Source organism: Lytechinus pictus, chromosome 7 (genome assembly GCF_037042905.1).
Source record: "Lytechinus pictus isolate F3 Inbred chromosome 7, Lp3.0, whole genome shotgun sequence".
In the NCBI taxonomy this organism is placed as follows: domain Eukaryota; kingdom Metazoa; phylum Echinodermata; class Echinoidea; order Temnopleuroida; family Toxopneustidae; genus Lytechinus; species Lytechinus pictus.
The window spans coordinates 14015743-14087831 of NC_087251.1; the positions used below are offsets into that span (position 1 = coordinate 14015743).

Here is a 72089-nt window from a genome sequence, read left to right on the forward strand (position 1 = left end):
AAACATATGTTAATATGTTTCGAGTATCAATTCAGCGCCCCTATGTCGAATTATCAATTCGGCCCCCCTTAGGTCGGACATTGATTCGGCACCCCTATGCAAAACATCAATACGGCGCCCTCAAGGTTGTACATCAATTTTGCGCCCCATAGGCAAACCATTTAAAGTACACCTTAAGACCTATTTGTTTATCCTTTAATACCTTCACAACTAAATCTATATACACTGTATGATTATGTACATTTTTAAAGAAATCATAGCTCCTGTGAGTACTGAGCAGACCGGGCTTGCCCCTTTAATTGTCGATGAACGGGGCAGCAAGCACAAGGGCACCATTCCCCACCAAGATGTAGCTGGGAATTTCAGTGGTGGTGATGCAGGATGGTACTTGTAGTAATTTAAGATGTCTATTTATATCTAAGTTGCTGTTTGTAATGTACGTGTATAAAATATTTGTATCCAAAAGAACAGTTGCTGCGCTAGCGCCATGAGCGTCTTTAGACGGTGTGTGCGCTCATTAAGATCTCACTATTATTATTATTATTATTAGGATTAACATCAAATGGCGCCCTTTGTTAGAACATCAATTCGGCGCCTCCCATGTCGAACTCAATTCGGCGCCCCTGGGTAAACATCAATACGCTTCCATGTCGAACATTACTTCGGCGCCCCTTGGTTGAACATAATTTCGGCACCCCTAGTTCGAACATCATTTCGGTGACCCCCTAGGTTCGAACATTAATTTAGCGCCCCTAAGTCGAACATCATTTCGGTGACCCCTTAGGTCGAACATCAATTTTGCGCCCCTAAGTCGAACATCATTTCGACGCCTCCCCCCCCCTAGGTCGAAAATTAAATGTCGAATATATTTTCGGCGCCGCCTAGGTCATAGAGAAACATATTTTAATTTGTTTCGAATATCAATTTTGCGCCCGTATGTCGATTAGTCAATTCGGCCTCCCCCTAATGTCGGACATTGGTTCGGTGCCCCTAGGTTGAACATCAATTCAGTGCCCCTATGTCGAACATCAATTCGGCACCCCTATGCAAAACATCAATATGGCGCCACCGAGGTTGTACATCAATTTGGCGCCCTTTGGTAGAACATCAGTTCGGCACCCCCCGATGTTGAACTCAATTCGGCGCCCCTGGGTAAACATCAATACACTTCAATGTCGAACATCACTTCTTCGCCCCGTGGTCGAACAAAATTTCGGCGCCCCTAGTTCGAACATCAATTCGGCGCCCCTATGTCGAATATCAATTTGGCTCGCCTCCCTATGTTGAACATCAATTCTGTGCCCCTAGATCGAACATCATTTCGACGCCCCCAGGTAGAAAATTAATTCATACCCTTATGTCGAATATCTATTCGGCGCCCCCCCTTATGTCGGACATTGATTCCGCTCCCCTAGGTTGAACATCAATTCAGCATCCTATGTCGAACATCAATTCGGACCCCTATGCAAAACATCAATACGGCGCCACCGAGGTTGTACATCAATTTTGCGCCCGGTAGGCAAAACATCACTTCGCCTTCTAGGTTTAACATCAATTTGGCGCCCTTTGTTAGAACATCAATTCGGCGCCTCCCATGTCGAACTCAATTCATCGCCCCTGGGTAAAACATCAATACACTTCCATGTCGAACATAACTTCGGCGCACCTAGTTCGAACATCATTTCGGTGACCCCCAGCGGCGTAACAGGGGTCGGTGGCCAGGGGGGGCAAGAGCCAAAAATTTCCCGGTCTTATCATGGTATGAACTCACAGGCGTAATGGTGTAATGAGGCGACAATTTTGAGAAGACCAGATATTGCGTATCTTATCTTTAAAAACAGTTGCGAGCGAGCGAAGCGAGCGAGCAAAAATTTGGACCTTTTTAATACAAAAATCCAATTTTGTGATAGATTTTGACACGATATCCAGAAAACAATATATTTCACTTCTCTCTCTTCAGATTCCTTTTTTTGTGGTCTGTACGATACGCCACTGTGAACAGGATTCTTTGTGGCATTAGCGTGAAGAGTAAAAAAAGAAGAAAAAAAACAGGGGAGCAGTATAGCACATGTGCTAAAAAGCTGCTTTATATAAGCCCCGAGCGAGCGAAGCGAGCGAGAAAAAAAATCACCTTTTCATGAGAATCTAACTTTGAGCTATTTTTTGACATTATATTCAGTAAATAAAATCATATCCTACACTTTTCCTTTGCTTTTATTTCCTCCTTTTTTTTTAATTCTTGTTTGTAGAACTTTTTGGGGCCATGGCCCAACCCTTCCATACGCAGTGCTGTGCGGTTGGGGTCCGGGCGGAGCCCCCGAAACTTTTTGATATCAAAGCCATTTAAACCTCGCAGATTGCCGCTATTTTAATCAAATCGCGGTCATATACAGAAAATAGCTTTTACACAACACATTTATTCAACCCGGTTGCATAATGAACCAAATATTTTTAAGGGGCAAAACATAGCAATGTGGGAAAATTTGTAAAAAAAAGTCGCCAGCATGCAAAGCGAGCTGGAAAAAAATTGCCATTTGAAATTAAATTCTAATTAGGGCCTATGTGATAGCTTTTTCCATTATATTCAGCAAATAACGCATTTTATTGTTTCCATTCATTTACAATTTCCTACAATTTCTTTTATTTTCTCTTGGGTGTGGAACCAGACCCCCCCCGCGCCTGTATGCCAGTGATTGATTGTGATTGAACGGGGGGCGTTATAGAGCCATTTGAAGGTTATGAATGAAGAGCCCCTACTGCGTGGGGTCTGGGGCAAAGCCCCGGTAGCTTATTTGCATAAAATTTAGCAAGCTTATAGCACAATGTTGTATGCAGTCCATCTTTTTTCCCGCTCTTTAATTTCAATCATCGGCAGCCCGGTCGTGTTATTTTTTTTCCTTGTCCCTTTTCTTTTCCAATTTAGCTTTTGACTAATTACTCTCTACCTTCGTTTCCCGCTATTGGTTGCCATTTTGTCATCTTTTAATTCATTTCCCACCGTGTTATTGCATTACATAGACCTATTTCGGAATGATTTGTTCTTTCTCAAATGTCAGTTCTTCTTTCGTACATTTTCCCGCTTTCCTTCCTTTTCCATTAAAAAAAAAGTTTTTCTTCGGTTTTTTCCCCTTTCCCTTTCCTTTTCCTCCTTTCCTTTCCCCTTTCCTTCCCCTTTCCCTTTCTTTCTCCCTCCTTTTTTTCTTTTTCCCGTTTTTCTTTTATTTTCCCGGTGAAATCCGCCAGGGGGGGCAACTTGCCCCCCTGCCCCCCCGCCTGTTACGCCACTGGTGACCCCCTATTTCGAACATCAATTTAGCGCCCCTATGTCGAACATCAATTCGGCACCCCTATGCAAAACATCAATATGGCGCCCAAAAGTTGTACATCAATTTTGCGCCCCGTAGTCAAAACATCAATTCGCCCCCCCCCTCGGTTTAACATCAATTTGGCGCCCTTTGTTACAACATCAATTCGGCACCCCTATGCAAAACATCAATATGGCGCCCAAAAGTTGTACATCAATTTTGCGCCCCGTAGTCAAAACATCAATTCGCCCCCCTCGGCTTAACATCAATTTGGCGCCCCTGAGCAAACATCAATACGCTTCCTTGTCGAACATTACTTTGGCGCCCCTTGGTTAAGCATCAATTTAGTGCCCCTATGTCGAACATCAATTCGGCACCCCTATGCAAAACATCAATATGGCGCCTCGAAGGTTTTTCATCAATTTTGCGCCCCGTAGGCAAAACATAAATTCGCCCCCTCGGTTTAACATTAATTTGGCGCCCCTAGGTCGACCATCATTTCGGCGCCTCCTATATCGAACATCAATATGGCGCCCCTTGGTAAAACATCAATACGCTTCCATGTCGAACATTACTTCGGCGCCCCTTGGTTGAACATAATTTCGGCACCCCTAGTTCGAACATCATTTCGGTGACCCCCTAGGTCGAACATCAATTTAGCGCCCCTAAGTCGAACATCATTTCGGTGACCCCCTAGGTCGAATATCAATTTAGCGCCCCTAAGTCGAACATCATTTTGACGCCTCCCCCCCTAGGTCGAAAATTAAATGTCGAATATATTTTCGGCGCCACCTAGGTCATAGAGAAACATATTTTAATTTGTTTCGAATATCAATTTTGCGCCCGAATGTCGATTAGTCAATTCGGCCTCCCCCTAATGTCGGACATTGATTCGGTGCCCCTAGGTTGAACATCAATTCAGTGCCCCTATGTCGAACATCAATTCGGCACCCCTATGCAAAACATCAATATGGCGCCACCGAGGTTGTACATCAATTTGGCGCCCTTTGGTAGAACATCAGTTCGGCACCCCCCATGTTGAACTCAATTCGGCGCCCCTGGGTAAACATCAATACACTTCCATGTCGAACATCACTTCTTCGCCCCGTGGTCGAACAAAATTTCGGCGCCCCTAGTTCGAACATCAATTCGGCGCCCCTATGTCGAATATCAATTTGGCTCGCCTCCCTATGTTGAACATCAATTCTGTGCCCCTAGATCGAACATCAATTCATTGTCCCTATATGGAACATCATTTCGACGCCCCCAGGTAGAAAATTAATTCATACCCTTATGTCGAATATCTATTCGGCGCCCCTTAGGTTAATATGTTAATGTTAATATGTTTCGAATATAAATTCAGCGCCCCTATGTCGAATAATCAATTCGCCCCCCCCCCTTATGTCGGACATTGATTCCGCTCCCCTAGGTTGAACATCAATTCAGCATCCTATGTCGAACATCAATTCGGCACCCCTATGCAAAACATCAATACGGCGCCACCGAGGTTGTACATCAATTTTGCGCCCGGTAGGCAAAACATCACTTCGCCCCCTAGGTTTAACATCAATTTGGCACCCTTTGGTAGAACATCAATTCGGCGCCCCCCATGTCGAACTCAATTCGGCGCCCCTGGGTAAACATCAATACACTTCCATGTCGAACATTACTTATTTGCCCCGTTTTCGAACAAAATTTCGGCGCCCCTAGTTCGAAAATCGTTTCGGTGACCCCCTAGGTCGAACATCGATTCCACGCCCCTTTGTTGAACATCGATTCGGCGCCCGTTGGCCGAACATCAATCCGGTACCCCTGTATAGAATGTCCATTTGGCACCCCTAGGTCGACCATCATTTCGGCGCCTCCTATATCGAACATCAATATGGCGCCCCTTGGTAAAACATTCTTTTGGCGCCCCTTCCCCCTAGGTCGAACATCACTTCGGCACCCACTCTCTCTCTCTCCTTTTCCCCTTCTCTCTTTCTTTCCCACTGCTTTCTCTTCTTTCTTTCTCCCCTTTTTCTTTTCTCTCTTTTCTTCCTCCTTTTGGCTCCCCCTTTTCGCCTACCCTAGCAACCCCAGAATACGCGCGTGACACTCGTAAGTTTCCAAACATTGGATATTAAATTTCAAAGAATTTTGCCTTCCGTTTCGATTTTTTGCCATATTGCAAAAACTATATTTAGTTAATTAGCGTTGATTTTGTAGTTTTAGACACCTGCCTTCTTTAAAGTTCTGTAGTTTTATAGATATTTGATCTTATAATGGTTTGAGAAAAAGAAATATATATACTGTATACCTTGTATACCTTAATATGATTCCCATGATTATATGATTAACGGGATATTTACCGCCGCATATAATCCTTTTGGACAGGACATGTTTCTGACTATAACCAGGCGATTCGAGCTATTTGGTGCCCCCGGTCGAATATAAGATTGGCGCCCCAAAAATCAAATATAAATTCGGCACCCCCGCACCTAGGTCGAACATCGATTCGGTGCCCCTATGTAAAACATCGATTCGGCCCCTTGGTCGAACATCATTTGGGCGCCTCCCCCTAGGTCGAAAATAAATTCGGCACCCCTACGTCGAATATCAATTTTGCGACCCCCCGGTTGAACATCAATTTGGCGCTCCTATGTCGAACATTAATCCGGCGCCCCTATGTCGAATATCGAGTCAGCACCCCTATGTCGAATATCAATTTTGCGCCCCTATGTCGGACATCATTTTGGGGCCCCTCCCGAGGTTGAAAATCAATTCGGCGCCCAAAGATCGAACATCAATTCATCGTCCCTATATCGAACATCATTTTGACGCCACCTTAGGTCGAATATCAATTCAACGCCCCTATGTCGAATATCAATTCGGCGCCCCTATGTTGAACATCATTTCGGTGCCCCTAGGTCGAAAATCAAATTGGCACCTCTACGTCGAATATCGATTCGGCGCCCCGCCCCCCATGTCGAACATCGATTAGGCGCCCTTATTTCGAACATCATTTTGGCACCCCTATTCAAAACATTAATTTGGCGCTGACAATCGATTTTACGCCCCTAGGTCGAGCATCAATCCGGCGCCCCCTATATCAAACATCAATTCTTTGCCCCTTGGTAAAACATCATTTTGGCGCCCCCTATAGGTTGAACATAGATTCAGCGCCCATATGTCGAACATCAATTTGGTGCTCTTAGGTCAATTTGGCAGCCACTTGGTAGAACATCAATTCACCGCCCCCAAGGTTGAACATTGATTCGGCTCCCCGTAGGTTGAGCATTGATTCGGCGCCCCTATGTCGAACATCATGTCATCGCCCCTATATCGAACATTAATCAGGCGCCTCATATATCGAACATCAATCCGGCGCCACTATGTCGAACATCAATTCGGCGCCCCTAGGTAGAACATAAATTAGCACCCCCTAGGTCGAACATTGATTCGGTGCCACTAAGTAAAACTGTAATTCGGCGCCCCCTTAATTTGAACATCGATTCTTCACCCCATATATCGAATATCAATTCGATTTCCCTAGGTAAAACATTAGTTTGGCCGACCCTAGGTTGAACATCGATTCGGCACCCCTATGTCGAACATCAGTTCGTCGGCCTTAGGTCGAACATCTCTTCGGCGCACAGTGGGCCAGAATGAGATGAAAGTGCGCCAAAATTATATTCCGTGTTATAATGTTACTTTAACATTTAGATCAGAGGTAATTTTAGGCGTACAATTGACTGAACTTAATTTGAAGCCGATAGGACGTCACCTTTATACCAAATTTTTTATTGGCTACTTAAAACATGTGAAAAGATAAATTACGCTAAACAATGTGTAGTATAATTATAAACTTTGTGTTAGGTGTTACTTTAGGATTAACCCGAGTGAATAATGGATTATGCTTCTCACATGCCTAAAAAGTGTGTATGAAATCAGGAAAATAATTTCATGACATCAAAATTGGGAAAAATTAACAAAATTTTATCAAGCTGTGTAGACTTGGGTCTACAGGTAACTTTTATCTCTGGAAGAAGGCTGGGTAGCCGTTATTTGCGTTATCAACCTTCATTTTGTTTACATTATGTCAGGAACTTAATGACATTTTCATGGAATTGAAGGGGAATCGACCTCGCTGTGCCTTAATGAATGGCAATGTACGCCCTCATACCATGAATACGTTGCCCTGTGATTATTATTGATTGTTTAAAAACAGGGAAGCCCATTCAACAATATGTTGGTCTCCCATGGGGCCCTGTGACAATGTACATAGCATAACATAACCATTATAACAATTCATTTACATAGCAACATCATAAGAGAGGCATAAATAAATTAGTAAGTACATGTGAAGGAAATAAGGAAACATACAATTAACAATAAAAGTACAATGATTTAAAAAGCAGATGAAGTGACAGTATTAAGACGTGTATTGTTACAATTAGCCAAAATCTGTAAAATCAAGAAAGTAAGCTGAAGTTGTGAGTCGAACAAAAATATCAAAATAGAGGACCGAATGTCAATTATGTAAGGGACTGAGGTACAGCTTGTAAAGAAGAATGCTTTTGGGTGATGACAGCGCGGCATGAAAATGACAATTTTTTTTTTTGGGGGGGGGGGGGTGATGTGTCAAGTAAAACCGGCTCTAACATAAATATTTACAGGAGGATGCAGCTAAATCTAGTATTAACTTAAAGCTTAGACATTAGATAAAATGTTGGCTACAGAATTTAGACGGAAATCTTACATTTTTAATATAATTGTGAAAACATGGATAATCAGCTTATATCATGGAATAATCATCCTATAAACCACGTGAAAGGTGTATTTTATCCACTTTTAACCCATTCACACCACAACGGAATACATTAGGATTGTGTGGTAGCAATTTCAGATTCATACATTAAAAACCTTAAGTGAAATGACTGTTTTTCAACTTGGTCATCATAATCCGCGAAAACTCGCAAAATGTCACATTTTGCAAATTGAAGTAGGAAATTGTGAACCTTAATGCACATTCTGGAATAAAATATTTTACAGAAGTATTCTTCAAAGTATTGTCTTTCAACTGGGCATGAAAAAAATAAAAATTCTCAAATTGACCAAAATTTTTGCGCACTTTGGTTTCGCCACGACCCACTGTGCGGCGCTCCCGCCCTCTTGTTTTTTTCCTTCTCTCTTTCTCTCTTTCTCCCTTTTTACTCTTTTTCTTCTTCTTTCACTCCTTTTTTCTCCCCCACTTCTTTTCCTCTCTTTCCTTTCTTTCTTTTTTTTGGCGCCCCCCTTTTCGCCTACCCGGGGGCCCGTGTTCCAAGCCCCCCCCCTAGAATACGCGCGTGACACTCATAAGTTTTCGAACATCGGATATTTGAATTTCAAAGGATTTTTGCCTTCCATATCGATTTTTGCCATATTACTCAATTAATTAAGCAATTAAGTTGATTTTTAAATTTTTGACACTTGCATTTTTTATAGATCTGTAGATCATACAGATGTGCCCATGGTACATTGTAATGGGACAGTATGTAATTTTATAGATATTTGATGTTACAATGGTTTCAGAAAAAGGGACAATGGTGACAACGTTTTACCAGAATGGTAATTAACGTCTAAATTGACTTAATCAGATTGAGACAATTATTATTTTTTTGTAAAAAATAACATGAATTGATTTATTGTCACTGTATGTTTGTGATCAAGTTTTAGGCATTCGTCTGTAGGGAAGGTTAACAAATAAATCTATATCAGACAGTAATGATAATTAAGTATTATAAATATGCTATTTAAGATAATTGGATTGATTGAACATGTAAGATACTTGTGTTAATCCCGGTGGGGTGGGTGTGGGACTGGGATATACCCCTCCCCTTTTCAGAGATGGATGTCCCAGTACAATCTCCCATTTCAAGACTGAAAAGATAATCTTTTAAATCATCAACTGTTTACTACCGTTAATGCCAACATTCACCTTTAAATGTCGTTAATGTGCTTAATTGACCCAGCTTCTACCTCAGTCACATTCCAGTCCCATTAGGTTTACGATGTACTTCCAATGTGTTTTTTTGGTGGCCATTTTGGATGGTGCTGGCCGGACATCATTCATGGCCGGGGGTCTAAGCTAGCATCGGAGGGGTGATGAGACAAAGATAACTGGGAGTTAAATTTTCCGATGTCTCCGCCGATCTTTCGAATCGTCCGCCCATCCTTTACACATCATTTATGTATCGTAAGATCATGGAGCTTCCAGCTTTATGGTCCGATGTCTGGCCATGAATCGAACTTTGTCCTTTGCATCGGAGGTCATCTCCTGGAGCAGACATCGGACAGATATTGGCCGATTATCGACCGATGTCTGACCGGTATGTATCGATGTATCATAAATTTATGGCCAATGTGATTGACATCGGTCGGTAATCACAGATGCATCGGGGGCCCTTGAAAGACCGCGTCATTTCGCATGTACAACTTTTTAGCGCGTTTGTACACCTTACAACACAAATAAGATGCCAAGAAGGAGAGTACACCGGCCGAAAATCGCCCAGGCATCGTACGATGTCAGTAGGATACTCTAACATGAGTCGTATGATGTCCAGTTCATCGTCCGGCTATCGCATGAGCTCCGTAGGATTATACGGAGATCAGAATGACGTCCAGCCGTTTATCGCTTTATAAAATTATTATTTTATGTTAGATATTTGTAAGAATGTTAATTTCTGTCTAGGGGATGGTATCCTGTGAATGAGCTACTGGGTTTGCCCCTTAAACTGTCGGAGAACAGAACGCCCAGTCCGATTTATTTTTGATTTCTAAGTATTTGTGAGATTGTAGTTTATTTTCTGTCTGTGAGATGGTGTCCTGTGAATGATGAGCCGACTGTGATAACCCCTTAAATCGTATAGGCGAACCCGGATAGGAGAACGGATTGCCCAGCCAGATTAGTGTATAAAAAATCATTAATATATATGTGTAAGAAAGGTGTTAAATTCTGTCTGGGATGGTGTCCTGTGAATGATGTGCTTACTGGGCTTGCCCCTTAAACTGTAGGAGAACGGAACGCCCAGTCAGAAAATCAATTCATGTTAGGTATTAATGATGTGAAGAAATATTTCATTTATTTCATACTTGGGAGACTAATTACATAACATTAGTGCCTGAGGTAGGACCAGTGATTTTATGTCAGACAATATAAAAAATATATACTCATCCCACTTGCAATATCAAAGTCAATATTTAATTATGATTGTTTTTTCATGCAGTTGCTGTTAAAACTAATATTCTAATGAAATGAAATAGTAGAATAATAAAGGGGACATTATTGAAACTCGTCACAATTCGCGATCATCTTACAGCTGAGTGTTTTTCACATAGAGGTATATTTATATAAATTTATGTATGCTCTACATCACGCACGATATTTTGAATTCAGTCAAGTTTGATGATATCGCTGTATATACATATTCCATTTAATAGAATGATAAATTAGTTTATTTGAACGAAGATATGCATTTCAAAATATTAATATTTTTCCAAACGATTCATTACAACATCGAAACAGTAATTACTATTCAATAAAAAATATTAAAAGCAAACGATAAATCATCTTTAAGAATACAATACGATGGCAATAAAGACAAATAATTACATCGATCTATGGCACCATTATTTCATCAGCAATTGTCAGTAGAAATTATCAGAAGTAGTATATTATAGTTAACCTGATAAAAGTCCCGAGAAGAATTATTGAAATAATTATTGAAAGAACTATTATCGTTTATCAAAAATAAGATATATATATGCAATGCATAGTAAAGTATCAATGAACGTATTATTGCATTGCAGCAAAGTCATGTAGTTCGCTCCAAACAATATACTGGTAATATTTCCTTACAACATTTTTGATATTTCTATACACTATATACATTTGTGTTGTTATGCAAATCAAATTGGATTCAGTCGAAATCCGTAGAAATGTGTGTAAACATACATGTAGGCTACATACTAAGACAATAGAAGACCAGCAGCAATGTATTATCGCAGCTGAATATGGACTACCAGCCGTATAGTTTACTTTACTCCTTACCTTTTATTATTGTATCTTAACTTTTACCTCATCAGCTCATGTTATATGTATTTGTATGTACTTTGTATTTGTTATTTTATATACGGAAATAAAACAAACAAAACAAACAAACAAACAATAAAATGTAGGTGGCACTAGCGTACAGGGTGGGGGCAGAGTGCCCCTCCCTAACAGACTTTGGATGACTTTTGCGCGGAAAGTGCTTCTGTAAGTGTCGGTGACCTTGGACCTCATGACGAGATTTTTTTTTTCAGGTACGCCACTGGTAGGTGGTTGAACTGACAGGGGTGGAAATGAAAGTTAGCTTCCCAGACCTTCCTGCCCTTGAAACATCATACACACGACACGCATGAACAATCTCATGCGAAGCATTTGATCGTTGTGATGATATTTTGTTCGTGGCGCCGGAGCGTTCCGGGGCCTGTTGCATGACGAGATGAGCGATACGTAGGAACGTCCTAGGACCATTCTACCGAGATAGGAAGATTGGGGACAAATCAGCGCTTTCTGTTTCACGAAGGCAATTTTGTCTTCCAAGTCCGCGACATCGTTTGATATCGATAGTATCGGAAAAATATCTAGTCTTCATCGTCACCTGAACCTTTTATTTCGGAATGACGACTTTTCATAAAATCATATATTTCAATAAATGGAGATCAAATAATGTTTTATTTATTACTGATTGTAGAATTGATGTATGGAGCTTACTTTATGAGGTAAAAAGAGAAAAAAAACTTTGAAGATTCACCAAAAAACTGGATAAAATCGAAATTTTCATTATTTCCCTTATTTAGAACATGGTGTCCTTTTAGAGACACCTTTCATTGATATTTCAACGAAAGAGACCCATGTCCGACATAAAAATTGAATTAACTAAGCAATTTCGACATTGTATTAGTTCAATATTCTGATTTTTTTATAGAATACTTATTTATAATGATAATTTTGCAAATTATGCGTTAAATGTTAAATGTTATTTGTTGAGGAAAAAATAGGGTTTGAATGGAGTAAACAAAATCAATGTGTCTGATTGTTTGAGACTAAAAAGGAAAATATGAGAGGCTGCGTGAGAAAAATATAATTCATTTTATTTGTCAGATATCACGCAAGAAATACAAATGTGAGTGTTTAGAGTATAGGCCTAAACATACCTTTGCACATGTTGCATGATGAGTAATTGAAGACAAGCAAAATATGAAAATTGCTGCAAACATGTCCAAGTGGGTAAAGTAGTGCTTTGCAATAATAAAAAAAATAGACAAATGTGTGAAATCAATCCGCAATGGAAAAAATACTATTTTCAGAAACAATGCTAAAAATGACAACGATCATAAACGTTGGTCATATTTAAAGTTGATAACTTTATGGAAGTTTATATAAGAATATAAGCTTTAAGAATATTATGTTCAACATTTCAAAGATAAGGAGTCGAGACTGCATTATTGCTTTAACATGACATAGGGGACCGATAGGGCCTACCCTACGATTTAAAATGCGCCTCTTCGTATGGACTTTCCATAATCTTTTCTTTTATTGGTACAACGAAAATATCTTCATTATTTTTTTAACGATTGTAATGGATTCGTAAGCTATTAGGCCTAATCTATGTATTAAATTCAATTAGCTATTTTGTTACTGCAGATTTTTTTTTGTTTCATTCATCATCTCAAGTTAGCACAAATCCAACAATTAATTTTCATTGATTAAAATTAATCTCAGCAAAAAGTAATAATAATTGTCATTATGAAAATGAAATAAAAATAAATGATTTAGCATGTTTAGTAACATCTTAGTTTTGTATCGTGTTTTTTTTTTCTAAGAACGTTATAAACACGTTTTTTACCATTCATAATTTCTTTTTTTTTAATTGTTTTCATGTTGTTTATCTAATGAGAGGCTGAGAGATTGCCGCCCATTTCGATATTTCAAGTTTAATTAAAAAAAAAAAAACTGGAAAAGGGGTGGGGAAAAGACAGGAGGGAGAATAAAAGAAAACATACAAAAAAAAAATATTTGGGCCTAGATTGACCCCGGCCGGAGAAGTTACATCCGCTTTGGGTCGTCTTGCCGTGCAAGACGATCTGAAATTATACCCCCATACAAAAAATAACTTGGTGCCATCCCCGGGCGCCATCCCTGATAAAATGCATCAGAGCGCATTCGAATGACCCCAAAAGTGTTTAAAGGTGATATGTCAGTGTGGCTTGCCGTAAACGCATATTCTCTCAATGCTGACGGTGGCGGGCGGTGTGCAAAGAAGATCATGTCTGGAGGTGTCTTTCCAAGGACCATTCTTCGTATCGCCCGAATCGGCTTTGTGAAACAGTTGAGCGATAACTCGTTCTTACGTAGAGCGGTTCTACCAAAGACTATTTCATGCAACAGGCCCCTGATCACGATGTCAAGGGCAAGGTAGGGTGGGGCAAGACATTGAAGCTATTGTCCGCTCAGCCCACGGATCTGAATTGTGTACAGATCAGTTGCTCAGCCGGCTCCAGCGCTAATACCTCGGTCACATTTGCTCTACGGCGCACAGTGGGCCGGGGCGAAACAAAAGTGCGCCAAAAGTCATTTTGGGCAATTTCAGATTTTTAATTTTTGTCATGCCCAGCTGAAAGATAACACTTTGAAGAATACTTCAGCAAAATATTTCACTCTGGAATTTGCATAAAGGCTGTTAATTTCCTACCTCAAATCGTAAAATGTGACATTTTGCGAAATGTCGCGTATATGACAACCTAGTTGAAAAACAGGCCATTTCACAGAAGGTTTTTCTTGTAGGAATCTGAAATGGCTCCCACATAATCCTCATATATTCTTTTTTCGTGTGAAACGGTTCAAAGTAGATAAAAAAAAACACCTTTCAGGAGGTTTATAGGATGATTATTCCTCGAAATAGGCTGAAAATCCATGTTTTTTGCATTTACATAAGAAACGTTTGGATTTCCGTGGATTTCCGTCTAAATTCTATAAGCATCATTTTTTCCGATGTCTAAGCTTTAAGTCGATACCAAATTTAGCTGCCCGTTTTTGCCCATTTTCATTTTAGAGCCGATTTTACTTGACACAACACCCCCAAAACCTGCTAAAAAAACGGTCATTTTTATACCGCGCAGTCATCGTAGCGCACCGTATGGGTGTACATTGCCGTTCGCTTTTGCACGGCGAGGACGACTCCCCTTCCATTCCATGAAAATGACATAAATTCCGGGCATAATATAAATAAAATAAAGGTTGCTAACGCAAATGAGGGCTTTACCCACAACTCTTCCAGAGATAAAACTTACTTGTAGAATAATTTCAGCCAAAAACCCTCCTCATAGTAATACATTCGTGGTGTTATATACTCTGCGTTTTACACAAGTCAACACAGATTGATAAAAGCACGGTTAATATTTTTCAGATTTTAAAGTTTTTTTTAATATAAATCTAATAAATGATCATTTTGATGCCATAAAATTATTTTCGGCATCTCATACACACTTTTTAGGCATGCGTGAAGCATAAACCAACATTCACTCTGGTCAATCTTAAACTAGTACATAACACAAAGTTTATATACTACACATTGCGCACTTTCAACTCATTCTGGCCCACTGTGCGGCGGCCGTACGGCGAGTCGAAAACAGCCGTTTATATATATTTCATTTTTATTCAAACCACATATTTTAGCTGGTACAAAAAACGGCCATTTTCGACTCGCCGTACGGCCGCCGTAGAACAAATGTGACCGAGGTATAACTTCCCCTATTATATTGTTTGTATGTTTATAACATTCCAAAGCTCCATAAAGTACCGAATGACAGTCCTTTGCACTATAATTATAAGTGACAATTATTATGATTATTTCCGTTATTATTATGCTTTTTTTAAGTTACGTAATGTTTATGTTTATTGAATTGGTCACATAATCATTTCCATCTGAGGTCTATGATTTTGAGAACGACTAATGCTGGAATTCAGTCATAAAAATCAGGCGGCATAGATAAGTCCCTCTGAATATATCATCCTTAAAGTAAGTGTGAAGATTCATCTGGCAATGGCTGTGGTTTATCTTCTATTGTCGTTGGTAGGCATGGTGGTAATAGGACTTCTGGTTTCGGTAATAACGGTTGTTTGGTTTCTCTTTCTTCTTGGATTCGACTGAGCAGTAAACAAAATGGCGAAGAGACCACGATGGCTATTGCCAAGCTCCACATAGTCCTATTAAAAATAATATATATTTAAAGAGAAAAAAATTAGTTTTTGATATGGTGCACCGTTCTTGAAAGTTGCTAACGACCAAAGCAAAGCGAGCTTTCCCTAAATAGGATATTCCACGTTTGGTCTAGTTTAGAAGGTAAAGAGTAAAATCCATCGGAAATTAAACGGAGTTCGACGAAATTCTATTAAAATTAAGAAGTTTAAAAATTAATTACAAAATATATATGTTTAATTATATGGGTGGATGTTCAGCCCCCTTATACGCTACATTGATCGCTGATGTATGTTTCCAATCAATAACAATATGAAAATATTTGATTATTCTCCTAACCATTCTCTCTCTTATTTTTCATTCATTTTCTGTCTCTCTAATGATAAAGTATACTTACCATTTAAATCCAATAAATCCCACGATAGCACCAGAAGTAAGTAGGCCTATGATAAGGTAATAGAGAAAGCACTGTTACTTGTCCTTACAAATATTTTCCATGGTCGCTTATACATGTAGAAACAGTTACACTCTAACAATATCTGCTCTGTAAGAATCATTTCACAGTTACGCTAATGGCCAAATAAGATCGATGAAAGTTTGACGATTTAACAAGCAATAAGAAAGTAATTAGCACCTCAATGTTGAAACCACTATAATGCTATACAAGGAGATCCTCCCATTGATAATGTGATAAAGATTTCCAAAGTACACTTTGGACACTGAAAATATACCCCAAACATCTATTTTTTTTCACATTTATTGAAAGAACAAACTCTTCGCTCATGAACCTGTATTACATGTCATCCCATATAAAAAAGCACAGGGTCTATGTAGCATTGATAAAAGTGACAACTATAATAATAAAGAGTTGTACAAGTGTGATATCACATGTTGGTCACATGATACCATGGACCTTTGTAATAGGTCCATGATTCTACCAATGGGAGGATGACCACAATTCATACTTAATTAGGGATACTTAGGGAGTATACTGAACGAAGTCATTTTGACTCTGTATTCAGTTCCAAATTCTTTCTCCTCTTTAGGTTGGCCGGATCATGTCCTAGTTAATTAGTTAATTAGTTATCTAAACAACTTAATTTTTCATAATTTTCATTAATTTTATTAATGTGGACAGTGGCGTACAGTGGGTCACGGCATTGGGGGGGCACCAGCAAAAATATCGAGTCACTTAGCGAGCGCGCAAAGCGCGCTCAGTTGCCAGGTATACTGACCTAATAGATACATTTTAAGGACATGCAGTGCCATTAAACGGATATACATCTCACTGATTAAATAATGCGAGCGCGAAGCTTGAGCTGAAAATTGTTTATATTCAGACCTAAAAAGGGACATTATAAGCAATATGATATGTACCTGTCTCGCTAAACAAAGAATGCGAGCGCGAAGCGCGAGCTGAAATTTTTGTATATAATGACCCCCAAACAGGGACACTTTAAGGACTATATTTTAGGAATCCATTAAGAGTATACATATCTCAGCATAGTCATCTAGTACTAGTGCCATCCTTTGCTGATTTTGTTAGAATTACATCTAAACACATGAAGCACTTTTTGTTGTCATAGTCATACGTATCTCACTAATCAAATACTGCGAGCGCGAAGCGCGAGCTGAAAATTTAGGAAATTCAGACCTGAAAAGGGGCATTCTACGGCTTGTTTGTAGGAATTCACTAAGACCGTACGTATTTCACTAACCAAATGATGCGAGCGCAAAGCGCGAGCTGAAAATTTTTGATATTGAGATCAGAAAAATTGACTTTTTAAGGACTGATTTTAGGAATTCATGAAGAGCAGACGTCTCACCAATCAACTAATGCGAACATTAGCACGGACAGGAACTGTTTTATATTAAGACCTTAAAATAGGGCAATCACTTTAAGTATTCATGAAAAAGAAGCAAATGTCACTACATTAAACAATAATAACTCGAATTGCGAGGAAATATATTTGGTGTACAGTATATTGATTTGAAAACGGGAGGTTTTAGGACAACAGGATTATATATTTCGTTAAACAGTCTATGCGAGCACCAGGAACAATGAAGACATAGGCCCTGAGCAAATAAAGTTTCATAAAGTGATGAAAAACTGCTTCTTATGTAATATAACATAATATAATATAATAAAATAATATAATGAACAATAATTTCTTTTTTCCCCATTACGTTTCTCTACCTTTCTCCCTCCTTTTCTCCTTTTCCCTTTTTTTTTTTGGCCAGCCGATTGGGGGGGGGGGGGGGGGGGGGGCACGTGCCCCCCCCCATGCCCCCCCCCCCCGTAGTTACGCCACTGAATGTGGAACTTTAATTGATTTTTTCCTTCCATTTGTTTTCACACAAGCTAAATTTATACCAGTGTTTCATTCTTCTTCATTAAAGAACAACATGGCATACTTACCTATTGTATATGCCAGGCAAAACTCAAAGACAAACACTGCAGCAGCCGAGCTCTGAGCTCCTTCATGCCATACATCTACAATGCGATACATTATCCCTATTAGAGTGCTGTCAACAGTACCTACAAATAAAAACAAAAAACAAATATACTTTATCACCCTTGTGTCCACATTTCATGAACTAGATCCATAAACTATCAAAGTCATGATATGGTAATTCAACAAATACCCACAATACGGCCAAAGTTCATTGACGTTGGTCTTGTGACCTGAAACTCACGCAGGACGAAGACCAGTCAAAAAGGAAATAGTCCAGGATAGAAGAGGCATAACCTAGTTTTTTCATATATACAATATTTTTTTGATGGTTTCTTGTCAATTCGAGGGTGCTGATTACGAATCTGAACGCAAATTGGCAAAATCCAATATGGCCGCCAAAATATGCAAATTACCCATGAAAATCATGAAATTGCCCGCACATTGGCTATAAAATGCATGAAATTGTGTGGCAGGAGTGGAATACTCTCTGAAAAAATAGTTTTTGAAAAAATATTTATTTTCTGGATATTCAAAATTGCCGCCATATGCCCTTGTATACTCTATTATGTACAATATGAATAAGGAAAACTATTTTTCAAAAAAGTTAGCACTGAACTGCAAGAAATTGTGATCTATGAACGAGGTATTTTATGCAAATCATCATTACTAACGAGATATATCATTTATTATGTCATGTGTGAGAACATTGCTGTATTTTGATATTCAAAATAGACGCCACTGGCCCAAACAGTATAATGCAATGGCAATGGGGGCCAAACAATTCACAAGAGTGAGCACTAAAATGAAGAGATCAGTGGGTTATACGAATGGTATCATTCAGATTCGCAATCAGCACCCTCGAATTGACAAAAAACCATCAAAAAATATTGTATATATGAAAAAAAAAGGTTTAGTCAATTTTCTATGGGGCCTATCCTGGACTAAAGGCGTGGAAAGAGTTTAACTAATTGACCAGTTCGTATTTACTTCATGGACAATTTTTGGTCATACGTCCTTTCATTATGATAGGCAGATTTCAAAGCAAGTTATTACGTAAGCATGCATTACAAAGCAGGATGAAGAAATTGAATAGACAAGGTTACTAGAATAGCACATCAATAAACACTATTATGAAGGTACTAGTTGCATTTCTACTTTGAATGCATATTATACATGCTGTACAACGTATAATTGGCAAACTATGAAATACCAGTCGTTCGTGGACAGTGGCGTAACTACGGGGGGGGGGGGCATGGGGGGGGGGCACGTGCCCCCCCCCCCAATCGGCTGACCAAAAAAAAAAAAAAAAACGGGGAAAAGGAGAAAAAGAGGGAGAAAGGAAGAGAAGCGTAGTGGGAAAGAAGACATTATTGTTCATTATAATGTTATATTATATCATAATTATGATATGTTATATTACATAAGAAACATTTGTTTTCATAACTTAATGAAACATAATTCGTTCAGGGCCTATGTCTTCATTGTTCCTAGTGCTCGCATTGTCTGTTCACTGAGATATATAATCCTGTTATACTAAAGCCTCCCGTTTTCAAGTCAATATACACCAAACTGCCAAATATATTTCCTCACACTTCGAGTTATTATGGTAGTATGTACAATAGTATGCTTCTTTTTCATGACTACTTAAAGTGATTGCCCCATTTTAAGGTCTTAATATAAACATTTCCTGTCCGTGCTTACGTTTGCAGTAGTGGATTGGTGAAATATGTCTGCTCTCCATGAATTCCTAGAATCAGTCCTTAAAATGTCCCTTTTTCTAATCTGAATATTAAAAATTTTAAGCTCGCGCTTCGCGCTCGCTTCATTTGGTTAGTGAACTACGTATGGTCTCCGTGAATTCCTACAAACAAGCCTTAAAATGCCCTTCTTCAGGTATGAATTTCCTAAATTTTCAGCTCGCGCTTCGCGCTCGCAAGATTCGATTAGTGAGATGGGTATGTTAATCATGATTACAAGTGCTTTATGTGCATGTTTAGATGTAATTCTAACAAAATCAGCAAGCGCTTATTGGCATTCGCATTAAATGACTATGGTGATATGTGTATACTCATAATGGATTCCTAAAATATAGTCCTTAAAATCTTCCTGTTTGGGGGTCAGTATTTACAAAAATTTCAGCTCGCATTATTTAGCGAGACAGGTACGTATGATGATTACAAAAGATTGATTATAATGTCCCTTTTTAGGTCTGAATATCAAAAATTTTAAGCTCACGCTGCGCGCTCGCATTATTTGACCAGTGAGAGACATATCCGTTTAATGGCACTGTCCTTAAAATGTCTCTATTAGGTCAGTATACCTGGCAACTGAGCGCGCTTCGCGCGCTCACTTAGTGACTCAAAAAAAATTATGGTGCCCCCCAATGCCGTGACCCACGGTACGCCACTGTTGGTGACGCATTGTTCTTTTATTGTGGATGTAAATGAAAAACGCAATTCAAAAGAATAACATTTCTGTTATTCATATTGTGTTTTGTTCCTACTTACTTTGTCAATTTGTTTGAAATGAAGAAAAAAATAAATTCAATCAATCAATCAATCAAGACATCAAAATTGGTGCTTATCTCATTAAATTATCTCATGTCGCTTTTGTACCAATGACCTTCCTCTGATCATGCGCAAAATATTCTGATCATGCCCAGAGAGGAACTTCGAACTGGCTTATTGTCCCGCAGCCTCTTTCTTCTGTCTGTCACTATAATGATCATATGATGCTGCACCTCATCCATACGTGGCCAAGACAAATTCACATATATATATATATATATACAGTGCGTCCCACAAACAAGGCAAACGCCAAGCGTTGTCTTGCCTGCATATTGCAGTCATGAAGAGACTGCATGTCAAAACTACATGTATGCTATATGACTTAGATGGACCTCTGTTACGAGTTTGGCGATCCCACCTCGAAGCTATAGAAAGTTATTGTGTGTACAACACAGCAGTGCCAGTCATGGAAAGTTCATTGACCTTTGACCTTAATCAAATTCAACTCACATTCGAACTTGACCTGCACCTTCAAAAGATGGACCTCTTGTTTGAATTTGGCAATCCTACCTCGAAGATATAAAAAGTTATTATGTGTACAACAAAGCATAGTGCCAGTCATGGAAAGTTCATTGACCTTTTACCTTATTCAAATTCGGCTCACATTTGAACTTGGCCTGCACCTTTAAGAGATGGACCTCTTGAATGAATTTGGCGATCTCACCTCGAAGCTATAGAAAGTTATTGTGTGTACAACACAGCACAGTGCCAGTCATGGAAAGTTCATTGACCTTTGACCTGTACCTTCAAGAGATGGACGTCTGTTATGAATTTGGCAATCTCATCTCGAAGCTATAGAAAGTTATTGTGTGTACAACACAGCACAGTGCCAGTCATGGAAAGTTCATTGAACTTTGACCTTATTCAAATTCGACTCATATTCAAACTTGACCTGTGCCTTCAGGAGATGGAACTCTGGTATGAATTTGGTGATCCCACCTCGAAGCTATAGAAAGTTATTGTGTGTACAACACAGCACAGTGCCAGTCATGGAAAGTTCATTGACCTTTGACCTTATTCAAATTTGACTCACATTTGAACTTGACCTGCACCTTCAAAAGATGGACCTCTTGTATGAATTTGGCAATCCTAACTCGAAGATATATAAAGTTATTGTGTGTACAGCACAGCACAGTGCCAGTCATGGAAAGTTCATTGACCTTTGACCTTATTCAAATTCGACTCATATTCGAACTTGACCTGTGCCTTCAGGAGATGGACCTCTGGTATGAATTTGGTGATCCTACCTCGAAGATATAGAAAGTTATTATGTGTACAACACAGCACAGTGTCAGTCATGGAAAGTTCATTGACCTTTGACCTTTGACCTTATTCAAATTCGACTCATATTCAAACTTGACCTGTGCCTTCAGGAAATGGACCTCTGGTATGAATTTGGTGATCCCACCTCGAAGATATAGAAAGTTATTATGTGTACAACACAGCACAGTGCCAGTCATGGAAAGTTCATTGACCTTTGACCTTTGACCTTATTCAAATTCGACTCATATTCAAACTTGACCTGTGCCTTCAGGAAATGGACCTCTGGTATGAATTTGGTGATCCCACCTCGAAGATATAGAAAGTTATTATGTGTACAACACAGCACAGTGCCAGTCATGGAAAGTTCATTGACCTTTGACCTTATTCAAATTCGACTCATATTCGAACTTGACCCGTGCCTTCAGGAGATGGACCTCTGTTATGAATTTGGTGATCCCACCTCGAAGCTATAGAAAGTTATTGGGTGTACAAAGTTATTATGTGTACAACACAGCACAGTGCCAGTCTTGGAAAGTTCATTGACCTTTGACCTTTTTCCAATTTGACTCATATTCGAACTTGACCTGTGCCTTCAGGAGATGGACCTCTGGTATGAATTTGGTGATCCCACCTCGAAGCTATAGAAAGTTATTGGGTGTACAACACAATTGTTGACGACGACGACGACGACGCCGACACCGACGCCGACGCCAACGCCGGAAATAGTGATACCTATGTCTCGCTCCGCTACGCAGGCGAGACAAAAACGAAACCGAGATTTATCGATGATTTATCAGGCGCGGATCCAAGGGGGGGGGGTGGGGCCGAGCCGGCCCCCCTATTTTTTTGCAACCAAAAAAAGTATCCTTTTTAATTTGAGAGAAACGCTGAAAACAGAAAGAACAGTGCGGAGGAGGTATCATATCCAGGTTTTAATTTACGGCCTCGTAACGGCCAGGCCCGATCCCCATAGGCCTCGGGATAGGCCTACTCGATCGCAGTGACACCGCATTATGTTGGTTCACATTTTTGCAAATCACGCTACCGCAACTGCGCGCCCATCAATGAAAGACATTCTCCTGCACGTGGGTTTCCTGCACTCCACCAACGGCCGAGTAGCTCTGCATAGGAGGATTACCATATGCGCTCAAATAGGCCGTAAGACAATATTTAAAAAAAATCCTCAAAATATCCAGTTTTCAGGCCTTAATATCAACCAATTTCGCTCTCATTAATATTGAATTAAAATATAACTAAGGTAACAGTTTCATGAATTCCTATAAATGAAATTTTCCCTTTTTTAGAATGGAATATCGACAAGTTTCATCTCGCGTTGGGGAAGAGGAATAGAAAGGTAATCATCATTTTCATATGATGACACAATGTCCTTACAATGTCCCGGTGCTAGGTCTAAATAATCTATAAAAAAACGCGCACAGTCATGTTTATTAAGATACGCAGTTTGTTCTTTATTCAACACACGTGCTTGAATTATCCAGTCTCATATCAATGAAGGAAGATACCCAATTTCTCATCCTGTTCAAGATTGACAAAACATGAATATAGAGTCACGTTTTTAGGTCTGAATCTCATTTTTCCCGCTTGCGCTCGCATTTAGTTACATACACATCTTGTACACGATCACAAACATTGCTCAGAAAGTTCAATTTTGAGGACAAAAATTAGCTCGCGCTTCGCGCTCGCTTTATTCGATTAGGGCTTATATGATATTAATATTTATTTATGTTTTGTAAGAATAAAGCTAAAAAGTGACTGTTAGGACTACCCCTTCAAAGAAACAAACAAAAATCAACTTTGAGCGGCCGATCGGGGAAAATATGGGTAATTTTTTTTTTCGGCCCCCCCCCCCTATTGGCGAAAGCTGGATCCGCCCCTGTTTATTATAACTTTAATCACAAATACAAATGACCTACCATTGTAAAGCTTAGGATATCTCTTTCATGTGAAATGACTTAGATTAATTCTCATTCACGCATGAGTGAGCAAAAACAATTTGAAGAGGGGATACCAAAATGTCACTTGGCGGGCTGTATCTGGGTTAAAAAAAACCCCACATTTTTAAAAAGTTCAATATCTGCTCTTTAATTTGATACCTCAATTACAGAAAATGGTCAAAAAATAACAGAGTGCTGGTTATTTGAAATAAGGCTTGAATTTCAATATTTTTTAAAAATGAAGAGGTTTTACAGGCTAGCGTTCAGACTCACTTCGACACTCCGTTTTGTTGACGATCAGCCATGCATTAAGTCTTTTGTTAACCATGCGATAGCTTCTGTGGGAAACCGGTGAAAACACATTTAATGAAATTATGGAAATACAAGCATTGTTTCGAGGGAATAGAACTTTTTTACTTCTTGACCATTTTCTGTTATTAAGGTATCAAATGAAAGAGCAGATATTGAACTTTTTAGGCATGGGATTTTCTTTTTGAAATTCAGATACCCCCCCAATGACTTTTTGGTTATCTTTCTTCAATTTGTTTTTGCTCACTCATGCGTGGGTGAGGAATAATCTAAGTAATTTCAGATGAAAGAAGAGATTCTAAGCTATATATATATATTTATATATAATGTATATATATATATATATATATATATATATATATATATATATTCAAATTTAACCTACCAAAGCCAAATCCAATTAGGGTCATAGACGGAATAAGCTGCCAGATCATGTTGCAAAGCGGAAGCTATGGGATATAAAGTGAATAGAATACCACTTTATCTGATTATATCATATCAATGTCAACTCTGCAATCACATGATTATAACTATTATGTCAAAATTATCATATCCGAGAACTGAAGTAGGCGTACATGATTAAATAAGATATAGTATACTGCACACAAATGAGTAAATTAGTATCTTATTTATAATAGCATCAAATATCATATTAAGAGACATAGTTCTCGCAGTTCAAAATTTAACAAAACAACAACGAATAAAAATTATGAGGTTTATATGCAAATATAGATATTAAAAATTTTGAATATGAAATTGCGAAATAAAATTACATTTTCACCAGAAAAAAAGCGAAAGAAATACAATAACATTATACATTATATATAATCATACAAACACAAACAATACACAATGAGATATGTACACAATTTTTCTTCTTGATTAATATGCGTAACAACATAAAAAGAAAATAGCCATTTATAAAACAGTTTCAATATCTGTTACAATAGAGGGATCCACTAAAAAGCAATGCTTGTAAGTTATGGACCCATAAAAAACGTAAAATAAAGAAATAATCTTTTTGTAGTATTTGCCCCCGAGGATTAAGACAGAACAAAATATAGCAACAGAACATAGAAAGGCAAAAAAAAAATTCAAAATAAAATACAAAACAAAAATACAAAACGAACAACCAATATACTTATATCCAACTTACTGTTGCAATTCCAATAGCCATTGCTAGTGACCCAATCAACATACATCGCCACCTGTGATTGTAAATATTTTGAATTTTAACAATCCAAAAAGAAAAAACAAGTGAATTATTATAAATTTTCCGGCCCTGAGTCCATTTTCACGGGCACGCAAACGTCAAAACCTCGTAAAATCCTAACTATATCCTATAACGTAACGTCACATTTCATGCTTTGATGGTGCTACAAATCATGATTTGGGAACTCGGATGATACTTCTAAGCACATGTAAAATACGTTAAGTTTTGAAATGCGAACTTCGTCACGTTTTAAACAATTGCACGACTTCACACTGATGGAAATACACCTGCTGGAATCCTTCTTCTGCTAAGCTGTTGCTGACTGTTCACAAAGTATGATTGTAATATTATGATTATAGGCGTTGTATAGTTGTCTTTTTTAGCCTCAGTCACATATCCATTTTTGAAAGAGATATTAAATTCAAACTACATCATTCCTCATGTAAATGGATGAAAAACATTTTCTTTAAAAATGAGATTGTTATATGTCTGTTAGCGACAAGATAAATTAAAAGATTACCTTTTTAGTGTTTTACTCCAATATCCGATAAGAGGCCCTGATACAATATGAGCGGCGCTTGTTGGAACGAAAATCAAACCTGAAAAGATCAAGAAAAAAACTCACGTTACTCTATATTTTTTCAAAAAGGGTTGTGAATTATTTTACATTTGATGTGAGAGATGATAAATAGCTATTCCAGAACTTTATTCCCAAGCTATCGGCTATAACTAAGCGCAGAAGCGTCGATCCTGGGGGGGGGGGGGGGGGGGGTGGTTGACACACCAATGAAAATATTTGGGGGACAAACATATCGTTTTGCTCCCCAATAATTCCGGATGTACAAAAAATAAATAAGATTGTAATGTTACACAGAAATCAGCAAGCGAGATTGAAATACACAACTCGTTCTTTATTTAAAATCTTGCTCAAAATGCCTGCTTTTCAGATTAGAATATAAAAATTTTCAGCTCGCGCTTCGCGCTCGCATCATTTCTGTAACAAAAACCTTTAATTTTCATGATTAAATAGGTGAATAGAATGTCCTGTTTTCAGTTCTAAACCTCAAAGAACTCCCGCTTCGATTTACAATAATCTTTTGTTGGGTATATATCTTAAAAACGTCCATTAAACTAGATGCCTATTTTGTTCAGATCAAAATATCAAAATTTTCAGCTTCGCGCTCGCATCCAATGTTCTTTTAGATACCCACCTTAATCATTGGTACCAAAAATGCTTAGAATATCAAGCTTTCAGGTCAGAATATAAAGAAATTTCAGCTTGCTCTCGACACTCGCATTATTTGTGTAGTGAGATATATATCCTCCTCATGAGTTACTACAAACAGTCCTAAACAGGTACCTTTTTTTTTATATTTTCAGGTCAGTATACTAAAAAAATTCAAGTCATATATGAATTTATATATATACATGTATATATATATATATATATATATATTTATATAGGCATATGTGTGTGTGTGTGTGGGTGAGTTTGGTTGTTTTGTGTGATCGAGCGCCTTTGGAACGTTATTCATGATTTTGCCCCCCCCCCCATCTGAAAAATAGATCGACGCCCCTGACTAAGCGTTTTGAATGAATTGTTAATGTAAACAAGCTCAATTGGTTTACATTATGCTTGTTATTCCGTTTCTTACATAGTTGAAGGTTCTTTGAAATAAGCTTGCAGCCGAAAGCTCGTACATAGCTATATCATGTTTTGCATCTCTTTCAGTATCTTGTATCATCCTCAAGTGTTGGACACACTCCATACATAAAGCACCGACAATAACCCTTTTAGATACATGCAGATTAAAGCAATCTTCTGATCCAGTGAATAACTATCAAAATCGTCACCACTGCTATACCGCCAATATGTCGACATTGTCGTCAAAATTACATCACCATAACAACATCATCATCAGCAGCATCACACCACGAATATTGTCACCATCACACAACTGCAGTAACATCATCTTCATCATTACTTTGCCGTCTAGTCATGTATGTCGACACCATAACATAATCATCGTCGGAATAATTATGCCGCCACTTTGTCGACATCGTTTTTATCATTACTCCACAATAACATCATCATCGTCATCATGACAATGCCACTACTATGTCGACATTGCTGTCATCATTAACCCATCACCATAACAATCATCGTAATCATTACTATATCGCCACTTTGTCGACGTCGTCGTAATCATTGCACTGCTATATTAAACATCATCATCGTCATCATTACTGCGCAGCCATTATTTCGACAATATCTTCATCATTACACCATCATAACATCATTGTCATAATTACACCACCATAATTAGGTTTATTTTCAATTGGTCTAATGCCAATTCTTCCACTTGCCAACTCTTCTACTATAATTTGGCCTACCATTAATTCTTCCTCTATCCACATGGTCTAATTGCCATTTCGTCCACTCAAAATTTCATCTAATAACCAGTTGGTCCAAAGGCATTTAGTCTATATGCTATTTGGTATAATTGGACGAAATGTTAATTGGGCGAAATGAATTGAAATAAAATTGGTCATAGACCAACTGGTTATTAGACAAAATGGTCAAAAGTGATGATTGGACAAAATGGATGTTACATGAAATGTTGATGGACAGAATGGTATTAGACTAAATACAGATAGACTTTGCGATGAGTGGAGGAGTTGGTAATAGCCGAATTGGCAATTTATCCATAATAACGTCAAGGTCATACCACCACTTTGTCGATATCGTCATCATTACACTACCATAACAATATCAACGTCATCCTTACTGTTCTGTTACTATGTTGAAATCGCCGTCATCATTACACTACCAAAACATCATCCTCATCATTATTATCCCGCCACTATGTCGACATCGTCGTCATAACTCCACCATTGCATTATCATCGTCATCACTTGACTACCACCAAACTAACATTACCATCACCATGTCAAGAGCAGCTCCACGTATATCACGCTTTTACCTATTTCCCATTCTGGTGTCTTGAACGATGATTTGAGCCATATTGGAAGAGTTGCATTGGTGAAGGCTATACCCAACGTGGTCGTCATAGCAAGAACTGAAAATGAAAGCAAATTAAAATGTCATGAAACAAAGCTCAATCAAATCAACTAAGTAAAAATGATTTTAAAAATAGTTTGCATAACTATGCAAACTATTTTTTAAAATTTGGTTCAATCTTTCAATTTGCATCTCGATTTACCAAAAATGGTCGGCATTTTTCTATTACTAACGTCACGATATATTGACCACTTTCCTTGTCATTGCTACTCCATACTTTCATATCCGATCCCCGATCCGATACGACCTTGTAATTTAGACCGAGTACAAGAAGGGACGATGATGATGACAGTGATGATGACGACGCACGATGACAATGTTAAACATGATAGTCAACATCTCTGGAGTATATATATGGGGGGGGGGGGGGGCTGTTACACCCACAAGTGTAATAAACGCCCACAAATGTAATAACGCCCACAAATGTAATAACACTTTACCCACAAATGTAATAATTTTACCCACAAATGTAAAAAGGCACTTTACCCAAAAATGTAATAATTTTTGATCGCCCACAAATGTAATAATGACTTTACCCACAAATGTAATAAATTTGAAGGGATTTTTGGCGAATCTGTTCTGAACTAAAATGCGTTCATATAGCGCAAAGTCAGTCTTTTTCTCCAGACCCAGTTATATAAAACATTCAAAAAATCTTTCAAACAAAGATCGAAAATTAATTCTTCTTAATGTTGAATAACTGTTGTTGTTGTTGTTGTTGTTGTTTTAGCTTATACGGCGTGCATCATTCTAACTTAGAAGTATAGCGAAATCTTTCCTCCAGACCCAGATATTTTAACTGGCAATTAAAAAAAAGACCCCACCATCTTCTTAAATAATATGGAAATATAACATAGTCTTTCCTCCAGACCCAGTTAAAAAATCATTAAAAACAAAACAACGACATCAAAAAGACCCTGCAATCTTATCAACATTGAACAGCATGGAAATATGGTGTAGTCTTTGCTCCAGACCCATTCAATTCAAAATAGCCAATCATAAAAAAACAATAAAAACAACCAAACGATATTAACAAAGACCCCACAATCTCATTGATGTCAATAACTTGAAAATATAGCGTAGTCTTTCCTCAAGACCCAGTTATTTCAAAATGACAAATCGCAAAAAGATAGATAATAAAACAAAGACCCCACAATCTTATTGATGTTGAATAACATAAAAATAAATGCAGTCTTTCCTCCAGACCCAGATATTTTAAATAACAAATCATAGAATACAAAAAAAATAAGATGATCGGGGGAGCATTTCATCAACACTAATTATGTCGGACAAGTTGTCAGATCTGACAACTTTCCTTGATGTTGATTGGCTAAGAAGCAGTGCTACCATGGTAAGTGTCGGATAAAACGTCTGACAACTCCTTTCATGAAATGCTCCCCGGGCTCTTAGTTTTGAAGATTTTTTTTATTATAAATTTCTTTGCCTGGAAGAAAAAGTATGTTTTAAATGCATTCTTTATTACAGGATTTCAGGCTGGAAGAGGGTTTTAATTTTAAGGACGTTCCACAGTTAAAGTGAAATCCATGTCATTTTCACCAAACTCTGCACATAGATACTTTAGAACCTTAATATTCGAAATATGCAAAAATTAACATGGGTCCATGTGCTTGATTTTTTGCTGTAGAGCTTCAAAGTTCACCAAAATTGATGTTCTGAAGAATTGCGCATTTAAAAGAATTTGGCATTTTTAGACCTCGCAAGAATACTACAATGAGTTTAAACCTCTATTACTCAGTCAAAATACATGAAAAAGTCATCAAATTTCGCAAGAGAGTTAATAATTGTATCGTTAGAATGGATAATCTATTTATGGTGCTATTTGTTTGCAACTTTAAGTCTAACAGCACAGTCAGTTCTTAAAAACGGCGTAAAAGATAACAAAAACCCAATCTCAAAAATGTGAAATTTCAATAACAGACTACAAAAGTACAATAAATGCTGCACTTTATTCAAAATCCATGTCATTTTCACCAAAATTTGCAAGGTTGTAGAGGAAGCTATACCTAAGAGGTACAAACATTAAAAAATAGGGGTTCATGTGCTTGTTTTCAAACTATCAGCATTTTTATTAGAGCAAATGTGCTTTTTAAAACACCAAAAATGCGCCAAATGCTTTGAATCTATGTGAAGAAAAATCAAAACCACTCTACCATTTATTCAAACTCGGGGTCATATTCGTGATTCTTGGCAGTACTGCAGAGTAAAGTATTTTGAAATTGTAGATATATTTTTTTTAATGATCCATGGAATAATTCAAGTTTTTTAGCTTCATAAAATAACGCATCGAATCTGCAGTTAGGGTGCAGATGATGAGAAAAATCAGCTCAAACCCACAGCTAATTAATCACCTGTTCATCCATTGTGACGTCAGCGCGCAGAGTGTTAAATATGCGCAGATCATAATGCGCACAAACATAACTGTGGAACGTCCTTAAATGTTTGTTAATGTTGTTCTGTTTTTTTTGTGTGGTAAAACTAGGTATGTGTTATCACAGGGTTTTATAGTTTGGAAGATGCTGGGGTCTAAGTTTTAAGATTATGTTTCACTTAATTTGTATTTTTAAAAGAACTGGGTGTGGGGTAAAGACAACGCTCTAAACTCAAGCATTTTAACTGGGTTTAATTTTGAAGATTGGTCTTAGCTTCGAAGTTTTTTTTTTTTAAATAACGCGCTCGCATCGATTGTTTAATTAGATAGCCATCCAGTTTATGATTACAAAAAGTGCTTAGAACGTCCAGTTATCATCTCAGGATATCAAAAATTTCCAGCTTGCGATTCGCGCTCGCATTATTTATTTGGTGAGAAACCATTTTCATGACCCAATGCAAACAGCTAGTCCTTAACAGATCCCTTTTCAAGTCAATAGGGTCTACATAAAAAAATAGCCCGCGCTTCTCGCTCGATTTTGAGAAATAGGCAAAATATTTGTGTTGCTCCCCCCCCCCAAATGTTCTTTTGCCTCGCCCTATGTTAAAAATCCTTGTGCCGCCATTGCCCAAGACCCGATCTGCATAGCACTGGCCACAAAAAGTTCTACAACCGATAATAAAAAGAAAAGGAAAGGAAAGAAATATGTAAGATATGATGTTATTTTCTGAATACCATGTCAAAATCAATCTCAAAGTTAGATTTTCATGAAGGGGTGATTTTTTTCTCTCTCACTTCGCTCGCTTCGGAGTTATATAAGCAACTTTTTGCTGCGCGCGCCATGATGTGCCTCCCTCTCTTTTTTGTACTAATCACGCATTGAGTTTCGCTCTAATGCTCGGGGCGCAATCATTAAAACAAATCCTGTTCATACCATGATATGACCGGGAAATTCTTGGCTCCTGCCCCCCTCCCCCTGGCCACCGACCCCTGTTACGCCCCTTGGTGTGTGGGTGTGTTTGCAAAAGCGTATATATTTCCATAAGTAGGTAAATGATACCCTACGAACCTGATACTAATAGTGTACAAGGATTCATTAGAAGGGTAATGGCGGATGGAGAACTCTCAGTAACTGGAACTGTTACATTCACGGGCATGACCATTGGAGTGAACACTGTGGGAAGAATAGGGGAAAGAAATCCATTTTTATTTTCTTAGTGTATTTTTGGGCATATTCATTGATTGCAGTATATAGGGACAACGATTAAAACGAGATATATATATTTTTCTCTACCAAGACTACTGAAAAATCTAGATATTAATTATTGACAATCAAATCGAATAACATTCTTGAAACAAAGCTATGCCTTTTTGACACTTAGAAGATTCTATTCCAAATTAATACTTGAATTAGATTTAATTACAAATGATTGATTTCGCGTAATAATGGCTATGATCCTTGTCGTTTTAAAAGGAAATGTAGTCATTTTGTCAATGGGAAATCTATGCAGCGTTTCCAATAAGGTATCGATCGCTTATTTTTCAGATTTTGATTTATAATTCTAATGATAATGATGGCTGTTACGACAATATTGATATTGATGATTATACTGATAATTTCAATATGATAACAAAAATAAGAATAAAAATGATAATGATAATAAAAATGATAACACAAAAAATGAAAAAATAATTGTAAGGCTAATATTGGAATTAAAAGATACATATTTTCATTTCATTTCATTTCATTTTCTACTAATGATAACATGATAATGAACAACGATAATCGAGCATAAGAATAACCAACAATAGTAATGATAATAATAAATTCTAACGATATAGATAATGTTATCGACGACAAAAACAACAACATCACGTGTGAACATATATACTCATCTAGTGAACATACCGAGAGACGCTAGGATTATAACAGAAAGGGCAAGGAATGGAGCAGACTGGCTGATCAAGCCATACATAACCGAACCTAGAGTTGGACCAACTACAAAGAAAATAAAATGGGATAAAAAGAAGTAGAGAGAGGAAGAAGAGTATTGAGGATTGAGAGTAAAAAAAAGAGAGAGATACGTGAAAAAGAAAGTGTGTGTGCGTGAGAGAAATGGGATGAGGGAAGGTGGGGGGGGGGTAAGGAGAAGGGAATGAATAGAAAGCAGTAAAAAAAAAATATTGTCATCAGTAAGAAACGGGTATAATGCTACATACATGTATGTGTTATAATATATTGACTAAATAATAACAATTGAAACAAATCACTGGACAAACTAAAATGCACGAGGCCATATTTGAATGTTTAGAAGGTAACAATAATTAACGTCTGCTTTACCATTGCGGGGAGGGGATGATAGCTTTCGTGCTCCACCAAACCAAATTGTGATTATTTGCTTAATATTCCATATCGGAAACTTTCTAATAATCATAAACAGAAAATGCAGCAATTCTCTCCCTTAACAAAATAATATGGCTAAATCCAAGCAGAGTTGAGTAGGCCTACATGAATATTTATAAATATGTTTCGTGAGGATATAGATATTCTCAACCCATTGAGCAACTCGCCAGCATGGCACAGTGGTAATTCCTGCGCTTCGGTTGACAAGTCTTCACACAGTAAATGGACACATTTCCCTTTATTCATTTTTTTCTAAATATAGAAAAGTTATTTTATCAGCATATTGATTCTACAAAACCTACACAAACATTTTTTTTGGTGTCTGTTGTTTGTAGTCTGGTTGTAATTGACCTATTGTAGATTTGATTGTTCTTTTAAGTTCTTGATTTACCATGTCATAATGTACATTTTGTATGTAAGGGGATCACTGTTTAGCAAGCCATAGGCTTTTGTTGTGATTCCCATACACATTTTATTGTATATATCTGCTTTGCATTTTATGAATTATTAATAAATTGAATATCTGCAAGAATTTACTATGTAGCTTTTTTGCCATGTTTAAAAAGACTTTCACTGGGTTTCGAAAAACGTACTAACCCCTTGTAAAAAAAAGCATTACTTGCTGTTAAACACTTAAATTCAAAGTTAGTAGAAATATGGAAAATTCAGTTCCAATATGTAACAACAACAGAGTGAATTTGGGGCAGGCATTTTTCATTTAGCACAATATACCAGTCGTTTGCAAGGTCATGCAGAATCTTGATGAACAGCTCTATTGTATAGAACCCCAGATATAACATTGCTGAATGTCAAAACAATTGAGACAGACTTACTTAGTGTTCCGAAAGCAAAGCTACTTATCACCATGCCCAGAACGAATCCTTTCAAATTCTCGTCATCTTGGTATCTCACGGCAAGGTAAACAATTCCTAAAAGAACATAAAATGACCTCAAAATGTTCGATTGAATAGGGTATAGATCTTTGTTCAAATAACGAACACTGACGAAGCTTTAAAAACATTTCACTTTTATTTGAAGATCTCTCAACATAACAAGGCATATGCCTACAGAATCTGGCCTATAGCAGTCCGTCCCACACACAAAAAACAATCCTTTTTCAAAAATACATTTCACTTTTATTAAATGTTTTTACCAAATTTGATGCTTTATATGGTAAGAGTGGAATCTCATCTTGAATTTCAGACTGATTACAGTATCCCACTTATTCATCACAAGCACATGCATTTTATTGCATTTTATTGCTCACTCTTGTGTTCTCCTTGGTCCTCTTCAAGTTCTCATTATACATATATACTGTTAGGGTATTCGGTGGCCATTTTTAATATCAAAATGCAACATTCATCACATACATGGCATATTAAATAATATATTTCGTTAACAATTATGTTTTTAGTCAGTATTCCACTCGTTTATCTAATATAATTATAATAATGCATTGATATTTTGGTCCCCATTGCCATTGTGTATAATAGGCTATTCTGATCCTCTGAGAATGGGACCCATTAGTCATGGGTCGGAACGGCAATGGGAAAACATCCAATTTAAATTCGTATCTTATAGCCGAAATGTGACATTTTTTTGTGTATTACGAGTTATGATATTCATGTGAGATATTACATTATGGTTGGGAGGCTGGGCAGAATTACATCAGTAGGTCAGCATGGTTGGAAGGTTGAGAGAGACAGTGAGTTTTATGTTGAAAATTAGGAGTATGGAAAATGTTTAGGAAATTTCGTGTATTACGATTTATGATATTTCTGTGAGACATTACATTATGGTTGGGAGGCTTGGCAGAATTGCAACCGTAGGTCAGCATGGTTAGAAAGTTGTGAGAGATATCGAGTTTTATGTTGAAAATTAGGAGCAAGGAAAATCTGAAGGTAGTTTGGCCTGCATAAGGTTGGAAGGCTGGGCAGGGCAATTACAGTGTTTAAAAAACGCATAATACAGATACAACATGGTTGGAGAGACAATCATCGTATCGATATATGCATATATATGTCATATATATTTTCAGACTTGAGGAAGACCGCTGAATGTCCGGGTATATAAGTAAGCCTGCAATGTGGCTGTGGCTGGTCACTGAATATATGAAAAGACAAGGTTATGCCTCTTCTAGCCTGGAATATTTTGTGAAATTAAGCGAAACTTTATGGAATTTTCAGTGTTATGCTTGTTGGATTTTTCACTTTTTTTTTATTCAAATCAACCTTTTGTTGGGATGGACTTGTGCTTTAACAAATGATACAAAAGAAATGCTAATAAGCGAATCATCGCTGTATTACGAACCAGTCTTGTCCAATTCTGTGCAAACCTGATTTTTCTTCATTAAAATTTCAAACTCGTCTTGCTCATAAATGCGTGAAGTGTTCGTCTAAACTTAGGTATCAAAACATAGATGAATAATTGAATTGTATGATGATGTAAATTAAATACCATAATTCATTTGCATTTGAGATGAAAAAAGGCATGGTAATCCCAGAGCCCTGGAAACAATTTTTTTCAGTGGGAGTGCTGACATGTGCTGATATCTCTCCTAAAAAGTGGTGGGGGGGGGAAACAATTTATTTTTTATCGTCATTTTATATTACACACACACAGGTGCGCGCGCAAGGGCACCCCCACACACACACACTCACACACACCCATATCTAGGGACATTTGTCCTGAAAATTGAACATTTTGTTAAATGACTGTGATCGTATGTAACAAATTATTACTGCGAGCGCAAGCAGAATTTTATAATATTGGTTACGGCTTGATCAAAAAGGGACCTATTATAAGGACTTGTTTGCATTTACCCATGAAGACGATACATATTTCAACAATCAAATAAGGCGAGCGCGAAGCGCGAGCTGAAAATCTTTGACATTCCGACCTAAAAACTAGACATTCTAAGCACTTTTGTAATCATGAACAGGATAGGTATTCAACTATTCAAATTGAGATATAAAAACAGGGCACTCTACTCATGTTTTGTAAATCAGGAAAAAGATGGGTAATTCGGTATCTTCCTACATTGATGATGTGAGCGCGAAGCGCAAGCAGAAAATTTTTGATATTCTGATCTGAAATTTTACAATTCAAGCACGTTTTTATTAAAAAACAAGCTGCATATCCGAATAAACCTTTGTGTGTGTGTTTAAATTTAGACATAGAATATGGGCATTCTAAATACATTTTTCTATCATGAAAATCAATAATCCGAGCGCGAGTCGCGAGATGAAAATGTTTGATATTCCGATCTGAAAAGGGGTAAATTAAGCACTATTTCAAGCACTGGGGAGGAGAATTCTAAGGGGGGTCCTACAAAATCTTCATCTTTATTACATTTCTGTCATTTATCATACCTACCAGATTTCCAGGGGGTGCTGCCTATATGGAAAATAATAACACACGCTGCACCACCAAGGAAAAATTTGGGGATGCATGGGTAATCCCTGTATCTCTTTTACTGGGACGCACTTTACAGTGCGTATAAAAAAAACGGGACAGTTTGGAACAGTCTATAACAACTTTGTTTCAAATTATGATATCTATGTTTTGATGTAAATAGATGCTCTGAAATCTTATCTTTCAAATGCAATTTAAAAAAATAAAATTTGTTCATGCTTGAGCGAACACGGGACGTTTTTGTCGGGGTTTCCAAAAGAGACTTGCGCCAGAATGGCAGAATATGAGTATGATGATCAGACTGTGATTCAGACATCTTGCTAATCAGCAGACTTCCTCTTAATCTTTTCATTATCTGTGCCATAATTTTCGAATTATGCTGTTAAATTTAATTTACAAATTTATTTACTTGAATTTTTTTACCTTTGAATTTTCCTTCGTAAGTAAGAAAAAAAGACTTTTTTGTCAACCCAAGCAAGAAGATTTGCATTATTAATTGGGAAAACTTGTAATTATTCAAATCCTTTTATTATGTGAAACAAATTATGTTATGGTACCTTTAAAAGACATGAATCCACTTTTCAAGGGGTTATTGATTCCTTGACCAAGTTTTAATTATCTGCTTGACAGGACAAACAGGAAGGGATTCATGTCTTTCAATTGCAATGGTGTACTGAGTCAATTTTGAAGGAGCTAGATATGGCAGGTAGGATAAAATGTATTAAAAAGTTGTGAGCGAGCGACCTTTTCACTTTTTTATTACAATATCAAATTTTGTGATAGATTCTGACATAATATTAAAAAAATATTATCATATTTTACTTTCTATCTTTCCTTTTATTTCCTTTCCTTTTTTCTTGGTCATGATTTTTTTAATTGAGGGGGGGGGGCATCCCCGAGCCCCCACCCATCTGTATGGCACTGTTCAAATGGCACCATAACCTTTGTAGCACACAATGAAAGGATTTGAAGAAAAAAATACACGCTCTCCCATACTTCGGTTGACAAAAAACGTTTTTGCTTGAAGAAGGAATATTCAAAGCTAAAAGATAACATGTTAAAAAGAAACAACAACAGAACAATTCAAGCAAATAAATAGATTTGATAATGAATTTCGACCGCATAATTTGAAAATTATGGCAAAGATAATGAAAGGAAGTCTGCTGATTTGCAAGAAGTCCGATCATCATATTTATCATTTTATGTCATTTTGGCGCAAGCCTCCTTTTTAACCCCAGACAAAAACATTCCATGTTCGCTCAAGCATGAACGAAACTAATTTTTTTAATGGCATTTGAAAGATAAGACCTCAGAGCACCTATTAACACCAAAATAGAGACATCATGATTTTTTATACGCACTGTATAGTGTATACCTGAGATTTCGATTCCAGTCCCAGCTATGCCATGGAAAGCTCGTGATAGAAACAGGACGGTCATTGAGTCAGCAAACCCAATCACTGTAAAAGAATAAATAAAAAGAGAATGATAATAATAATAATTATAATAATGATAATAATTGCAGTGATGATGCAATAGTAATAATAATAATAATAATGATAATGATAATGATAATGATAATGATAATAATAATAATAATGATAATAATAATAGGATTTTCCGGCCATTGATGTTAACTTTCCTTTCTTTCAAATTCGACGGATTCCGTGCACTCGGGGATATCTCTGCTTTATATAATCCTTTTTCTTGCTTAAAGAATTACGTAGTTTTCTTTAGAATAAATGGTAGTTTCTTTTTAATCCATGAACAATGCCCTTCTTTTCCGGAGCGGTCATTCTATTCAGCACAAATCGGTATTTGGTTCTCGTGACGGCATGATTTTATCATTTGATTTAGTTTATAGCAATCAAATTAGCCCAACGTGCATTATAATAATGTGAAATTCTCGTAGCATTGTATAGAAAGAGAATTGCTATCTCATTTGAGGGGGAATGTTGAATTGTATGTGATTACGAAACATGTTGCTATGTTAGGTGGAAGGGAGATTTCGGGTTAGCTTTCATTCGCGGTCATCACACCATACAGGGCAGTAGCATATTTTTCCCTTAAGAATTCTTGAATCACAGAGATTTATAAAACCATATTTTAGCAGGTTAAACAATTTATTTCCGTTCAAATTACGGAAGTGGTTAATAAAAATGTAGGTTGACCTTGGAGCTAATTTCTTTGTCTGCTCGATCGCCTTAATGGGGTCGGATGGGAATTTCAGAGAATTTTCCTTATTAGGTTGAGCTCTGTTTTCGCATATCTCAAGGACCATGATTTTGCTTGTTTATGCAAGCAAAATCTTAGTACAGTTATCAAGTTGAATGATAACTCAATTTCTAAAATTCAATATTCTGATTGTTTCATAATTCTAAATATAAATGAAACTCACACGTATAGTCAGGGGCCTTGGGCCCATAATTTGAAGTTTTGGGGACAGAGTTTACAAAGGCACCAAACTTTCCCTATGTCACTATTAGGTCAATAGCTTCATTTTTCCCACAGAACATGGTGTTGAAGATTGCATCTTCATGCAAAAATATGCTAGTTTATGTAAATTAGCAGTAATTTATGCATGACGCCATATGCCTATAGGAATCAATTAATAAAAGTTAATAAAAGATACCAAACTTTAGGAAAGTCTCTATCAGGTCAATAGGTTTAATTTTTCCCACAGAACATAGTGTTGAAAAGTGCATCTTCATGCAAAAATTGGCTAATTTATGTAAATTAGCAGTAATGCATGAAGCCATATGCCAATAGGAATTAATTAATAAAAGTAAATAAAGAGATACCAAACTTTAGGAAAGTCTCTTTCAGGTCAATAGCTTTAAACTTCCTTATCAAACATGATATTGAACATTGTGTCTTCATGCAAAAATATGTTGATTTATTAAATTAGCAGTTAATTTATGCATGAATAGTAAAAATTAGTAAAAAGGAATAAAAAGAAACCAAACTTAAAGAAAATCTCTATCATATCGATATCTTTAATTTTCCCTGTCAAACGTGCTATTGAAAATCCCGTCTTCATGCAAAATGTGCTAATTTATGTAAATTAGAAACTATTTTATACATGTATGTATAAATTAGTTGGTATTAACAGTGGAAAAGGGGCCAATCATTTGAAGTACCTCTATCAGCTCAAAAGCTTCAATTTTACCAGCAAAACATGCTATTGAAAATCATGTTTCCATGCAAAAGTTTGTTATATTATGTAAATTAACAATAATGTATGTATGAAGCTGTATTCCAATGACTAAGCAAATATTACAGTGAAAAGAGGCCGAAATATGGAACAAAACCTGCATCTTTCCCACAAAATATGTATGCTATTGATAACAAATTCATTTAAAAACATATGTTTTTTTGCTAATTATGATATGCTAATTATTTCTGCTAATGGAAATAATTATGCATAAATAGTAAGTGCTACTTATTGAAGCAAATTTGATGCAAATTCATCTTACGGGTAACAGAACCCTCTTTGAACGGGTGTCCATTTTAAATCCTGTCCCCCATTCTCACTCCCTACACACTGGCATAAATCCTGTCAGATTTTCAAAACTTCAAAACTTTGGAGACACCCCACACCAAAGGCTTTTAATACGGAGGTATATAGCCATGTACTATCTTTCAGTTAAAGTCTGATTTTCTCAATAGCTATAAAGTATATATGGATCACAGTTAAGCAAATCTTCAGGCGTTGGAAAACAAAATGGTGTCCAAAAATCTCTTTCAAGTTGTGTAATAATCACATCATGGGCAATGTATACGAAGGCACATTTTATAAATCTGGACATTATTACTATCTCCTTTCGGTTAGAGGCCTATCCTATATTGTAATTAATTTGTTGGGATGTAAAGTAACGATTTTCAGTAAATATCCAAATCTGCAGCTTCACCGTGAGGAGGGATTGTCACTGGCGTAAATCCCGGGGGGATTGGGGGGATATATCCCCCACTTTTCAAAGAGGGGGGATGGCCTTTACAAACATCCCCCACTTTTTACGAAAGAAATGAAAAGAAAATCACAAGAGATCATTGTTTTATTGGTGAAAATTCTTCCTAAAATACCGCTTAACAAATAAAACAATATTATTGAATCATAAAATGCAAATAAAGAGCCTGTTCAAAACTTTGGAGACACCCCACACCAAAGGCTTTTAATACGGAGGTATATAGCCATGTACTATCTTTCAGTTAAAGTCTGATTTTCTCAATAGCTATAAAGTATATATGGATCACAGTTAAGCAAATCTTCAGGCGTTGGACAACAAAATGGTGTCCAAAAATCTCTTTCAAGTTGTGTAATAATCACATCATGGGCAATGTATACGAAGGCACATTTTATAAATCTGGACATTATTACTATCTCCTTTCGGTTAGAGGCCTATCCTATATTGTAATTAATTTGTTGGGATGTAAAGTAACGATTTTCAGTAAATATCCAAATCTGCAGCTTCACCGTGAGGAGGGATTGTCACTGGCGTAAATCCCGGGGGGATTGGGGGGATATATCCCCCACTTTTCAAAGAGGGGGGATGGCCTTTACAAACATCCCCCACTTTTTACGAAAGAAATGAAAAGAAAATCACAAGAGATCATTGTTTTATTGGTGAAAATTCTTCCTAAAATACCGCTTAACAAATAAAACAATATTATTGAATCATAAAATGCAAATAAAGAGCCTGTTCACCATTTCCAAACGAAATCCTTATGTCCTTAGTATAACATTGAAAAGAAACCCCCGTTTCTTCCAATTCAGCAATGTTGGGGTCTTTGGGAAGGGATTAAGATGGAATGTAAAAAAAGGAGTTTACGCGCGTATTCGCATTCCGATCATGCGTTTTACCGCGCGAGGCTGTTGTAATGAGTTTGATGTAATGCATGTATGTTAGTTTGACTTCATTAAACTTGACAACTCGTAATAGGAATATAGTTTTGGCATCATGTCCCAGTCCGGTTCAAAACGACGTATATTGAGCAAAATAAAGAGGATCCACAGGAAGATATGGCAGAAAATGTCTCAAATGAGTCTACAACTGCAAGTAAAGAAGAAGCCTCAACCTCCGAACCTAGCAGCGACCAACATGACCAGCAAGACCAACAAAGTGTACCTGTGATTGTGAATGTCTTGCATCTTATTATTGTTATTATTTATAGCATTATTATTACTCTCTATCACTATTATTCTTTTAACTATCATAATTATTATTTTTGTTATTATTATCATAGGCCCTACTTATTATTATTATTATTATCATTATTATTATTATCATATTATTATCATTATTATTATTATTATTAATGTTATCATCATTATATAATTATTATTATTATTATCATTATTATGAATAGGGAATAGTATTATCCCCTTGTTTTGTTTATTGTCCTTTTGTTCTTTCACTGTTGTTATTTTACTATTATTACTTTATCGATGAGATTATCCAGCAGTATTATCATGGTGATTATCATGACGTGTTTTGTTTTTTGCCAAAGAATGTACAGATAGACCTGTTATTAAAGCACCGCTGTCTGAAAGTAGGAAGCTATATCTTGTTTTATATATCGTGTTCATGACTCTCCTTTGATTAATAGTGTAGATTGATGCATCATTTGAATAAACTTAGTGATTTGTAAATGTTGATGACATGTGTATATGTGCGTGAGAGAGAGAAAGAGAGAGAGAGAGAGAGTGTGTGTGTGTGTGTGACAGAGTGTGTGTGAGAGAGAGAGAGAAATATGCGTGATGGGTGTGTGGATATCCGTTAACTTGAAGTGGATGATTTATTCATGAATTCATTTTGAATGTAATCTCTAATAAAACCATTAAACCATCATGGGGTAAAAAAGATAATAATATTGGAGCGGTATTTGCCATATGGATATATCAATGACAATTCCTTGCATATCTAAAAACATGATTGCAAAAAAAAAGAGCCAAAATATTTCAATCACCCCCCCCCCCCCCACCCATCAACACGGATTTACGCCAGTGGGGATTGTAGACCAAGGTATAATTCAAGCAGCAAGCAACGAGTCTAATCGAGACTATACTTCAACCAGGGTTACACGAGAACCGAATTCTCCCTCATAAATTTGGACTGATTCTTCCCGAATATGGCCTGATTCGGATGAATTCGGTGGATGCACAACCTATTCGTCTCTGATTCGGGGTGCTGACTGAATTAGAGACGATAAGGTCCGGAATACGTCCCGTATCAGAGCAGAATCCCCGAGAATTTACCCTAATCAATATTGACTGTCCCGCATAGAGCCGTATGCCAACCCGAACAGTGGCAACAATCGAGCCAAAGGTGGCCAGAATCCTCTAATTATCGCCATATGACGACCTGAATAACTACCCGAATTGAAACAATTATGCCGAATTCGCCAAGTACGCCACCGAATTTCCCGAAAATACGCCAGATTCTTTCGAAATGGGCTATAATTAACCGATTCGGCAGCTATTCGGATGCCATGTTTCTATTTTCTGGCCAATTCGTCTCACTCGTCTATATTCTTCTCTGTATTCGAGTAATGATTCGTACGATATGGGGAGGCAAGAGTCGGACCTTTACTCTACGACTGATACGAATAGCTCTTAATCTTCCCAGAATACCCCCAAATGCCTCCCAAAATCCAACCGAATTCCATCGGAATACATCCCGAATGTGGCCCGAATGAAATTTGTCGTAGCCACATTCGGTAGTATTTTGGAGGTATTCGGCTGGTTTTGAACATTTTCATAACGAGCCAAATTCCTCCAAAAAGGTTCCCCAATCCCTCCTAAATTTTCCTGCATTCGGGAGGGGAGAGCAGAATGCTCCAGAATCCATCCTTATGTGTATTCAAATGGATTTGCAGCTGATTTGGTTCCGGTGTAACCCATGTTTTAAGTAGGCAATCCGTTTCTAGACGACAAACCAGAATAGGATGCAACTGTGGTAAACACTCTGCAATACATTCAGAGGATAACCAAAGTACAGTAGCAAGAATACATCACGTCAGTCCTGGTTTAAGCTAGGTTTACACTAAAACGAAATTCTCCCGATTAAATTCGGACTGATTCTGCCCAATTATGGCCTGATTTAGATGGATTAGGGGAGTTCCCCCAAACAGAGAAGAATGGGTCCAGCATATGTCCCGATTCAGCGCAGAATCGCCAAGAATTGGCCGAATCAATTATGGCCACCCCCAAAAAGCAGAATGCCAACACGAATAGTGGCAAGAATCGACCCAAGCATGTCCAGAATCCAGCCGACCCGATATCTCTGATTACAGCCGAACGATGGCCTGAATGCGGACCCGAATCAGAACGAATGTGCCGAGCTCGGACGGTTCGGGACAGTTATGCCCAGAATGATACAAATAGGTCCGAATCTGCCCAGATAACTCCAAATGGCTCCCCTAATCCAACCGAATGTCACCCGAATACAGCCCAAATGTGGCCCGAATGAAATATGTTCTCACATTCGGGAGTATTCTGGAGGATATTCGGCTGGTTTTGAACATTTCAAAATGAGCTGAATTCCTCAGCGAATGTTCCCAAATTTTCTCGCATTTACGAAGGCAAAACAGAATATTCCTGAAACCACCCGATTACGTGTATATGGATAGATTCGCAACTGATTCAGTTCCGTTCTAACCCTATAGCTTTAAGCAAGGGTTGCACCAAAACCAAATTCTCCCGAACAAATTCGGACCAATTCTGCCCAAAATGGCCTGGATTCGGTACTTATTCGTCTCCGATTCGGGGAGCTCCCGGAATCAATTCGGAAGGATCCGGGACTATTCTGTTCTCCTTCCCCCCATACGAGAACCCCGGACGAGAACATTCGGGAACATTCGTGGAGGGATTCTGCTTGTCTTGAAATGTTTAAAACCAGCCGAATATCCTCCAAAATACTCCCGAATGTGACCACGACAAATTTCATTCGAGCCACATTCGGGATGTATTCGGATGGAATTCGGCTGAATTTGGGGAGGCATGTGGACAATTATTTTGGGAAGTCAATAATGCTCTGATTCGGGACCTATTCCAGACCGATTTGACTCTGATTCGGTCTGAAATTGATTGGGAGAATTTGGTTTTGGTGTTACCCTAGTTTTAGAGATAGAGATCAATTCATAAGCCAATAAAGAAAAATCACTGAAATTATTCAGGTCACCGTCAACAAAGGGACGACAGAAAAAGAAGAAGGATCAGGTTTTTTTGCTCAAATCTGATGTGTCCCTGTTCTAAAAAATGTACATAGTTGTCAGAGCGGCAAACATGGACAGCTTTTTCTGACATGAGAACCATCCATATGCCCTCTTCTTTCTGACAGGGGAAAAACTCTACTTGGGAAAGAAATCTGACCTCTTGAATTGCTTTGAAAGAAAAAGGATAAAATACAGGTTTATCTTTTCCAAATGATTTGTTTTTTTTAATAGTGAAAGGGTAATGCACAAAATTTATAATTTGCATAAATTTGGATTTGAAACATGATACCCTCCTCTGGTCGCATGGAAAGTCACCATAATGAATGAATTGTGTAACAGTGTCTCAAATGCATAGTGTTGTGCTCGTCCCTCGGTTTAAAACCTCGAAATATGATAGTTGATGTGTTTTACACATATTTGCAGACATTTTGCATAAATTTTCATTAATTAACATTGAAAATTGATTCTTACTCGGGAACTGTACACAAATCAACCTAGTTTGATGCCCGATCAAATAAATCCCAAATATCCCCCCCCCCCCAAAAAAAGAAAAGGCTTCTAGAAAAGTTTAGGTCTGTACTATACATTATACAGTAATTTACGGTGAATAGTGTGATTTTGCATAATTTTGCATAAATTAGCATTATGAAATAGGTTTCCAGTCATTGATATCGAGCATCCTCTCAAGAATTAATGCTTTTGATACCAGTGACACATGTGGAAAAATAATTGTGCTTTTGACAATTCTATATGTCGAGATATGATAAAATATGTGTTTTTGCATATAATCTGCATAAAATTTGCATAAATTAACCTTAAGAATTGATTCATACTCACCAATTTTATGAAAATCGATCTGCAGTTGAATATTTAGCAAAAGAAGACCCAAGTACACAAAAAATGGGCATTTGAAAATTATTTTTAGTGAGATATGGTGAATTATGAGTTTTTTGCATAAAATTTGCATAAATTAGAATTTTAAAATAGGGTGCCCTTCACCGATTTCGGGGCACCCTATCTAGAATTAATGCTTTTGATACCAGGGACCCACATGCAAAAAATGGCGCTTTTGTTAATTCTGTTCCCAAAATTTTGCTAAGGCCCCTGACTAGTAATCTGTCAGTGTAATCGACAAACGACCAAGATCTCAAATATTGATGTTTCATGAATATGCAAGCATTGCATGTTATACATGAGAGCGACCTCAGCATATGTAATTTGACGATTACTAGTGTAGTCTTCGTAATTCAAATCAGCATGCAAGCTGTGTTAGACGCCAGTTGTTGCACAATGTTTTGAGGTGTAAATATTTTGAGAAATGATCGTGTTATTTGTTTTTGAGGTGTCGGTGACCGCACTCTCCCAAGAGTAAAACAATTATTATACAAATTGCTAACAAATATAACAAACAATTTTGTTTGCTTTTGTTTGTGTGAAGAAGGAGACTGAAATTAGATTTTTGCTTTAAGCGTTCGAGTAAAAAAATGTAACCGGGCTTTCATAAACTCTAATGAATTATATATCATATGAAAGAGAAAAGTATAGTCTTTGTTTTCCATCTAGTTGCAAATTGTTATCAGTCACGCATGAATGATTATACTTCATTAAGTGTGATAATGCATTTTTTATAATTTTTGTGATCATTGAATGGAAACTCGTAATGCTCCAAAGATCATGACTTATTTCTTATTTTTACGAGAGATGAGATGACATGCTTTTATTTCATATAAAATTCAGATCCTTTTCTCCTGTTTTATTTATTTTGACAGGAAATGAAATATTAAAAATGAATCTAATTACACCCCTGTACAAAAGTCAATGGGGCAACAGCAGTCATGCATCAATTCGTTTAAATTTGTTTATGAAATCTGTAATACCGACTGAAATATTAAGAACTGTATATCAAATGAAAGCATAATTATAATCCCATCTCTCTCTAAAAAAAAGGAAATAAATCATGATCAATGAAGCGTTGCGCGCTATGCTTCAATATTCACTGCCAGGTCTGAAAGTATGCATTATTGCATGTAACAATTCAGTCATTCATGCATGACTGATTGTGACCATATTATGTTCTTACTCAATGTGCTATATGTTTCTATAGTCTGTGCAGAATGTGCATTTATTACTTGAATGATCCCTCCCCCCCCCCAAAAAAAAAAAGAATTCCAATCGATAATCTAAAAGCTAGAAATATGACGCTACGATAATCACTGCTTATTTTGAATGTGCACTGGCTCGCTTCTAAATTAAATAAAAGAACACACAAACCTTCTAGTCAGGTTCACTATGTGACTTTTTTAAAGAATAGGCGCTTGCTATATAAATTAGGCATAGCTTGAAAAAACAAAGCTTAGCATTGGTTAAGTTTTGACAAGTGAAATCACAACATGGTCAAAGTGCAAACCCTAAATGACCTATGACCTTGATCATGTGACTTGAAACTCATGCAAAATGGTCTGTGATAATTAATTACCCATACCCTCTCTAAGCTATGATGATATTTCAAAACTTAAACTTGTTTAAGATTTCAAGTTGATCCCCAACATGGTCAAAGTTCAGTGACCCGACCTATGTGACCTTTGGCCTTTATCCCGTAACCTGAAACACATGCTAGATGATTAGTAAAAGCATGACGCACTGGTTCATCATTTCCCTTACTGCAAAGTATGTTCAGGTCGCCTAATTTGGAATACCTAATTTGGACTTTAATGTGATTTATAATCTGGAAATAAGTAGAAAAAGACAGAAAATATCATGAAAATGATTTTCTTTCTTCAATAAAGTTGTTGATTTTGATACCAATAGATTCCTTGACCTCATAAAGGGTGGTTTCGGTGTCAAAATCATGATTCTAGGTTAATCAGAAGCCGAGATATTGTCGAAAACCCTGTTTTTGGCGGGCATTGTGAAAAATCCAAGATGGCGGCCATATAGGTCACGTTACAAATAGAAATATTGTTATTCTGAATCCTTATATAATAACCTTTCAAAAATGTATAATTTTCAATTTCTCCAAAAAAATCTGGCGAAATTACATAGCGAAACTGACTATTCGACAAACATCCTACATCCTAAATCTTATGTTAAATTATTTAGCGACAATTTGCACGGCAAAACCGATCTACGCTGATTTTATGCCAAAAATATTGATCCAACCTAAAATCGCATGAATTCCGCTGAGAAATCCTATGATAGAGATAAATTATAATAACAAAAATATGTTGATTTATCATACAAATATCTATTTTGAAATACTCATAATTATGATTAAAAAGAAAGACAGTAGTGATTATAATAAGAAATAAATATACTGTATAAAGTTACTACAGCAAAATATACTGTTCTGGGGCTTACTGTAAATTCTTCATTATCTCATTGATTTATTTGTTTATTTATTCATTTGTTTGTTTTCTTTATTTTATACTGCAGAGTAGGCATGTTCAGTTATGCAAAACTGCTTTCCTAACGGCGCCCTGCAGTTTAACAAATAACTCAACATCATAGCATGGACCTGGGAAGCGGGGGTGCTGCGTGTATTATTTTCTATAGGCAGCACCCCCACGAAATCAGGTTCCCCCTGTATTTTTTTAGATATGTTATTATGTACGTAATTATCACATCACAAATCATGTACTACTGTCTTTCACATATTCCAATAATATCCGTCCTAACATGCCTAACGCGACTCAATCAAGCTTCGGCACTCCGATACAGACGTGGTCGCGCGCAATACGTGATAACCATACATACTACTCGATAGCAGGGAGGGACATGGGTGTGGATGGATTTGAAACTTCCAAATTTTATGTCGAACCAAGTGTGCACGCGCATGACCGCCCCGTGTTTTGTATAAACAAGTACAAGTCAGACAACAGAAATCAAATTTCCCATGGCCCTGGGAAGCGGGGGTGCTGCCGGGTGCTGAAGCACCCGAAATTTTTCCTTGGGGGTACTGCGTGTGTTATTTTCCATAGGCAGCATCTCCTGGAAATCTGGTAGGAATGATAAATGACAGAAATGTAATGAAAATGAACTACGTTTTGTCGGAATCCCCCCCCCCACTTCAGAATTTTCAGACACAGTACTTGAAATAGTGTTTAAATTCACCCTTTTCAGATCGGAATATCAAATATTTTCTGCTCGCACTTGGCGCTCGCATTATTGATTTTATATAAAAAAAATGTATTTAGAATGCCCAGATATACTAGGTCTAAATCTAAACAATCGCACTCATGTTTATTCAGAGACGCAGCTTGTTTTGAGGGGTACTGAAAATATATCAAATACATTTTATCAATACATTTTTTTTCAAAATAAACAAATTTCATTAAAATCAGCTGATAACAAATAGTTAAGTTTTTTTTTTAAAGTTTAGCAATATTTTGTGAAAATGGTGATATGCATGTCGTCACGAATATTTAATAGGTGGGTTAATGATGTCACATCCCCACTATCCTTTTTCTTATGTTATTACATGGAATCAAAATTGTTTTATTTTTTCATACCAGTGTGAATGATATGTCTCCCTTCTATTGAAATATGCTGCAGCAAAGAATATCTAATGAACTAAATCAGTTGTCAATTCAATTATTTTTGTCCTTGAAGGGAAAATATTTAATAAACCTAATTTTATATAATAAATATTAAAGAACAAGTGGAGATATGACATCATCAGTTTGCTCATTGAATATTAATGAAGACATGCCTAAAACTGTTTTACCGGAATAATGCTGATCTTTGAAATGCTATAACTTTGATATTCCTTGTCTGATTTTGATCAAATAGTCATTCTTTTGTTTGTCTGATTTTTCTTTATCTGTTCAAACCATATTGCATTCAGTTTGGAGTACCCCTTTAAACGTGCTTCAATTATTAAAAAAAAAATTCAGATCAGAATATCAAAAAATTTCTGCTCGCGCTTCGCACTCACATGATTAATGTAGAGAGATATCCAATTACCCATAATTGTTTTGATTTACAAAACAGGAATAGAATGTCCCGTTTTTAGGTCTGAAATCTAAATCTTGTTTGCGCTCTCATCAATTGTATAGTTATATACATGTAACTATCCTGTTCATGATAAGAAAAGTGCTTAGAATGTCTCTTTTTTAGGTCTGAAATCTCAATTTTGTTTCCGCTTGCGCTTCGCGCTCGCATCATTGTTGATATATGTATCGTCTACATGGGTAACTGCAAACAGTCCTTATAACAGGTTCCTTTCGATCAGGCCAGAGCGTATATTAAAAATATCTGCTTGCGCTGATCGCGCTCGCAGATTTTATTTGTTACATACGCATCTTGTTCAGGACCACAAACATTGCTCAAAATGTTCAATTTTCAGGACAAAATACATGAAATTCCCAAAAAAGAAATTAGCTCGCGCTTTGCGCTCGAATTATTTAATTATATATCTATGTTCTTTTCTGAGAAAAAGCTAAGAAGTGATATAATATATATATATATATATATATATATATATATATATATATATATGTATATGTATATATATATGTGTGTGTGTGTGCGTGTGTATAAAAGAACAATGGAAAACTCAATTGTGCCCCCCCCCACCTTTGAGGAGAGATTTCAGCACCCCCACTGAAAAAATCGTTCCCAGGTCCCTGCATCATAGCAATTCAATATGTAACATATAATATAAAAAAAGTAAAAATAGAATACATTATGTACTTACAGAGTGAATCAACAAGTATTATGGAATCATTACATCAAGTTATTCAGTGTAATTAGATGTATGAAAGTAAGAATTTTACAGTGTTTTTTAATGCATGGAGGGGCGTGCATTTTTGTAGGCCTATATCACAAGGGAGCGAATTAAATAAGACGGCAGCAAAATACTCAAAAAGTTTTTTTTTATTACCCGTCCTTGGGCAGGGTATTTGAAGGGGACATTGTTCAGAATATCGTGTTTTATAATTTACATATAACGTTTGCAGATAAGTGGTCCCAAATAGGCTGAGGCTAAATCGTTTTGTACACTCTTGAAACAACTCAGTCAAATTGAAAAGACCATCAGTCAGCTGGGTGCAGCTGATATGTCTAGTCACACTTCTGAATTATATTCCAGTCAGAAATAACTCTATTCAGGTAAAATACGACTAGAAAATATTCAAATATGACAAGAATATTAGTTGCACCCAGCTGACCCTATTAACTGATCAATTTTGACTGATTTGTTTTATGGTGTATTTTGAAAGCAAGAATACAATATTGATAGTTGTTACTTTCTTCCACTGTTGCCATTTGAGTGTAGACAACAAACCATGTTGAGGAGTAACATAGTCCTTCTTCAATATTATTCGGGAATACTTATTCTGCAGTTTTTGTATCTTATTTTTCTTGGTTTTTGCACAGCTTCTCCAAGTTGTACAACAATAATCAATGTAAGGTAAAATCATGGAAAAATGTATAAGAATCCTAGGAGGAATTGTTTGATTCTCTTCATACTACATATCGTACGAGATATTTCAACAATGATACTAGATACATGTTCTCCCCACATCATACCAGAGTCAAGTGTTACATCCAAGTATTTGATTATATTTACATTTTCTATGGGTTTTTCGATTAACTGGGAGATGGGGACAACAACAAAAATACATACTTACTCAAGCAGGAGATCAGTGCCAAGAGTGTACCAAAGAAAAACGGCCAAAATATTCCGACTCTGAAAACGAAATAACAGACAGTGACATCATCCTTGATGGAAAGCAGCTATCTAGTTTATTTGGAATTAATAATTAATAATAAATAATAAGTAACAATTCATTTTGAAACCGTGCAGTTTTTTAAAACATTTATCGACAGTTTACTACCATGTTAAAAACGGGGATTTCAAATTTGTGAGAGGAGAATATACGGGTATCATCAACAAATAATAATGATACAAGTGATTTCTGGAGATGGTATTCAGAATAAACAAAACTTTAAGAAGTAAACCTCTTGATTCATTTCCTGTACGTCAACTAACTTTTCACTTTCCTGCTTTATATGTTTACATGTATATCTCTGCTAGGGACCCTTCTGTAAAACAGAGTTGAGTAAAACAACGCTGAGTAGGGAAATCCCTAGTCCTTTTTTATTGACCTTTTCTTTGTAATTGTAAATATATATCATTGTTATTGTTTTTTAATTAATGGACAATAAATACAATACAATACAAAGAGAGCAATACATTATCTTAAACAAATGACATTGACAAAAGTTCTGACAAATACAGATTTCAAGTAATATGTAATTACAAGCACGTGTATCATTGATTGGGTTGTCTTGTCCATATTTGTTGTGATAATGGTAAATATAGAAATTAAAAATTCGTCCTAGATTGCAAAAGAGATAAAAATAAAGACAGTGGTGGACAGATGGGTGAGGGTCGTAGGGGCGATTGCCCGGCCCCCATATTGTTAACGACCAAGACCAAAAAATAAGAGAAAAGGAAAGAAAACGAAAGAGAGGACGAAATGTGAGGTTACATTCTGAATATTATGTAAAAAAAAAATTATCACCAAATTTGATTTTGTAATAAAAATCTTCCTCGCTCAAATCGCTTGGAAATTTTATTAATTTTGCCCAATACGTCATATCTGTACCTCCTCAAAATTTTGGGCTCATTACGCCAATGGTTATATAGATAGTGGCCTAAGTGAGAAAGGTAGGGAGAGGAAGGAGAGAGAGAGGGGGAAAAGAAAAATGTGTGTGTGTGTGTGTGTTTAGAGGGGGAAGGGTTCACAGCAAGTAAAACTACTGAGATTAAATACTAGATTACTATTGCTTGCATTGTTTGAAATGAGATACCCCTTGAAAAAGGAGTCTCATGTATACTGTCGTTACGTAAATTGCATGTTTGTAAACCTTGACCTTTGCAACACTATTGAATTTTCCTTCACTGAAATAAGAGAAGATATTTCAGTAAATGTTTGGTGTGCGATTTACAATTTTGGGAGTTTACTGACTGATACATGCTCTCAATGTTTCCCGTCTTAAACTCACTTGTCGATGAGCCAACTCGCAGGGGCAGTCAGCAATATCCTCATCAGGAACTTTGTCGCCAGAAGTAACCCATTCTGGAAGCTGAGCCGTTCATGACAGTCTTGTAAGAGATCGAGGATGGGGTCGGCATTTGATCTGCTTACATTTGTGAACGTGAAATCCTGAGGTTTGTTGGAATAATGGATCTGTTGATATGTATGGCAATCAGAGAGGGTGAATAGTCCCGTCTGTGCTACATTCTGACACACAGTGCGGTACACCCTTGTGTAACAAAGATGGAGCAAGACCTCTGGAGCCACAGGAACTGCATTAAGACAGAAGAGAAAACAACGTGAGCGCCTGAGCGGATTGGAAGCTCTTATGGAACCTCTGGAAACTGAGATTTCATGTCCAGAAATACGGGGTGGATATATTCTATAGTGATGTCATTGATCCTATAGTCTTAAAAATCTAAAGCAATATCAATATGTCAGAGGTAAGGCAAGTCTTTACAATTGTATTCATCAACTTCTTTATGAAGGATGTCTCCAATTTTTAAGCCAAGAAAAGGTCGACAATAAGACGACAAATAAATTCAATAATGGTATGTTATTTCACGAATTCAATTGTATACACGGCAGCCAAATGGCTAAAAATTTTGCATGCTTACAAGAATTCTCCAACACATTACATTTCAAATTATGGAAGACAGTATAAAGATAATTACAGTAGCATGATACCATTATCCACATACAGACATTATGATGAAAATAAATTCCATAGTAAATTTGCACCTCTCGGGGTGTAAAATTGAATTCGAATTTCTTAGTGTGCACCAAGCATTGTACACTATACAGCGTGTCCCACAAAATTTTAATGTCACTTTTATTGAGTATAATAGGCCAAGAGCATTAGGTTTAAAATCTAAATTTTTGGTAACAAGCTGATTTTTTTTCAGGATAGGTCCTGGAATGTGTCCAGAATAACATTCTAAAAGTCCTCATAAATCCTCCGTGGGGGTTTTCTGTAATCCAAGATGGCGTCCAAAATGGCCGCCATTCACAGAAAATGGGCATAACTCACTCATTATTCACTCTAGACATCAAATTTCAGTGCATATTTCATGGTTTAAAGAGGTAAAAAGATCTATTGATATAGGTTAGAGTGAAAATAAGCAGACCAAGGTACCTAAAAATCCAAGATGGCGTCCAAAATGGCTGCCAAAGCCTAAAAATCCACTATTCATCTATTACTTACTTTAATGTCTTTAATTTTGTTTCTATTTAATCGTTTTGGTCAAGTAATAAATTTGGACAAGTTACAAGGACAGTCAGTGGTCAAGTATATCCAAAATTCCAAGATGGCTTCCAAAAATTGAGTCTAAAATTGATGTTTTTACTTACAAATGGACAAAGGTCATTTGATATCTACCTGAGATATATGATTTTGGTGTCTAAACCATGGTTTGAAAGGTCAAATAATACATTTGGACACGTTAAAAGGTCATTCAGTGGTTAAGTATGTCCAAAAAATCCAAGATGGTTTCCAAAAAAAGAGTCTAGATTGACTGCTGTTACTTAAAAATTATCATACTTCATTACAAATCCACCTGAGAGATGTGATTGTGGTGTCTTTACTATTGTTTTAAGTGTCAAAATAATACATAAGCACAAGTAGAAAGGACAATCAGAGGTCCAGTATGTCCAAAAATCGAAGACGGCTTCTAAAAATGGAGTCTTAAATGGCTGCTGTTGCATACAAACTGACAAAGGTCATTTAATATCTGCATGGGATATACATGTAAGATTTTGGTGTCTAAACCATGGTTTGAAGGGTCAAAATAAAAGACAGTCAGTGGTCTAGTATGTCCTAAAATCCAAGATGGCTTCCAAAAATGGAGTCTAAATTGACCGCTGGTACTTAATAAATATACATACTTTATTTGATATCTGCCTGTGAGGTATGATTTTGGTTTTTAAACCCATGGTCTAAAGAGCCAAATGAAACATTGGGACAACTTACAAGGACAGTCAGTGGTCCAGTATGTCCGAAAATCCAAGATGGCTTCCAACAATGGAGTCTAAAAATGGCTGATGTTTCTTACAAAATAACATATCCGCCTGAGAGATAATATTTGGGAGTCTATACTATAGTTTCAAGTGTCAAATAATACTTTGGGACAGCTTATGATGATATGCAATTGTCCATTTTCCTTTATAATCCAAGATGGCTTCCAGTATGGCGTTTAACTCTCATCGCTTAAAAATAGTCATACTTAATATTCACCTGTGAGAAATAATTTTGTTTCTGCACTATGGTTTGAAATGTCAAATATATATTTAGGACAAGTCGATCGCATATTTCCATTATATGTGTAATTTGGTTCCCAAATTGAGCAAAAATGCCTGCTGTTACCTACTCCTAAATCCTTAAGATTACTTTTCCCAAATGTATTTAAGCGTAGACACCACAATTATTCCCCACATGAGGATATTGTATGAATAATGATCACTTTTTAAGTGATTGGAGTCATTTACACGCCATTTTAGTAAGCCATTTTGGATTTTTAGGAAACATGGACAACTGCATTATCATTGCTAACAATCCCAAAATATTATTTGACCCTTTAAACCATGGTTTAGACACCAAAATCATATATATCAGGCAGAAATTCAATTAACTATGTCCATTTGTAAGTCTCAGAAGTCATTTTATTATTATCATTATTTGCTTTGGCGTCACCTGTGCCTGGGAGGCGAAAAGCAAACTGAATCGCTTCTCTGTAAAAACGCCGGTGTTAATTTAACACCAACCTGGTATCTATATCGGTCCACACCAGTGAGGTGTTGAAACAACACCAGATAAGAATCAAACCGATATTGGTTTAACATTAATTGGTGTTGCTTAAATGCCAAATAGGTGTTAGCCTAACGCCAAAGGCTGTTGATTCAACACCTCTCTGGTGTGGTGACAGATATAGCTACCAGGCTGGTGTTAAACTAACACCGGTGTTTTTGCAGTGTATGATCCACAAGTCTCTCCTCCGGATACAACTGATTTATACTCCATTTTTTTTAAATTACCTTGGATTTCTGAACATACTGGCCCATGGTCTAGACACCAAAAACATATTTCTTAGGTGTATATTAAACAAGTTGTCGATTTTTAAATAACAGTAACAAATCATTTATACACAATTTTTGGAAGCCATCTTGCAGTTTTTGGCATATTTGACTACTGTCTGTCCTTTTAACTAGTCCAAATGTATTATTTGACCCTCTAAACCATGGTTTAAACACCAAAATCTTATCTCCCATGCAGATATTATATGAACTTTGTCAATTTTTCAGTAACATCGGTCAATTTAGACTCCATTTTTTAAAACCATCTTGGATTTTTGGACATACCTGGCCACTGAATGTCCTTTAACTTGTCCAAATGTATTATTTGACCTTCAAACCATGGTTGAGACACCAAAATTATATCTCTCAGGTGGATTTTTTGATGAAGTATGTCAATTTTTCAGTATCAGCGGTCAATTTAGACTCCATTTTTGGAAGCCATCTTGGATTTTTGGACATACCTGACCCCTGAATGTCCTTTTAACTTGTCCAAATGTATTATTTGACCTTTCAAACCATGGTTTAGACACCAAAATCATATCTCTCGGGGGGATTTTTTAATGAAGTATGTCAATTTTTCAGTAACAGCGGTCAATTTAGACTCCATTTTTGGAAGCAATCTTGGATTTTTGGCATACCTGACCATGGAATGTCCTTTAAACTTGTCCAAATGTATTATTTGACTTTTCAAACCATGGTTTAGACACCAAAATCATATATCTCAGGCAGATATTGAATGAGCTATGTCCGTTCGTAAGTAAAAACAGCAAATTTAGACTCCATTTTTTGAAGTCATCTTGGATTTTCGGACATACTTGACCACTGACTGTCCTTGTAACTTGTCCCAATTTATTACTTGACCATTAAAACCATTGAATAGAAACAAAATTAAAGACATTAAAGGAAGTAATAGATGAAGTATTCATTTTTTTAAATCAGACATGGAATTGATTGATTGGTTGATTATAGGCAAACTAGAGGACAAATACAAGGAAATTAATTCAAATAAATATTATTTAAACCTTAATCTCATCTTGATCTCATTTAATAATCAGAGGGGATGAATGAACAGGTCCTGAAAAGGGGAAATCCTTGCAGATTGACGCCCATGGCTGTCAGTGAATATGCACCACTTAACATGCGTAAATAGATAACAATCTTGTTAGCTGAACCTGACTACACAATACAAAACTTGGATGAGAGTTTTCCTGATGTGTAATGAACAAATGCTTATATCTTTGTTACGATTGAATCATATCACATAAAACTGAATCCAGTGGTCGGAAATGATTAACGGGCGTAAATAGTATTTTGTTGTATTCTAATATTTCGTGGGACACGCTGTAGTGTTAGATCAACACCACTGGCGTATTAAAACACTTTCTATTTGATATTTTAACACTAGACCGGCCTATTAAGTGTCATGATCAAACTCCAAGGTGCATATTAAACCTGAGGGTGTATGATTCTCATGACACCGATTGATTCTACAAGCAATAGAGTGCAGAAGGTATAGCCTGTCCACCTGCAGGGATATAGCAAGGAAATGCTTTTGAAAAATAAAAACATAAAAAACGTGAAAATTGAAAGATTGTTAAAGTAAATTTAAAGCAGTGAGGAACACGGAGGAGAAAATGGGCAGACAACATGGGCATGGCCATTACCTCACACACCAACCTCGCTCCTTCCTCCTCATTGGTGGAAATGTCGAGGCACGTGACCACTTATGGGGCCCGTTGCAGAAAGACTTGCAATTTAACGTGACTCATAAAAAACTTGACTTTGACGTTGGCTTTAAACCAATGGGATGCACGGTTAGTGACTTGCGTTGATTTTTAGTTGTTTTTAAACGCAACTCTTTCTCAAACAGGCCCTGGACGAGCATTATGTCCTCTAGAACATTCTGTGAAAATATTCAATCCGAATAAACAAATATCTATTTAGTCACTAGTTCTTGAGCTCAGAATCTATCATGAGCTGATGGTGCCTGGATTGAGCAGGACCCTGCATAGGAACGATGTTTTAACTGGGGGTGCTGATGTAAATTTGACAAGCAAAATTTAAAAAAGTCCCTAAAAATGAAGGTAAGTTACTCTAGTGGTCCTGAAATGTAATCGATTGGGAATAGAGTTATGTGATTATCGATGGGGTATGTGAAACAAAATATGGACTGATCTGTAATCGGATGACAGTGAAAATCATCACTCTCTCGATGCTTTTCATACCAGCCCTTCAATCAACCCTTGGCCAAGGCCTCGGTGTGATAGAAGGGCGGGTATGAAACGCACCTCGCGATGATAATTTACACAGTCATCATCATGGGCTGTCAATATTTGTATAATATTGAGCGGCCCTACATGCATGGTACGGGACAAAAAAATTGATTCCTCGATTTTGACATTTCGAAACAAGAATATATTTTTTGAGATAGTTTTTTTTGTACAATATGAAAATAAGATACAAGCATATTTTAAACCATTTCTCTTTATTTTCTCCCCCTCCTTTTTTTCTTAGTGGTATTTTTTAGGGCATAGCCCCAAACACCCCCATCTGTAGGCCAGTGCTATAGAAGGAACCCTTTGCACAAAGATTCACATTCAAACATTAATCCAAGATCAATCACAAGCCATCAAAATGCCCGTTTCTAATTGGTTAAACATCAAGTTTTAGGCCTTTATATCAAAATCAAGACAAGACAAGACCTTTGATTTATTCAACATGAAGAATCGTCTTCATTCATGTGGTGCACTGAAAAATAATTTGTAATGCTTTGATGAGATCATATTTTGCTAGTTGAAAGGATACACCCTTCGATTCGATACAAGCCTCTGCTTCCAGAGTTTTATACCTTCTCACATACACATAATTTAAATACTGTATTTATATTCACTGTTATGTACCTGTTCTTTACATGAAAAATGGAGTTCACTTTTAAAAATATACTTCGTAAAAATATATATAAAGCACCGTTTCCTAAATAATCCTGATGGAAACACATTAAATTAACGGATATTATATCATCCATCATCCATTCATAAACAAGCCAAGATCGTCATCGAAGCATTTCAAGTTACGCTCAGGTAATCACAGAAAGCTCTGAAAATGACATTAGTTTGTAGGATTGATCACATGTCTCCATGTACAAATGAACATAAATAATTCATACTTGTGTTGATGAAAACAAAGGCTGTTCATTTATCTTCGATTTAACGTACAATTTGGTTTAGTTGTTTCATTCCATAAAAAAACAAAGTGAAATGTTTTAAGGACACATTAAAACACAGGTATATGACCTGCCATCATCCCAGCTAACAATTAGAAGCTTTCTGAACGTTCTTGAAACAGTCAAAGTTCGTCATTTGGACGTTTTTTCTAAACGGTTTCAGAATATCCGTTTGCGGAAGACTCGATATATTTAAACTTTTAAAAATAGACGTTTAGGATTTTCTAGATGTAAAAAACCCACGATAAAATACCTTTAACAAATTTTAGGGATCCTAAGAACCTTTTGAATATTACAGACCCTGTGAGCCTGCTTTTAAAGGACAAGTCCACCCCAACAAAAAGGTGATTTGACCAAATAGAGAAAAATCCAACAAACATAACACTGAAAATTTCATCAAAATCGGATGTACAATAAGAAAGTTATGACATTTGAAAATTTTGCTTAATTTCACAAAACAGTTATATGCACATCCTGGTGGGTATGCAAATGAGGAGACTGATGACGTCATCCACTCACTATTTCTTTTGTATTTTATTATATGAAATAGGGAATATTCTATTTTTCTCCTCATTGTCAAGTGAAACAACGATTAATTCCTCCCTAAACATGTAAAATGAGCATTGTTTAATACGATATGATTCAGTCAAGTTGGTCCTCATTGTCAAATCTAAAAAAAATGAAATATTGTATAATTCAAACAATAAAAAACAAAAGAAATAGTGAGTGAGGGACATCATCAACTTTCTCATTTGAGTTGTGCATATCACTGTCTTGTGAAAAATAAGCAAAACTTTTAAGTGTCATAACTTTCTTATTTTACATCCGATTTTGATGAAATTTTCAGCGTTTCGCTAGTTTTATTTTTATCTATTTATTCAAATCAACATTTTTCCGGGGTGGACTTGACCTTTAACGTGATAGGTCATAAGCGGTCTGTCCAATGGTTGCTAAAAGCCACCGCCCACCCCCATATTATTATTGCAACCAGTCCTAAGACAGGTCTCTGTACATGTAGGTCGCTTGCACATGTGCAAGTGTTGCACGACCTCCAGTCAAGTAAATGCGACTACTTAGTTGTGCCAACTCTCGCACCAAGTCGTACAACGTTGAACAACACTCGCACGATGATCGCCCGACCGATGGTACGACCCCGGGTACGGCCTGATGCGAGTGAATCGATCGTATTTGATCGCGTTCGGATTTTGAACATGTTCAAAGTTCAGATGTGACCAGTCACGACCACCTCGAGTTCGTGCGACCGTCTACAACGACTGCGAGTGCTCGCAAGACACCAAGAGATCGATCGTGCAACAACAAGAAAAAACTGTTGCAGGCAGTCGTAAACTGGTCGGACGTCAATTGTGAAAGGGGCTGAACGGTCGCATACATGCGAATGCAACGGTAGTGGAATGTAGTAAGCCGTAGTTTCGATCGGTCTTGCAACAGTCTCATATTATCGCACCCAGTCGCAAGACTGGTCTCTGTAGGTCTCCAGCACATGTGCAAGTGTTGTACGACCTCCAGTCGACTAAATGCGACTATACTTAGTTGTGCCACCTCTCGCACCAAGTCGTACAACGTTGAACAACACTCACACGATGATCGCCCGACCGATGGTACGACCTGTTGCGAGTGAATCAATCGTATTTGATCGCGTTTGGATTTTGAACATGTTCAAAGTTCAGATGCGACCAGTCACGATCACCTCCGACCACCTCGAGTTTGTGCGATCGTCTACAACGACTGCGAGTGCTCGCAAGACACCATGGGATCGATCGTGCAACAACAAGAAAAAACTGTTGCAGGTGGTCGTAAACAGGTCGTACGTCAATTGTGAAAGGGGCTTATCGACTGGTCCACGATGCGATTATGGAACAAATTACATGTTACTAATTTTCTAAAAAAATGTGAATAAAAAATATCTCTTCGTTTGAGGTCGAAATTAACTGAAAGAATACTAATATAGCAATTTTGGATGATTATACAAGCCTTTATTTTAGAGCAAAGTCGTAATTAGTTTCAAATTGTTGCCAGTCGTACGATTGCTATGACATCTAGATTTACTTTTATTCTAATAAGGATGATAGCATAGTCACAGATTTCTACAATTTTCGTACACTAAAAAATATTGGGTAAAATTTTTACCACCACGAGGGTAATTATGTGTCCAACCAATTTTGGGCAGTATTTTACCCATTATTGTCCAGTAAAGTTAAAAAAATAAGCAGCAATTGCGGTAGAATGGGCAAAATTTTCATCACACTGGATAAATAAAAATGCCCAAAAGAAATGCACAATGTTGGTTGCACACATAATTACCCTCATGTAGCACTTTACCCAAAATATTTTTAGAGTGTACGATGATAAGGTATTCCATATTAGCATCAAATTCTTCTACGTTTTATTCCAAAATCAGGTCGCAGATCAATCATAAGGTGTGCAGTGGCCTTTACACATGATGCATGTATTCATGCACGCTTTCTCATCAATCAGGTAAAACTTACAAACATCTCAATATTCCCTGATCAAAAATGCTAAGAGGAAATAAATAAACGAGGTATATGAACTGTATGACTCGTTTACGTGATACCAGGTAGTAAATCAAAATTTATTATAAAATCACTATTCGTTATAAATAGTGACGATATGCAGGTACATGCAGATGTAAGTGTAGATTAGTATATATAATATATATAATTCATATAGGTCTCTCCGTGGCGATAAATAAGCGACATTTGATATGATTGTTCAAAAATATCAGTCCCCCTCCCCCCCCCCCGTTTACGGTAATTATGCAGGAAACGAGAAATGGCAATAGGTAAAACAGAAAAGTGTAGGGGGAGTGTAAATAAGGGCACATTTTTTTATAATGCCAATTACATCTTTTAATGTAAAGCAGTGGAAACATGATTAGATGCCTATTACTATAGAGTAGACCGACATTATCCATTGGAAATATTATAACTAACCAGCCTAATTTGCATATTAATGAGCCATAAACATTTTTTGTCGGATGGCCTTATTTGCCCTACTGAAATGAGGCAATTGAGGCCGCCTGATTAAAATCTATTTTATGTTTCTGTATTCGAAATAAAAATAGTTCAGTTGGTTTGATACAATCACTAAACATTTACTAGTAACACTCCTACCATTAACATTTAGTTATTTACCCCCCCCCCCTCCAAAAAAAAAGTTTAGGATTGATTTATTAATTCTTTTTTTCAATGTTATGGTGGAAAAAAACGATTCTCGGATTGTGTTTTCTACTGTCACAGTTATATTGTGAATTTACTTGTTTTATTGGTAGTGGACACATACTTTATTCAAGTGCGGTGATGTCTACACTGCATTTTAAAGTTTTAACAGTTGTAACCATAGACTTAATTATGTATTAATCCGGGTGGCCTCATTTGCTCCATCGGACACGTCGAGTTCATAGACATCCAGTCAGAAAAAAAAAGAGGGAACATGGTGAAATTTACTACATGCACATGGCATGCACAGTAATACCTTAGACAAAGTAAACTTAAGATAAAAAGTAAATACACATTAATTACTGGGGAGGTACAGTTAATTGCCTCTCTGAAGTGGCAATGCTACTTTTAACATTTTGATTTTGAAGTGCTGCTGGTTTGTGCTCCTCCTGGCCATTCGCTCCCCACCCCGATAAATTTGACAAGTTGAAAATTGTTTAATGTGCAATGCAAAAAAATGTTTGAAAAAGCTTCGGAAAGCACTATAAAACCATTAAACTTGACATAAAAACTATCATCAAACAAGGAAAATGGTCGAATTTTATGCGTATTTCACTCGCAAAATTCTTAATTACAATAGTGGGAAAATTTTGATAATTTTGTCACCCCACCCTTCCATCCAAAATGTTGATCAACACTTCTAACTCTGAATTTTTTAATAACTTAACCACGGTCAGGAATAATATAGCGACCAAGCCATTTTCTTAACAATAATAATATTTAAAAAAGCATATCCTTAAGAATGAAAAACTTCAGAGTGTTTTTGACAAAAATAGACAATTTGTTATATTCATTCGTGATGGGAGAAAGTAGGGATAGGGGTTAATTATTTTGACCAACGAGGGCACTGTATTACAGGGCAACATTGACAATGATATACCCGAACTTGAAGAGAGCGTTAATAAATACATATATTTTGCATTTACATGTTATTTGGCGAGGGAGCGTGTAGCGACCGAGCGAAAAAAAATCTCATTTTATCCGACAGTCACTATAGCTCGTAGCCAATCAAAATCATGGAAAATTGTCAGCTCTGACAACTTGTCAGACAAAAATGTTGATAACGCTCCCCTGGTATATTCCGCGTACTCATCAGGCTCCAGCACCCACTAATTAACATAAATATCACAAAGACTTGCTAGACCAACGTAAAAAAAAAACGCGCCTTCTCCGAAGAAGGAAAACAAGAAGGCTTAAAACTACATAATTTATAGATACATTGAAGTTTTATACTTTTATATGCCCGATCAGTATGGCTGAAATAATAATAATCACAAAAATATACAAATAGTAGTAATAACATAATGATGACGATGATAATACATTAGATATGCTTTCACTATTTTAAATTGCACAATTTTTCTCATTTCAAAAATTAAAAAAACGGTATTGTTGAAAAGGATCCATGATTGATGGTATACCCACTCGTAACAGACAGATGCTTGTGATGTCATTATATTGTACTAGCTGGTATACAAGCGGAACAATTATTTTCTTTTCTCCTTCGTTTTTGTTTGTTGTTTGTATGTTATTTTTTGTGGGGGTGGGGGTAATTACGCCACTGCAGGTGTGCATTGAAATCATTATCATAATTCAAGTAGGCCTATACCACCTTCCTTTCTCGTCCTCATTCCCATTAAAGTTTTAGTAAAACAAGAAAACAGAAGGCTCTGATATTTTATTTCTTATCAGAAAAAAAAAACATTATTGAATATTACCTTTCAAACGAGAACAAAATTTTACAACGAATTGAATGATTTTTTTTAAATAGCGAATTGGAACATCGCACTTACCGACGGCTGTCATAAATGCTTCGTTAGCGGTGAGCAAAACTATAATTAAAACTGTTGAATAGACTCGAGAGTTCTGGAGGAAACACGAGCAAGATGAAGACATGATGAACCAACCCTATTCAACTGATACGGAATCGAAGCTACAGTATTTAGTGGAGTCAAAATTCGGCGTATACATGTATATAAATCATTCAACTGTGTATTTAGCGAACATATTTCAGATCTGCAGGTTTGCATTTTAATGTCTAAATGAATACGACAGCGCCAACTATGTTGGACAAACCATGCACCTATGAAGAGATGGACATTCATCGCTTAGATAATGAATTCACTAACAGGTGACGGTAATTGTCATCTGAATAACATTCTCTTCATACTAGTCTTCTTTGGTCCTATGATCGTCACCGTGAGAAGGGACTGAATTAGTTCGTTATTGGACATTTATATTTCACAAATTATATGTTGATAGAAAATCAATGAAATAATGGATAATCGATGTGCAGTTTTTGTTTACCTTTGTTAATCTTAGTTCCATGTGTTTTATTTGGGGAAATGTCTGCATATTTTAATATAGAGGCAATATTGTGATTGATTGTTTACCATTTAAAATTCAATTTTCCCAAGTTTCTCCATAATATTCCAGATATACGTGGCACATAACATGTGTAGATCGTGTATCTTTCAATGTTATTGAGGTCCTTATGTGTGAGCGGTAGTTAGCGGATCGAATAATATCATATTTTATATCATAAAAATCGTCTGCTTCTCAAGTTTGCTGATCCATATATGAAGCAAATTGACTGAAAGGCACATACTGAAACAGGGGATCAGCCAACAAAAGTCAAGACCGGGAAACTGTTCCGTCTTTGGGTGATCAGATACGTCTTGGTAGTCATGGTAATTGCTATTGTTACAACACCTGTATGTTCTCATTAAGATGCGCATAACCAGGTGACGGTGACTATCATTGTGTCAAAGAAATGCTCGCGTTAATCGTCCATCTTTTCATAGGTCCATGGACAAACGATCATGACTTTAAAGGACAAGTCCACCCCAACATAAAGCTGATTTGAATGAAAGGAGAAAAATCCAACAAGCATAGCAATGAAAACTTCATCCAGATCGGATGTAAAATAAGAAAGTTGAGACATTTTGAAATTTCTCTTAATTTCACAAAACAGTTATATGCACATCCAGGTCGGTATGCAAATGAGGAGACTGATGACATCATCCACTTACTATTTCTTTTGTATTTTATTATATGAAATATGAAATATTCTGATTTTCTCCTGATGTCACGTGAAAGGAGCTTTATTCCTCCCTGGATATATGGAATTACCATTATTCTAACATCTTTTGGCTCAGTCAAGTTGGTCATTATTGTCGGTCAAATATGTAAGAATTGAAATATTGTATAATTCAAACAATAAAAATCAAAAGAAATCATGAGTGAGGGACATCATCGACTCTCTCATTTACATGTCACTGAGTTGTGCATATTACTATTTTGTGAAAAATAAGTTAAACTTCAAATTGTCATGATTTTCTTATTTTACATCCGAGTTGGATGAAATTTTTAGCGTTGTTGGATTTTTCTCTATTGATTCAAAGCAGTATTTTTTTCTGGGGTGGACTTGACCTTTAACAATATACATATTGGATAATTATTTCTGCATGCTGATGACTAGAATGGAAGGTTGACATCTGCTATTCTTTTTTCATTTTGACTGAATTTGTGTAGTGCGTTTGTGAAGTTTGATAGGATTCTTTTGGAACCGCGTTTAGATTCTCTGCCGCTTAACGCAGTTCATTCAGTGAACCAAGAATCGTTTTGTTTTTTAGAAGTTTACCCTAGTCCTACACAATGTTATTTCACTCTTGCGGGAAATTTCGACTTTTTCCAGGAAAGGTTCGGGAAATGAACAAACTTCCAGGAAACTTCCAGGAAATCCGAAAACTACAATTAAATAACATCAAACGTAGCAACTTTTGATATTCATGTTTGTTTATATACCTCAATACAATAGCTCAAAAATTTTCGCTCGTGCTCCGCGGTCGCATTTCTTGATTTAAAGGTCAACTTCACCCCAGAAAAATGTTAATTTCAATCAATAGAGAAAAATTGATCAAGCGTAATATTGAAAATTTCATTAGAACAAAATAAGAAAGTTACAATTTAAAAGTTTCCCTTTTCACAATACACTTAGGCCGTGTTTATGCTTCCACTTTTCAGGCCAGAATCAGCGTTTCCAAACGTGATTAGTCCAAAACACGGTTGCGTCCATGTTTACTTTCATTTAAACGCTGTTTCAAAACACCGATCGTAAACTCACAAAAAGGTGCGTTTGTAAACGTCGTTTGACCAGAATCAGGCTTTCTGGGGAAGTATAAACAGAACCACGATCGTAAACGTGTTTAAATGACGTCATTTGGTACTTGCTTCCGGTGAGATGAAAATCCGCGGGCAAATACAGTCGCATTGCTCCATGGTCGCATGTTACCTCCACGGAATTACCTCTCATCTCCCTTGTTTTGCATTAGTACTATTACTAGTATTACTCTTCCAATTTGTCATCACGATGAATGTTGAGGGATTTACACCAAAAAATAACCTGGAACATGAGTTATAATGAGGAGACATCGCAAGATGCCCCAGTAGCATAAACAAATAGACATTTATTTTTATTTTGTATACTTAATATTCTTTTCTTTTTTTACTATTATCCTCACCATGGTGGAAATTATATGGCTATATCAAGAAGCTCCATGCAATGACTAAAATATCGGAAATTGTTCGATGTTTATATAACAGTCGACGTAGCTTCCCCATAACAACACTCGGAAAAAAAAAACTTTCGAAAAAGGGCGCGCCCAATTTGACCTCGCTTTCCTGCTCAACGAAAATTACGATGCGAAGCCAGCTGGAGATCGTGATTTCGCCTCTGAAAAAAAGGTGCATAAACAGCACTCCCAGAGCCACGTTTACGATCGGCGTTTTGGATCGACGTTTGAAAACACTGATTCTGTCCTCGCAATGGAAGCATAAACACACCCTATATGCACAACTAATCAGTGACGTGCTAATGAGAGAGTCGATGATGTCACCCACTCACTATTTCTTTTGTTTTTGTTGTTTAAATTATACAATATTTCATTTTAATCCATATTTAATCCATATTTTATTGTTCGAAGAAATACCCCGAAAATTTGCTTTGCCTAATTGATCGTGGGCCCGGCAGCGCTGTGCAGCGCCAGCTCGACGAGGCTCTATCCCTTTAATCGTTGAACGCCAAATAAGGTAGCAGCAACTCCCATCTTTTAACGTCTTTTGGTCTGACGCGCCCGGGGTTTGAACCCCCGACCTCCTGGTTGTGAGCCGGACGCTCTACCAACTGAGCCAACACACCGGTATTTTTTTTAACAGATTTGACATTAAGGTCCAACTCAGCTGAACCAACAATGGTAATACCACATGTTCAGGGAGGAATAAAACCTTTTTTTTATAGGACAACAGGGAAAAAATTGGAAATATTTCATATTTCATATAATAAAATATAAAAGAAATAGTAAGTGAATCATGTCATCGGTCCCCTCATTTGCATACCGAACAGGGTGTGCACATAACTGTTTTAAACTGTCATAACTTTCTTGTTTTACATCCGATTTTGATGAAATTTTCAGTGTTATGCTAGTTGGATTTTTCTCTATTTATTCAAATCAACTTTTGTTGGGGTGGACTTGTCCTTTAAATAAGATTATTATAAAGAAAGCGTATATTAACAATGCCCCGTTTTCAGGTGGGACTCGTACTAACAAGAAAATTCATGATACCACAACACTCCCGTACAGAGGAGGTTGGTGATACGACATGAACACTCCCGTACAGATGAGATAGGAGGTTGGGGCATGGACCCCCCCCCCACAAAAAAAATGAAAAGAACAGAAAAATTGAAGAATTGAATGGAGAAGGGGGAAATTAAATTCTATGACAACATACAGTGGAGGAGACCGGGGTTAGTTGGCCCCCTTTCCTCTTTAGAAAGTGAAAGCTTTGTATTGCTGCATCCATGGACCTATTACGAAATAGGTCCATGCTGCATCCAAGGACAACTAATTCTGGTATTCAGCTAGCCTCCTCTAGCTACATAAGTAACTGTGTCCCTCAGCATGTGAATATGAAGGCCATTAGACCACACAGCTGTAAAATTTGCTCTCCTAAAAGTGACATCTCTACTTTAGATAGGTGAATGCTATGTAAATTATACAAATCAGTGTATAATTGAATCATTTTATATTGTAGCAAAACTTATTGCTGAATATTATTCATAGGTAACTTTCTTTATTTATCTTGGAATAAATGTATTTTGTTTAGTAGGTGCACGGGGCTACTTGCCCCCCTTGTACATTCAAGCCAAATATGAGCTGATGACTTAATGTCTCATACAAAATAGCAAGAATGATAATAAAAATTTTGTCTTAAATTCGGACCCTATCTTGTACATTTTGTGTTCTATATATGGCTCTAGACTACACCTTGTTTTATCCTGAATTGAAAATATGGCCCACAAATTGTCATTTCGTTTAAGAAATGTGTATGCTTCGATCATGCCAAGAACATGCTGACAGAAAAAAAAAGCCTGCATCGGCAAGTATAGGGAAACTTAACACAAATGAAGGCGCGGGAAGGAAAATAATATGACAGACAGGCAGAAGTGGATGTCATTGTTGAAACATAATGATCTGGTAGAAACTTAAAAGTGTGAAGTATGGTGGGAAAAAAAATGACCAGACAAATTCTCCATAATTCATAGAACGTGATCTTTGTCTAAATTTTTTTTCACCCACATTTTCCCCGATCGGCCGCTCGAAGTTAATTTTTGTTTGTTTCTTTGAAGGGGTAATATATTTATATATATAATATCATAAGCCTTATTTAAAAAGTGTGAGCTTTTTGTTTATTTATGTATTTTGTTTTAAAATTCAAATATTCTTGGCAATGTTTATGATCCTAAACGAGATGTGATTCTAACTGAATAATTGCTGCGAGCGCGAAGCGCGAGCAGAAATTTTTAATATACGTTTTCATCTGATAAAAAAGGATCTGTTACCGGCAGCTTGTTAGCCATGAAGACGTTACATATTTCAACTATCAAATATTTTCGAATTTTCAAATAATTTTCGAGCTGAAATATGTTTTGTATATTGACTTCAAGATTTGATATTTAAGCTCCATATTGAGCAAGATATGTAAATCACCTAAAAGGCGATGCGAGCGCGAAGCGCGAGCAAAAATTTTATATCCCGGCATGAAAGATTTTTTACTATTACTTTCCAAGTCTTCCCCTTATCTTATTCACTCGTCTTCCTCCTTTTATATATGTTTCCCTTTCTTTTTTTCTCCTCTCTTTTCCCTTTTTCTTCTCTTTTTTTCTTTATTTCCCTTTTTTTTTTTTTTTTTTTTGCTCCGCCAATAGGAGGGGGGGGGGGGGGGGCCGGGCCCCTCGCCCCCCCCCCCTGGATCCGCCTATGCTGTCATGCCGTGCATACCCACATGAAAAAAAAACCACCACGCACGTGCGGGTCTCCATGTGGGTGCTCGCGTGTGCCCCGGCGTCGTACGTACAGGAACGGCTCATAGACGGCTAGCTGCGCTGCTTTTGAATGCGAATTTACCCACCGTTAGTTGCATCGAAAAGTTACATGACAGTTTTTTTTTCTTTATATTTTTTAAGGGGAATCAACTCTCATTTCCTTGAGAAGGTATGCACATATTCCCCCCCCCCCCCAGATGGTCACACTTCTTTTGTGACAAAAACATGGGGGGGGGACATTTGATATTGTGTCCCCCCCTGAAAAAATCATGGGGGGGGACACGCCCCCCCGTCCCCCACCGATTGACGCCCATGTCTGTACATAAAAATCACTCAAAAGTGTTTGCAAAATGTCTTCAGCTGACAGATGTTAATTAACCTTAATTAAGATCTTACTAGAAATATGTAGGCCTAGACTTTGTATTTGCTTTGGGAAAGTTAGTTAAATAGTTGTTATTAACATTGGTAATGTACTTCAAACATGTTGATTTTTGTGTTATTAGGCTGCTATAATGTGAAACATAAAAAAGGGGCCCAACTAACCCTGGCCTCCCCTATATATTTCTACAATAAAAAGTCAGCAGAGTTGTATAGAGCGCGCGTAGCACTGCACTGGTCCTACATTACATGTAGATGGCGCTACAAAGCCACGTCGACTTATTTTCTGTGACTGTGCGAAGACTTGTGATCGATGGGACTGTTTGCTTGTTGTAAGGTAAGAGAAAAACGGCTATAATTGTTTGTTCCTTTTACAAGTTGATGATTTTTAGATATTTGAATTGTTGCTTTGTTTCATTTCCGACAGTAAACGGTAAGTGAGCATTGTAATCTAAATCAAGACAGATCCAGACCCAAATTAAATTGCAATGAAACTGTAATCTACTTCACTCTTCAGTACTCCTTTAACCCAGAGAGCTCCCGCCCGCGTAGCGGGCGGGAGCTCTCTGGGTTAGTACTCCTTCAGTCCCATTCGCATTATTTTGCGTAGGCTACTGTAGATAGCCGTAGGCGCTGGCTAGGCTTAGATTTTGGTTTGGAATGAATAACAAGTTAGATCTAAGCACGGAAATAAAATGAAGGGGAAAGCTGATCGCCACTATCGTGCGTAGTCACGTGACTGCCGCCATCTTGCTAGTGACTTTAGCGTTCATGTGCAATTTCCGAATTCCGTGTAACTAAACTAACACTAACAGTAACACTAACAGTAGAGGCGCACGGCCAAGGCAATATTGGAGACTATCTCCAATGTGGGAGATTATCTAGTCTTGAGGACGCAATGATGATGATTTTTAAAATAATGAAATATACTTCTTCATCATTGACGTCTTGACACTCTTCCCCCAGTCGCATAAGAGAAGGACCATAATAAAGATGGATTTCCCTCGGAAATCCATCTTTAGAAACAAAAATCACCTTAATTGTATTGATTTCATTAATTTTCACACCTTCCTACGCCTAATGCGTAGGAAGGTTTTAAAAATTATAACATGAAAATGTGAAAAATTTAAGGTTTCTTACCTAACTGATGCTGAGTAAACCCCTCGATCCACATGTAAACAACGTAAGTACAATAGCGTCGACCCTTGAACCGCTTATGTATGACGTACTTCTGGCTAGCGATGCCGTTCTGATGAATAATTTATAGAAAAACAAATTATTTCGCAAATGTTAAAATTGGTATGAAACTTACAATTATTTTTAATTTACGTGATACATTTTAACATTTGCGAAATAATATTTTTTTTCTATAAATTATTCATCAGAACGGCATCGCTAGCCGGAAGTACGTCATACATAAGCGGTTCAAGGGTCGACGCTATTGTACTTACGTTGTTTACATGTGGATCGAGGTGTTTATCCGGCATCAGTTAGGTAAGAAACCTTAAATTTTTCACATTTTCATGTTATAATTTTTAAAACCTTCCTACGCATTAGGCGTAGGAAGGTGTGAAAATTAATGAAATCAATACAATTAAAGTGATTTTTGTTTCTAAAGATGGATTTCCGAGGGAAATCCATCTTTATTATGGTCCTTTTCTTATGCGACTGGGGGAAGAGTGTCAAGACGTCAATGATGAAGAAGTATATTTCATTATTTTAAAAATCATCATCATTGCGTCCTCAAGACTAGAGATTATCTCCAATATCAGAGACTTTTGTAAAGAATTTTGGTATCCTATTTTAGAGACAGTCTCCAGTTTTGGAGTCCAATTTCCTTTGTTTACATTTGCTGCAAAAGGATAACCTTGGCGGCAAATAAAAATGTGATAAGCAG

At 36.8% G+C, this 72089-nt stretch overlaps 1 protein-coding gene across 2 annotated transcripts; it reads right to left on the reverse strand.

Moving 5' to 3' along the window:
- Positions 1-14774: 14774 nt before the first annotated feature.
- On the reverse strand, positions 14775-53148 carry LOC129265988 (chromaffin granule amine transporter-like). 2 transcript variants are annotated; one of them, XM_064101992.1, is made up of 13 exons: positions 52850-53148; positions 51469-51527; positions 38002-38085; positions 34046-34141; positions 32718-32807; positions 31878-31982; positions 28322-28417; positions 25858-25936; positions 25281-25332; positions 24510-24573; positions 17994-18113; positions 15972-16017; positions 14775-15582 (listed from the first exon to the last, which is right to left on the reverse strand). In XM_064101992.1, the coding sequence occupies exons 1-13, from the start codon at positions 52891-52893 to the stop codon at positions 15390-15392; spliced, it is 1128 nt and encodes a 375-aa protein (XP_063958062.1). In that variant the 5' UTR covers positions 52894-53148; the 3' UTR covers positions 14775-15389. The 2 variants fall into 2 exon arrangements, with proteins under 2 accessions (XP_063958062.1, XP_054759856.2); XM_054903881.2 differs by lacking the exons at positions 34046-34141; positions 51469-51527; positions 52850-53148 and having other exon boundaries at positions 15305-15582; positions 38002-38079.
- Positions 53149-72089: the final 18941 nt, after the last annotated feature.

Excerpts from the sequence above, each read along its gene's own strand:
- LOC129265988 (XM_064101992.1), bottom strand. The coding sequence starts at position 52,893 with ATGAGGATATTGCTGACTGCCCCTGCGAGTTGGCTCATCGACAA. Across the intron at positions 28,418-31,877 it reads TTGTACACTATTAGTATCAG|TTCTTGCTATGACGACCACG; the intron begins GTTCGTAGGGTA and ends TTTCATTTTCAG. Across the intron at positions 25,333-25,857 it reads TGGAGTAAAACACTAAAAAG|GTGGCGATGTATGTTGATTG; the intron begins GTAATCTTTTAA and ends TTACAATCACAG.